The sequence below is a fragment of the Dipteris shenzhenensis genome, chromosome 23 (genome assembly GCF_047967505.1).
Source record: "Dipteris shenzhenensis isolate YYH24624 ecotype China chromosome 23, Dip_SZ_1.0, whole genome shotgun sequence".
Taxonomy (NCBI): domain Eukaryota; kingdom Viridiplantae; phylum Streptophyta; class Polypodiopsida; order Gleicheniales; family Dipteridaceae; genus Dipteris; species Dipteris shenzhenensis.
The window spans coordinates 6,846,711-6,909,062 of record NC_141618.1 but is presented as its reverse complement, the minus strand read 5'-3'; the positions used below and the strand labels follow the sequence as shown (position 1 = coordinate 6,909,062).

Below are 62,352 nucleotides of genomic sequence, written 5' to 3'. Positions count from 1 at the left end.
CAGGCTCCGTGAGGACTCGATCCTCCTTGTAAATGTCAGGGGTGGTGATTTATTATTGATTTTGTGATGTCCATATTTTGAAAGATGAAGTCCAACAAATACATGAATAAGGTGATACAATAGTTGATCCTCATTGCAATTTTTACAATATTCTCACATGGACTACAACCATATGAATAAAGGACCAAGGTGTAGTCATCCTTCGATCTTACATCCAACTTGTATTTCCTTGCTTCCTCACATTAATAACATGCATTAAATGAGAGGAATGTTGTAAGAATTTAAATTAAAAACATGAAATTTTGAATGGACCAGTAATTGAAAATGTTTATATTATAATATATAATATATAATTATTATAACCACACATAGTGTGGGCGGGGACTTCCTTTCCCAAAGAGTTATAATCCGAGGGAACGGGCCCTTCCCTGGGTGCCGAGATAATGCCGAGAATATAAACGCTGAGAATATAAGTGCCGAGAACAAGTCTCACGAATAGATAAGAAATAAGCATATTACATGAAGTCAATAGTCGTCATTGTAGTCAAACACCAAGAGACAATATCCGAAAAACTTGCCAATGTGACCCTAAGAGGATCTACATATGTCCTTGAGCGGGATGATTCCAACATTCTCAGATCGTTCAGTAGACTCTGGACAGCACAAAAAGACAACTATCATTAGAGGAAGTCCGAAGTAGAGCATGTAACATTCTCACTCTCCACTTAGCCAGCGTTATGTGCCTCTCCAACCTCATGAAAAATGGAGTTTGATCACTATAGTTAGTCGAGCTTTTACGCTTGTGAGAGTAGAGCATAAGGTTATCGCGAGGCTCTCTAAAGTTTCACATGCCAATAAGCCCAAACTTGCAAATCAAGCAGACCATCTCTTCAAATCGAATAAGTTTGAAATGTTTATATATTCTTTTTATTGTGAAAAGCACCTATATACTTTTAGTGCTTTAGTCAAAAGCTTAGCTTTTACATCAAATGAAATCAAGGGCATAAGATGAAACCAGATTAAGGGCTTAGATTCATGACATGGCCCAAGGGGGTGTGAGAAAACCCAAACGTCTCCCTAGGCTACCTGCCGTAATCAATGCATCCAAAAGGTAATTTTACTAACTTCATAGTTTCTAGAGAGTGCATTCGACCATATCCACCATGTTGGCCAAAGGGACTATTCTTGCGCTTCATAATTATTTATAGAGAAAGTGTGCCACCTTTCAAGCCCACTATGCGTATACTATACGTATTTATTTATTTTTAAAGTTTATTATATGTTTGCATGAACATTAGGGTTTAAATAAAACTTATGCAATGCCTTGTTGTGACCATGATTCTTTTGGTTTAACTTTGCATCAATTGTTTTTTTTTCGGACAACCCCCTTGAAGAAGGCTAGTTTAAGTGGGCTATCCACCATCCCAACCCTTGAGAGGTGACCTTGCCCTAAATTTTATGGAGAAAACTAGCCATACCTTCATAAAATGCCCATTTTAATAATTATAGAGTTGTAAAAGGTGCAACAACCAAAATATTCATGTAATCATGCCTTTCCATTTAATTTAATTACAACATTACCCTATTGGACTTGGCAACCAAAGATACTGGTTGCCAAAGTTTAGCTATGTTTTGGCAATCAATCCACATTTCCCCCCCTTCTTTGAATGCCACAATCGTCTAAAATTTTTCCCCAAACCCAAAGGAGTGCCGAGCTTTCTAAAATTTGCCTAAATAGAAAACATTGCTTTGCATTAGTCCTTGTCAAGTTCTAACTCACTCTGAGTGTGTAAGAGAATTTGATTTACAATTAACATAAGTGGGGTTTTAACCTAGTTTGAATTGGTATAAGTAATTGATTGAACTGGTTCTAATCTATAACATAGAGATGTGTGGCTCAAACTTGCACAGTCCTTAAGGAAAACACATTACAAAATAAAAGGAAATTAATTTTAATCACCTATGCAATCATCATGTACTAAATATTTAGAATGGACAACTCGTGGAGACTATTTTTCTCAAGATGATCTTTTGAAGAGTGTGGAGAAGCAGGCCTCCATAAGTGACCCTATATACATATACCCTATAGGTTCCCCCAATTGAAAAGACTTAAAAATCATTTTCATTAATTCATGAGGATGGACCCCCTCCCTATTACTTATTTCACAACATCGAGTAAGGATGCCTAGAGGTCACTTTCACCTTTGCATGAAAGTTTGAAGCTGACCCTAACTGAATTAGGCTACTTCAACTTTTTACCAAGGTTTTTTTTTTCGAGGGGCATTCTGCTAAATGTTCACAGGGGAGCCGCACCACTGAGCCGATTTTTGTTGGTCTTACTCAGGAATACTGCGGAGTGGGCACATGGGAGCCACACCCACCTCGCACTAGAGCATAGGTTCATCCACCGAGCCACTCCCTTGGCTCCTTGGGAGCTAATAAAAGTTATAAGGGTGCCAAAGTGAATGGAAGAAATTTCTGTTTTTGGTGTGTGTGTGTGAGAGTGTGTGTTATATAAGTGCATATTATGGACAATGCTAAACATGTACCAAATCTCAGTACGGGACTGAAGTGCCACTCTACTGTTGCCGTGGCTCTGTTGCTCTGTGGCTCTGCAGATCGATGGTTGCAGCACAATTTCAGTCTCCAGCCCCATTGCTTCCAAATCAAGGATAGCGAACGAGTTCTTACAATTCAGCATTAGCGAACTGAAGACAATTTGTCTGTTTTTTGCGAAAATAAAACATGAGGTGGGAGAGGGTCAGATTCAATGGCAAGCTGCGAGACGCTCCCGAGGGTCGAAAGTCACCTGGCCGTAAAGGCGGCACTGCTGGTCCCGGAAAACGCTGGGGCCATACTTGTAACTCTGTTAAGGGTGGCCGAGCTCTCTACGTATTTGGAGGTTACGGTAAAGATAATCGGCAAACCAATGACGTTCATGTTTTTGATACAGGTGGGTTTTCTCCTACCATCACAACTATCACCAATCTGCCTCTTACATGCTTTTCTCTGCGTTTAGGACCGTATGGTAGCAGTTAACCCTTGGAATCGCGTACATAAATATATGGACCTAGAATTTCGTTCAGTTTCGATGCAGACTGCGGCTTGGGATAACGTAGACGTTCATCATTGCTTTAGTGTTTTCGGATTCTAGAAAGCAAGCCTTGCACACGAATCGTCTGGAGTTCTTTTGTGGCAACTGGCGGCTTAAATTGGCTTTGAAAGTGGTCAATTAGTCCATTCACGAAGACGTAGAACAACAAATGCTCGGAAAAGTTTGATTTGTGTGCCGAGATCTCAGTAAGGGTGATTTCAGAAACGTGTCTAGCATTGGTGTGCATGAGAAAGTAGATAACGGAACTTGATTTTGTGCACGTGTTTTTTTCATTTGAACGGAATCCGTATGTCATTGCAGCAAAACAAACTTGGAGCAAGCCAATGGTGAAAGGGACACCTCCATCCCCAAGAGATAGCCACAGCTGTACAACCGTTGGGGCATCCTTGTATGTGTTTGGGGGCACCGATGGCAAATGCCCCTTGCAAGACCTGTACATCCTAGACACAGGTGTCTTCTCATTTCTTAGAGTCATTTTCGAAAATTCCAGGTGCAATGTCATTGTAGCAAGCATGAAGGTTTTCATACTTTGAATTCATTTCTTATGAATTTTTTCTTCTGTGTAAGTGAGTGGCGTACTGACAAGTGATCATCGCTGCAGCTTTTTCCTTAGGCTAGGTTTTAAATTATCTGATCAGTCATGTTTTGTAATAATAGTAACAAACACATGGGCAAAGCCGCAATTGGAGGGGGATGGACCTGCTCCACGAGAAGGTCACAGCGCTGCTCTCATTGGCCACAAACTCTATATTTTTGGTGGATGTGGAAAGAGCACACATGATGCCGAGGAGATCTACTACAATGATCTTTACATATTAGACACAGGTTTGTCTGAGAAATCTTGCTAGAAGCATAAATGATATGTGTGAGATGAAATTCTGTGAGCTTGATGGTGATAATTTTTCTTTTTTCAAAAGTGTTCATAGCTTGTGTTGCAGTGAAGTTCCTCTGGACTAGGGCAGTAACAAAAGGCACACCACCATCTCCAAGGGACAGCCACACCTGCTCAGCCTGGAATAACAAACTTGTAGTATTGGGTGGTGAAGATGCATCCGATTCTTATTTGTCAGATGTCCACATTCTTGATACAGGTGAAATTTTCCTTAGCTCTCGGAATGCTTTTTTCTCCCTTTGGATTTAAGTAGAAGTCAGTTTCATGCAAGTTCAACACTTCTGATGATAGCAGATGGTATGGAATGGAAGGAGCTTCAGACGAGTGGCCAGAAGTTGTTGCCAAGAGCAGGCCATGCCACAGTCTCAGTTGGAAAACATGTTTTTGTATTTGGTGGATTCACTGATGATCGCGACCTGTTTGACGACCTGCATGTGCTCAATATAGGTGTGCTTTGCATGAACTATCTTTGTAAGCAATTTTGGGCATGAGCCTTATTGTTTCAAGTCAGCAATGCATTAGTGCTGCTATGCTGCAATGTCACTGCTCAGTGGTAGGCTGCTGACTTCTTGTTGCTGGGTGCACCCAGAGAATGGTGTTTGGACCAAGGCTATTACAACGGGTATGGGGCCTTCTGCTAGGTTTTCTGTTGCAGGGGACTGTATAGATGTCAGATCAGGAATCCTTGTATTTATTGGTGGATGCAATGAAACCTTGGAACCACTTGATGATATGTACTTCCTGGATACAGGTATGTAAGGGAAATGTTGGATCATGTCCCTTTTACATGCTTTTATAAATAAAAAATGTTGGCAAATGTAAGGTGGCCTATTGCCATGATGTTTACCAAGGCCTCTTGATAATGCAGAGCTAAAGCCAGAGGGGGGACGGGCTGAAAGGCCAGAGAAGTTTTCATTACGAAAGGAACTCAAGAGGAAACGACAGGAAAATCAAATTGTAGTAAAAAGTTCTGAGAATGGGAAGGAAACGACACCTACAGTTGATGTAAAGCCTAGAGCAATTTCGAACAATGCACCATCAGCTTCTCCCGCAGTTGGTACGTAGTAGTATGCTGTAGCACACAGGACTGTACACAAAATTTTTTTCGCATCTCATTCTCGGATTCATATGTTCATTCTGATGTTTGGGTAAACGTATGAAGTGGCAAGATTTAGTTCTTTGTAGATAGTTTTAAGTTTAGCATAGCCATTCATCTACAAGTCCATAAACGGTTCTTCTACGAGTGAAAAAGCGTTGATGGCCTAGAGCCACACAAGCTGTGGGTTTAGCTTTGAAGGGCAAGTTATTACACCATCATCAGGTTAGAATGCCATTATTTGTCCTTAATTATTTTAGCTGTTTGCAGGTCTAGGGTCAGACAAATTTTCACTTTATGAGTTCAAACCAGCTGAAGAAAAGATCTTTGAAGCCAAAATAACAGACGTTTTTCACTATGGATATACAGTAGAATCAAATGTTGATGGAAAGCTACTACGTGGTTTACTATTCTCATATAAACCAGGCTTTGCCCATGCTGTTCATGCTTATCTCACCAGGTAAGTTTTTCTTGATTATGTGATCATCTCACAAGGGCTTATGGCTGAAGAAGATGTTTCTAATTCCCTGCTGTATTTTTTCTTCATTCTTTATGCTTTCAATCTATACAGTATATGAAAATTTTTATGGTTTGAGTCTTGTGATATTGTAGAATGGCAGAACGCATAGATGAAACTTTTGAGACTTGTCAGAACACAGATATGAAATTTTAGAAATGTATCAAGTAGGATTTTTTGAGTGTCAATATGGTTCTCGTGTTATTGTGCAACAGAGTTGTTCTATGAGGCTATCAGTTGTCCTGTTATAGTAATGGTTATATCTCCTCACATGATCTATCTTAAGGCTTCAAGCCAGGCTGGAGATCTGATATGTTATGATCTTGAATATACCCATTTCTTAAGTGTGTACATTTGTGAGCTTCAGGAATAGTCTTGTTAGGGGACCTTTGTTAGTTTAACTGTCGTGCAAAGTGAAGCTGCTGGCAAGGGTTGTCTTGGAAAGGAATGTGCGCATGTGCATTGAGCCGGGGGAGGAGGGGGGGGGGGGGCGTTGGGCAGCAAGGTTTGGCGTAAAGGCAATGTAACATGATTGTGAGAGTGGAATTTTGATTTCTACTAACAAAAGCAGCCACTTGATTCCACTGGATTGGCATTGCTTAGACAACAGAAATTAGATTCCCTAGCATACGTCTTAGTCACAAATGGCTGATTTTGATCTGCTAGTTTGATATCCATGCTTTGGCTATTTTATAATATCCTCATTTCTATTGAAGCTTCAGACCATGTGAAAGCCTTTTCCTTTCTCTTAAGGCTATGCTTCAAGCATCCATGCAGTCTTACATCTTATCATTCTTGTGAAGGTAAGTTATGCTAGACAGAAGTCATCTTGTCATGGGCATCTGCAGCCCATGGCATGGCTGCCCTACTGACAGCTCCGCAAACCACTGCAGCCCACAGCGGAATAGCAGCAGGACAGTGGAATAGCAGCAGGCACGGAGCAGGCAGGAGCAGGTGCAGGAGCAGAATAGTGGCACAGACTCTGTGTAGATAGGCCGGGGCAGTCTGTCACGAGGACGTGAAATTATGGGACTTTTGATTTGCGACTCCCGTAATTTGCGCGTGATTGCCTTGAGCCTCTGGGGTGCGAGGGTCAGGCCATGGGGTGGGACTTGGGAAATTAAAATTCCCTAGTGGGTCCTTGGAAATAGTGAATGTGCGCCTAGTTACTAGGCAATTAGTTCCTAGGGCCAAGGTGTGCAACAGGGGGGCCAAAAGAGTGGTGCAATTAAAAATTGCTAGTTTTAGCACAGGAGTACAAAAAGGGGCCCAGAGCTCTTATTTTGGGTTCAGTTGGCCAAATCAGTTCTAGAAGGAGCCAGATCATCAGTTATGAGCTGCCAGAGCCTGCCAGGTGTTGCTAGAGCAAAATCGCATATTGCCAGGAGCTTCCAGAGCTTGCTAGAAGAAATCGTCACCAGGCAAGGCCGGTACCAGGCATCCAGGGCCTGTTGCAGATTGCGATTTCTGCCAGGATGCCTTATGCAAATTGCGATTCTATTTCTTGGTGTTTCCAGGCTGTCCCAGGGAAATTGTGATTTGTTTCTAGGCTGTCCAAACTGTGCAGGGAAGATTGCGATTTGATTTCTGGAGGCTTCCGGGTGTTGCAGCTGATTTTGGTAACTTTGCAGAAGTAGGTGTTCGCTTCTAAGCTGCTTTTGGGGCTGTGCCAGAGCAGAATCAGCTTATCTCCGCAGGATCTAGGGTTTTCCAGCTAGGGTGACCTTTCTTCTGTGGATTCTGGGTAGAAGAAGGCTTGTCTTTGCCTGCTTTTGCCGTACCCTGGTTGGTTGTTGGCTAGTTATTGCGTTTGGGTTTCTTTCCTGGTGAAGAAGGGTTGATTTTTGCTGTTGGGCAGTGGCCAGGGAGGCTATAGATTGAGGCAACCCGTTGGGAATTGCTTGGCTGATTGATTGCACCAAAGTTCAGCTGTTGAGGGCTTTGTCTTACAGTTGTTCAGCCGTGTTTGGCTGGTTGGGCACTTAGTTGTGCGATTGCAGGAGTGGCTCAGACAGTGGATGCTATTGGGGTCTCTGTTGCATGCTTTGGTTGGCTGAGGATACAGGATTGTCTAGTGATTGGATGCCGTTCACCGTTTGAAGTTGAGCAGGGAATTATAGTGTGGGCTGGATGGGGAGTTTGCGGGCTTTGGTTTGCCTGTGGTGCAGCTTTCCAGAGACCTTTGTAATCAGCCGCTTGGCTTCAAATGAATGTTAAATAAATACCGCAAGGAGTGTCAACATTTGGGACCAATTGGTATCCTTGTTTTTGAGTAGGAGTGCTCTAGCTCCCTTGTTATTTGTTCTGTGGTGCATATTTACTTGTCAATTTATTGTGCATGCTGTAATTAAGTGGATCCTACCACCCTTTACATTGTTGAGGCCGGTTTCAGTGGTTCCATTGCCGGGATCCACCTAACTTTTTCAAGAGGGGACCCTGTGGTTGGCTTGGTGCAAGTCCAGCAGACTACGTGAAGAAGACAGCATACTATTCAGGAAATATGTCACACAGGGAGAGATCCGTGAGCCTTAATGAGGAAGAGTAGATGTCTCAGTCTCTTGGTGGTGACCAGGGTGCAAGAGAGAAGACTCGGCTTGTTGCAGAGCATCAGGATGATGAGGAGGATGTGGAACTATTCAAGACAAAGGTGCAGAGTTTCATGAGTGCTTTCAGGAAGTTTACACAGGATCCTCGCTTCCAGAAGATGATGAACTCAGATGCGTAGCCGAAGATGGGGATAGGGACGTTGAAGCTAACAAGAGACGGTCCATGGTTTGACGGTCCATGGTTTTCGGACAGCAAGGAGTTTTGGCAAACCCGGTGCAGCCAGGTTATTTTGGTGATGGTTCAGTGTTTCAGGCTATGGTCAGCCCACAAGCCCGATTTTCGGGTACGCCTGCTAGTCAAACAGTTGGGTTTTAGGCTAATTTACAGCCCATTGGGCAGAATATGATGTATGCAAATGTTGGAGCAGCCCCAGGGATGCAAACAGGTATGCCTAATGCAGCAACAGGTAACCTTGCTTTGGGAAATATGCAAAATTCGGGTGCTGGTCTGAATAGTACAGCTTTTCCTAATGCTGGTAGTGTGGGGGATAGAGTGAGTGCTGCTGTCCCTTTTACCCAGGCACTTGTTTATGATAATTTGGCACCTCAAGGGAAGTTGAAGGACTTTAAAGAGGCAGGTGCAGCCGTGAAATTTGAGACATTCAGTGGGGTGCAGGATAAACTTAAGGCCTTGACCTTTTTGCAGCAGTTCGATGCGGCGTACACAGGAGGGAATTTCACAGAGTCATCCAAAGTACGCTGGGCTGCAAGTTTTCTAAAGGGGAACACACTTCAGTGGTGGACCACTATGCTTATGCAGAACACCGCACCAAACACGTGGGTAGGTTTCAAACAAGATATCATGACTGCTTGGCATGAGCTGAATTCCATTAATTGCCGCAATTTAGATGAGTATAACAACAAGTTTTGGGCGACTTTGTTGCCCGCTAGCTTCTACCGGCTTGTTCCTTTCACTGAGCAGGTTGAGAAATACTGTTGCGAGCTGCCTAAGGAGTTGAGAGACTACTGCATGAAGGCTTTGTTGCCCGCTAGCTCCTACCGGCTTGTTCCTTTCACTGAGCAGGTTGAGAAATACTGTTGCGGGCTGCCTAAGGAGTTGAGAGACTACTGCACAAAGACTAAAGTCTTCAATATGTCTCAGCTTATCGAGAATGCTAGCACGGCATATGCTTTGATGCAGGGAAGGACTTCTGGGTTCAAAGGTTTTGCAGGTAATTTATGGTGATCGCGGACGCTTGCCTTCTTTCAAGAGGGGGGTCGTCATGAGGACGTGAAATTATGGGACTTTTCATTTGCGACTCTCGTAATTTGCAGGTGACTGCCTTGAGCCTATGGGGCGCGAGGGGCTGGCCATGGGGTGGGACTTGGGAAATTAAAATTCCCTAGTGGGCCCTTGGAAATAGTGAATGTGTGCCCAGTTATTAGGCAATTAATTCCTAGGGCCAAGGTGCGCAATAGGGGGGCCAAAAGAGTGGTGCAATTAAAAATTACTAGTTTTAGCACAGGACTACAAAAAGGGCCCAGAGCTCTTATTTTGGGTTCAATTGGTCAAATCAGTTCCAAAAGGAGCCAGATCATCAGTTGTGAGCTGCCAGAGCTTGCCAGGTGCTGCTAGAGCAAAATTGCATTGCCAGGAGCTTCCGGAGCCTGTTAGAGGAAATCGTCACCAGCCAGGGCCAATACTAGTGCATCCAAGGCCTGCTAGAGGAAAACACACTAGATCTAGAGCCTGTTGCAGATTGCGATTTTTGCCAGGGTGTCTTCTGCAAATTGCGACGAGTTTCTAGGCTGTCCAGGCTGTCCAAGGGAAATTGCGATTTGTTTCTAGGCTGTCTGGGGAAATTGCGATTTGTTTCTAGGCTATCTAGGCTGTGCAAGGAAGATTGCGATTTGATTTATGGAGGCTTCCGGGTGTTGCAGCTGATTTTGGTAACTTTTCAGACGTGGGTGTCCGCTTCTAAGCTGCTTTTGGGGCTGTGCCAGAGCAGAATCTGCTTATCTCCATAGGATCTAGGGTTTTCCAGCCAGGGTGACCTTTCTTTTGTGGATTCCGGGTAGAAGAAGACTTGTCTTTGCCTGCTTTTGCCGTTCCCTAGTTGGTTGCTGGCTAGTTATTGCGTTTGGGTTTCTTTCCTCGCGAAGAAGGGTTGATTTATGTTGTTGGGCAGTAGCCAGGGAGGCTATAGCTTGAGGCAACCCGTTGGGAAGTGATTGGCTGATTGATTGCACCAGAGTTCAGCTGTTGAGGGCTTTGTCTTACAGTTGTTCAGCCGTGTTCGGCTGGTTGGGCACTTGGTTATGCGATTGCAGGAGTGGCTCAGACAGTGGATGCTATTGGGGTCTTTGTTGCATGCTTTGGTTGGCTGAGGATACAGGATTGTCTATAGTGATTGGATGCCGTTCACCGTTTGAAGTTGAGCAGGGAATTACAATGTGGGCTGGTCGGGGAGTCTGCGGGCGTTGGTTTGCCTGTGGTGCAGCTTCCCAGGGACCTTTGTAATCAGCCGCTTGGCTTCAAATGAATGTTAAATAAATACCGCAAGGGGCGCCAACATTTGGGGCCAATCGGTGTCCTTGTTTCTGAGTAGGAGCGCTCTAGCTCCCCTATGATTGGTTTTGTGGTGCATATTTACTTGTCAGGAGAGCCAGTTGGACTGGTTCTCTTGTGTTATGGACAGGTAGTACATAAAAAGGGGTGTGTTGTTTTGAAGGTGGTAGTTCGGATGATTTGTTGGACAAGTCCCATTTCTGTCTTCCAACAGCATAGCCAGCATGCTCCACCTTCACAGTGCATTTGGGAGTGCCCAGCCACTGGTTTGTACCCGAGTGACAGCCTAGGATGTGAGACTGCCTAGGATGTCGAGTCTCACATTAGTGGGATGACAGGAGCAACCTTCATTGTCACACAATCAGGCCCAGCAGACATCATCTTAGGTGCACCATGGCTTACTGACCAGCCAGCACTAGTCAGTTGGCAGGACCGCACCATTTCAGGAAAGGATATAGACCAGAAGTCTCAGGTGCTTCAAATGGTGCCCAAACTGACCCACAAGCAGTTAGTAGCTGGTCTTTCAATGACCCCACACCAGCCAGAGATACAGACAGTTCTTGGACATGGGTCTTCAAGGTTGCCCTCTGTTCCACATTCAGCTGGCATGGCCGAACTGCTGCACCCCACAGCAGCAGCAGAACAGCTGAACAGTTAGGTGTTGCAGTGCAACAGTCCGCACAGCGGCCGTACAGGCTGTACGGCAGCTTGCTGACAGTCTGTAGCAGGTGCAGAGCCGGTACAAAGCAGGCAGGAGTAGTCACAGGAACATAACAGTGGCATAGGCACTATGCAGACAGGTTGGGTCAGTCTGTATATAGGTTGGATCAGCCTGCAGACTGTTCAGTGAAGTCTCTGCAGTCAGGATAGCTCAGAAGCAGGTCAGCCAGTCTCTAACACAGACTGGGTGAGTCTGTAGCAGGGCTAGTTGGTAGGAAGGAGCCATTTGCCCCCATTTTTCCATCAGTCGAGTACACACACAGTTCCAGGGGCTTCAGCAGGAGCTCCACCTCCAGTTTCCGTAGCAGGCAGTAGAGCATCCCTTGGAGTGGCAGTTGCAGCATCTCCAGAGTCAGCCACAGGCGATGGACCAGTAGCCCTTCAACATCCCAGGCAGTCTACATGGCTTCTCCCGTGACCCTCCTCTCATGAGGTCAGTTCTTCCCTAGCCTGTACAGCATAGCCTCAGTCATGGACAGTTTCATAGCCTCAGTCATGGGCAGTTCCATAACCTCAGCCTTAGCCCTTCAATTGGGCGACCAAAAGTTGTACATGAGGGAATTCTGGTGATTGCCAGCCCCAACATAAAAAAGGAAGTTAGTATTTAGCATAAACATGAGTTTCCATGATGTGATGTCTTTGATGCACACTCAGTAGTTAGGACGGTATACCAACATTGTAACATTTTCTCTCTTATACGTACAACATAGTAGATAACAATTTGTACTCAGACTATAATCAGAAGCTGGTTTTTGTCTCCCTGACTAATGCTGAATCTATACTTCTTGTAAAGCATCAGTTTGCACCCAAAGCATCAGCAAGGGTCCTTTATTGCCTAGCGAAGTAGGCAATAAACGACCCTTGCTTTTTCCTCAAGACAAAATAAGCATATTTTGCAATTGCCCTAAGTATCAAAGTTTCAAAAGCGTTACCTCGAGGGTGCATTAGGCATGGCTATGGGTAGGGAAGAAACTTTTTCTAAGCAATGCAAAATTCTTGTATAAATGTTGAGGAACAAGAATATAGGTTCTGATTGCCAACTAGATCTAGAGCCTTCTAAAGATAATCACAGATTATATATATCTATCATTGGGTATACCAACATTGTAACATTTTCTCTCTTATACATACAACATAGTAGATAACAATTTGTACTCGGACTATAATCAAAAGCTGGTTTTTGTCTCCCTGACTAATGCGGAATCTATACTTCTTGTAAAGCATCAGTTTGCACCCAAAGCATCAGCAAGGGTCCTTTATTGCCTAGCGAAGTAGGCAATAAACGACCCTTGCTTTTTCCTCAAGACAAAATAAGCATATTTTGCAATCGCCCTTAGTATCAAAGTTTCAAAAGCGTTACCTCAAGGGTGCATTAGGCATGGCTATGGGTAGGGAAGAAACTATTTCTAAGCAATGCAAAATTCTTGTATAAATGTTGAGGAACAAGAATATAGGTTCTGATTGCCAATTAGATCTAGAGCCTTCTAAAGATAATCACAGATTATATATATCTATCATTGGGTTAAAGATTGATCACAGATTAGAACTAGATCTAAAGACAATCCTTCAGAACTATTATTTATTTTTCAAAAAAATTCCCTCTCTCCACACTGTTATTTGACTATTAGTTTTACATGGAAAATAAATAAATAAATAATTTAAAATAATGATAATTATTGTTTCCTTTACGTTGGTGTTTTATTATATGTGTGTTGGTTTATCTTTGTTTCCTTTTGTTAGCACTAGTTGTTATTGTTGTTGTTTGTTTGTTTGGGTGTTGTGGTGCATATTTAACCTGTTTGTGCTTTGTTTCCTTCTTTTCGCTATCGAATTTTTTGTTCTTTGGGTTGGGATTTCAAAGCTTGGTTGACCCAAGAGGTTTCAGAATCTGTCAAATGCCAGATGGCAGCTTATGCTTGGGTACCAATGAGAACATAAGCGTAGCTTTGCTTACTAAGTTATTATTTTTTAATATTCTCATTTACTCATAATTTTGTTTAAGTCACTTAACATGTGTACAAAACGTTCACTGCTTGAGACATTGCTATAATTAGCTGCTTGCTAAACCCTAGTGCCCCTCCCCATGCCTGTCCTTTAGGGTCCTCACTAATTTATTAACATTTAACCTTGTCCCTAGGCACATGTCCTTAGGTGCATGTGTACAAACGTTCACTGCCTGAGATTCATGTCCCCAATTCCCTAGAATGTCTCATTGCTATAATTAGCTGCTTGCTAAACCCTAGTGCCCCTCCCCATGCCTTTAATCAATTAGGTCCTTTAGGGTCCTCACTAATTCATTAACATTTAACCTTGCCCCTAGGCACATGTCTCTAGGTGCACAGTTAATGAAGTAACCCGAACTAATGTGCATGGAGCCCTTATAACCTTCCAGCCGTCTCAAAGGCGTCGACAGCTGAATCCTTGACCAGTATTTATAACCCATGAAAAAAATCAATTATTTACATTTATACACATCACCTTTGGTCTCTCTAAGGAGGGTGCCATGATAGCTAGTACCTTGCAATGTGATAAAGTTTGTAGTTGCACTATCATTAGGATAAAACACTGTTTGTTTTTTGTTTATGGGACATGTTTCTGGGTTCAAAAAATGTCTAGCTCACAAAAGTAGAATTTGCACGATTGGATATATTCTAGTCTTACAAAGGACGATGAGAAGAGTAGTTGTAGGTGACTGGAACTGTTACGGACCTATTTATAACTTTTATTATTGGTGTGGTGTCCATGTGGCATATTGTTTATCTCTATGATGGTCTGGCCCTTGTAATTAAATCAAATGTTGAGAAGTCATTTTTTGGAACTGACGCCCTGAATTCAGCCTTGAACTAGGCATGCAATATTCGTGCAGACTGGGTTTTTAAATTCAATTATTGTTGTTTTTGCATTTTCAAAAGGAAATGATTGATGTTTGAAATCATTCAAGATTTTTTGTCTTTGGGTTAAATGTTTACCCTTGTGGAAGATGAGCATGATTTATGCTAACTCTGATGCCTTTGAGAGTGAACTGGTGATGTCCATCCTCATCAATACTCTACTAGACATACAATTTTGGATACTCAGCGGGAAAATTATTATACTATTTTGAAGAATGTATTGTTCCAGGAAAAAGTTGTCATCAGATCCAAATGCAAGCAAACTAAGGGAAGCTGGAAAGACCAAGCTGAAAATTGCTCGAGCTACAAAGCATTCCTTGAAAAGATCTGATGGTGAAATAGTTGCTTCGCCAGATGGAGGGAATATTGGGGAAGTCTTAGGGACGACTCCTGTGCAGCTTGTTACCTTTCCACCACAGTATCAACAATATATGGTGAGGGCATGAGAATCAATTTGGTTGCTTTTAATCTTTGCATAATCGATAGCTGTCCATTGAAGTTTAGGAAATTGAAGTAAAAAAAAGCTTGGCTTATTGAAAGGATGAGTTTACAGGCTGTTGCACAATAAATTACAGCTCTGCTGTTTAGAGACGATGGAGATTCTAGCTGTGGATTGAAGGCAGATGTCATGCTTGTGAATACTATTTTCTTGAATCCAAGTGGTAGCTATTCTTTTTAGACATACAATGTAGCCATTTATGACATGTGAGGAGGAGGATGGACTCTAGGCTATATTCTTAGATTTGGCTTACCATTCAAGAAAACTAATTAAAGGGCAACGCTCTGGGTCGTGCTTGTCGTCAAGCTATTTCTTTGTAATCAGGTTTGAATGGCGAGAAAGGTCAGCAAAATGCATGTTTCGAAAAAAACATTTCATTGGCTGTACATAGTAGGATAATTGTGCATCTGGCACAGATGATGAGACTGGAGATCACCGGCTTTGTTTGCAGTAGTGCACCCAGTTTCTGTTGTTTGAGGTACTTGTGTGGCATGGATTCTTGTGGTCCTAGTGCTCTAACTATCCATACATTATCTTGTGTTGGATTGTCCTTGGTAAACAATGGATCATTTGGACTTACTGATTTTTCACCTTCTCATCGATGATGAAGTGATATCAAATATCAACATGCTTAGTCCTAGAATACTCCACAAGATTTTTGGACAAGCAATGTATGCTATTGGCTACCACCAATAGGAACTGAATCGTCCCATGCTATGCCAAGATTACCAAATAATCTTTGAAGGAAAATCACTTCAAATACTGTTGTATTTGCTGCCATATACTCAGCCTTAGTGTAAGAAAGACGAAAAATATTTTACTTCTTTTGAAAACAGTTAGAGTTTTTGGATGGAGATTCCCACGAAAGATAGTCGCTACCGCTTGGAGGGCGATATCATGGACGAGCTGCCAAGTACGATTCAGGTGGAGTGTGGATGATGCGGAGTGGTTTCTAATGACATGGACCAATCCATGAGAGAGTAGATATCGATGTTTAATCTATGGGTCTTTGTCCTCATGTGCGGGTCAACATGACGACAAATTTGGCATGTCATGCTTTTTGGATCCTCATAGCGTTTTGTCCCCTGTGGCCTCTGGTCAAGTCTCCTAAGTGGAAGAAATCTGTTATCATCCTCTGGCTGGGCTCCAATGGGTCCTCTTGGTCTTGCCTTTGCAATCGATCTCTACGTTGTTGGGCCTAGAGTAGGAAGCTCGCCACGTGTCACTGATGGGGATGGGCCAGGGCATCTCAATGCAAAGTGTTCCTCTAATTGAATCTCCTACATGTTGCATTTCCAAAGTGTTGTGGACTCTGAGGAGGCTCCCTGTAGAAGACTATCTGGTCTTGTGTACGACTTTGGAAAGCTCCGTGGATTTGACCACAAGTTTCCATTGCAGTTCCAAATAGTGCAGGTCAGGGTCTCGGTCCTCTGAATCTCATAGATCCCGCCTCCCTAGGCGGGTGTATCAACAATTGTCCATCAAGGGTTGCCCTTCTCTTGGACCACTACCCACTTTCCCCCCCTTGGGATGTGGCATCCCATTGCTTGCATAGAGAGTGCTGCATGCATAGCATCCAAGCACTGAAGGAGGCGAGTAGCTGTAGGCCTTCCATGCCAAGGGACCTGTTATCCTTAGTAACTATCTCCGCACAGTCGGCTCTTTTGCATTGAGGATGTGTAGAGTAACCATGTGATGTGTAGTATTGTACACATTCTGAAACCAGCTTGCCCTCAAAGTAACTATAGTGGTTCCTTAATTGCCCATTCAGTGTGGCTTGATCCATTTTTTTTGTCCATCACTCGAATCATCGAGTTAAACACGTATTGGTCCATAAAACTGCTGTCTTCTAATGCCATATACGAGCAGCCGCGTGAGTGCCAAAGTTTGAGATCCAGGCTGATTTGATTTATGGGGAAGAGATGGACGTTTGTAGCAAGACTTTTAGGCATTTCCTCACATCTTTTCATGCCAACTCAAGTATAAATGTGCGTGTGGCATTGTTTGGCTTGGCACCTTACATTCCTCATCAAACCATTAGTTGCACAGGAAGACTTCCTCGTGAGGCTTCCATCCCATTTCAAAGGGAAAGTCAGCACAGTCTATTGATGTTCCAAAAAAAGTCGTCACTTTAAAATAGATGTGCAGACTAGTAAATAGACAATGATCCAGCCAGATATAGAAACCACCAAAAGAATATATGTCCGTCCAAAGCTATGGACACAATACAAAAGAGATAGATCCAAAGTCCCACCTGAGCGTGGTCCTTGATCTTACCACAAGGTACTTCTACTATCTACCGGATATCTCTAGATCACTGAGCTTGCGTACTCCACCTCGAGCGTACGTAGACTCTCCATCCAGATCTCAGCTTCTTGCTGCCCTGATAGACAGCCTAAGGTTCAGCCCTGTGAAGTCAGTCTGCAGCACACCTCTGGCTCACCTTCACCTCCAGTGTTGAGGCCCAAGGGAGAGGCTTGCTGGCTGCTCCTATCTGCCCACTCTTGCTGAAGTGCTGGATACAAAATGAGGCCCAGGGCCTCTCCTTTAATAGACCCCACGGGCCCTCTGAAATACCGACTAGTCAGCCCCTTATGCTGGCTGACTCAGTCTGTAAATGGCCGACTGGAACAGCCTCAAAAACCGCCCTGGTTGGCTGCCCTTACCAGCCCAACCAGGGCCCTATATAAGGGTCTTTACTATTAGAATTATTATTATATTCTAGGCAGTGGCCAATGTAATGTAATAAGTGGGTTAGGGGCACTTTTCCCTCTTAGAGGTTTTTCCCCCTAACCACAGTCTAATCTCTAACCTAAGAGGTTTTCCCCCCTAACCACGGTTTGAAGTGCAGGATCTGGAGTGCGGGAGCAGGGAGCAGGTCCAGGAAGGAGAGCTGCTCTGATACCAAATGTGAGAAAGAAAGGAAGCAAGAGCAAGAGTGAGCAAAATGGAGAGAGTGAGCTGAACGTAGTTCATTCCCCAAAGTGTAATGAATTGAAGTGAAGTACAATGATTAGATAGGGTTTTGTCACTTAGACAAAACCCTCATCTCTTTCATTGTACTTCACGTTAGTTCAGTACACCTTGGGGAGTGAACTACGTTCAGCTCACTCTCTCCATTTTGCTCACTCTTGCTCTTGCTTCCTTCTTTCTCACATTTACCTTTGTTCCAAGGCATAAAGCCCTCCATTTATTACAGGGTCTAGCCCCTTCTGTCTTGCCTTCTTCCAGGCATGGTAGGCTGGCTGGAACCACCCCTACATCTAGCTGACCAGGTTTCCTGGCTCCCCCTCCTTGCTTTGCCACTTTCCAGTCCTGCTGCAGGTCCTGAACCTGCCCACATCCTGTGCCATGAGTCCCGCCACATAGTTGCCTGCTGCTGAGAGACTCCCCGCCCTGCTGTGCCTCCTGCCACGCCAGATCCAAGGGCCTTTTCCCTCGCCACCCTTCCTGCACATGATTGCTATCTGAGGTCTTCTGGAGCTCCAGGTATCTCTCTATCCTTTCTTTGATTCTTGCCCACATGGCAGACATAACCCCACCCATGTGTAAGTCTCTCAAGACCCAGGCCCAATGCTCTCTTCATATTCATATGCGGGCTTACAGATAGGGAGGTGACCTTTCCAACACCACGGCGTCAAAGCTTGGTCTTTGTTAGAAATCAGCAAAAGACAGACCAGCCAGCAAGAACATAGCCCAGAAGATCCTAAAAGCAACTTGTCCAACTTGTAGGAGCTCTGGAACAGCTCAAAAGTGCTACAGATCAAATCGCTCCCAACTTGGCACACCCCAAGAGCACCTACACAGCCCCGGAGCCAAATCGCCCAGCTACCAAGTCAAGCAATTAGTAAAAACGAACTGATCTGGAGGGTCTTGGCACAAAAAAGAAATTCGTTTTTGAGCTTCTGGCAGCCTACCAACAGCCTGTAGTTGAAAATCAGCAAGGCGATGTGATAAAATACCCCTAGAGCACTCTCCTAGCCTGTGACCTGCCTCTTCATGTTCTTCTGTGGTCCAGAAACAAGCCTCAAAGCAAAATTTGCCTTTTTTACTTGCTTTTTAAGCCAGCTAGCCAAACGTGGCTCTTGGAACTATTTTTAGCGAAAGGGATTTTTACACTCTTTTGGATCACCAAACATGTACTGGGACTCCCGGAATTCCCATGCCACTAAGGTCCGAGGTATTCACGCGTAAATTCAATTACGTTAGAATTCACATCCTCGACATAATGCATGCATTCTAGTTCTCTAGACTAATCCTCTAGTCCCTTGTGGGCATCCTTGAATTTTCATGATCTGCATGGATGCATTGCCCAGTGACAGGTGGCAAAGCTGCGGCAAAAGGTTGCGTGATGACAGGTGGTCATGCCAGAGACTGCGTTGCGTGAAGTAGTGCAGAGATGCACGATGTACCACAGAGCTACCATGTGTCGAGCTTTGCAGTGTTCAGAATAAATAGATTGCGTGTCATTATTATGCCAATGCGGCATCATGACGTTGGAAAAATTTTCGACGAGAGCACGGGTCCACGCAAAATTCAAAATCTCACCCAAGAGTGCGTTGCGTCACGTCGCGGCCCTAAAATGGCCCCAAAAATAGTTTCATGATTGGCTACACCCAAGCAAACGTTAACCCTAATGCTTCATTCTCCCTCAACTTGTTCACATACTGAATATCAATTAAAAACAAATATTCTCTACTTTCAATCAGAACATATGTAAGGGGTTGCAATAAAACCTCTTCCGTCATACACTCCTCCTCTTCTTCCTCTCCTTTCTCTTCTTCCTCTTATTCTCCTTCTACCATGGTAGGCTGTCCCATGGAAGATGTACCGGTTGCTTCTTGAACCACAATCAGCTCTATCTCTGCAGTGTGCTGCCCTTTTGTCCAAAGTTTTTGTGGACAACTCCAAGGCGAGGCTAGCTCAGTAATCACATTTAGATTTTCTTCAATAGTCGATTCTTGCTTTGTTGCAAGAAGAGTAGGTACTTCCTCTATGAATGGAGGTATAAGAATGTCCTCCATTTCTAGCATGATGATACATCCCAAACAAACCGCTTCATTAAAAAGCTTTGCGAAGATCGGGGCTAGGAGGTTAATCCCATATGCAATGAACTCAGTGCATAGCCCCTCATGATCCTTCGCTCGGCCATTATGAAGTTTCATTACGGCATCCTTTACCCCTCCTCTGTGAAGAGGGTGCAGGATGTGGGACGAGGCATGTGTGAGAGGTTAGGGACTCGCTGATTTGGGATGTCATAAAGTGTGCGTGCATAATCAAACCAGATCTGGGTTTCAGTGAGTGGCGGTCAGTGAGTGGCGGAGGGGACCGTCCTTCTATAAATCTCCGCCAGAAGTCCTTAGAGTTGTTACTAAACAAAATGCTCAGTAGCTCCTCCTCGTTTCGACGAATAAAGTCTAGTTTCTTCCTCCATACCAGTCTACGGTATTCACGTAGCGTATCTGGTGTGCTTGGAATACTGTTTTTGGTTCTGAATCTGAGTTAACAGCGTAAGGCCTTACACTCATCATCGTACCAACTATTACAGGGTACAGTTCCAGGGTGGTGGGCGGGTGGAGCGGGTGGTGTGGGGAAAAGCGTGAATGGCAGCCTCGTGTAGTGAGCGGGTGACAAGGGCAGCACGATCCTCTAAAAGGGGTATGAAGTCAATATAAGCGAGAAGTATGTACAGACGGCCAGAGTAAGAAGGTGAGTGATCCCGATCAAAGTGTATATCGTGGTAGGTGGAGTAAGCACTGAGTGGGGTGGAAGATGTTGTGCGAAGGGAGGTGGAGATGCGAAAGAAAAGGTATGTATGATCAGCCCCTGGGGGGAGAGGTGCTACAATGAAGTCAGTAATGCAAGATGTGAAGACAGGGGATCCCATGATGTAATCAACAACACTGGAGCCCCCCCCATGTGGAAAGCATGTGAAACCACTTGAAGCGGGCCATCTGTCAAGACAATTATAGATAATGAGATCATGTATCCTGCCTAGGTCTAATAGCGCCTGCCCATAAGATGAGAATGGACCTCACCTGTCAGCTGAAACCCATAGCATACTTGCCTCCTCAAGGTCAACATTTGCCAGTAGAGTAGAATCATCTCTGAAGTCAAGAAGTGGTACTTGACGGGCCATTGTCCTCGCGTTGAAGTCCCCCGCTAGAAGGACTTCTCCGCGGCTAGAAAAGTCAACGATGGACCGATAAAGGGCAGCAAATGGGGATGTCTCATCATCACCTCGAATATCTCTGGCAAAGTGGGAGGTCTCCGGGGGGAGGTAGACCAGGGGAGATTGGGGCTGCCACATGGCCAGCACACAGGCTGCCATGTGGACAGCTATCAAGACAGGGCCATTGGGCTAACAAGAAGAGTACCTAGCAAGTCATGGAGCTCCTGATGGCGAAGGCGAGTGCCTACATGGCTGTACGGGGCAAAGGCCTGGCAGGAGGCAGGGATGTTGCAGCAGGTAGGCGCCTGCATGAAGAAGGATGCGGGGCAGATGGCCATGGCTATGGGCACGTGAGAGGGCTGCAATAGGCCCTGTATCTGAGGCAGTAGGGCCCTGGCTAGTGGCTCTGAAGGGGCCTAGTTTTGTGAGCCCATGGGGGGGCTGCTGGGTCGTCCAGTAGACCCCACAATGGGTTGGTTTTTAGGGCTGCTAGTCGAATCGATATGGAGGGGCATCCTTGCCCTATAAAAGGAGAGGCCTCCGGCCTCATTTGAGCATCCAGCCTTGCAGCTTTTGAGGAGCCGAAAGGATGCAATCTGCCTACTTCACCCCTACGAACAGCTCTCTCTCTCTTTTACTGCAAACACACTAGGGCCTAGGACAACATGTCAGGCTGGACCCCGCGAAGGTATTTTAGATATAATCTGAGTACAAGCGTTTCAGCGTAGAGCTCTTGTTACAAAAATTGCAACATGAATTCAAATACAAAGGAGTTCAAGGCTCATTCTTTTGGCAAGTTGCCACTTGTCCAATTTCTAGCCTAATTCTAATCCCATGTCCTCGGGTAAGGTCCTCTGGGGTCCTCTTAGCACTTGGTCACGTGAATAACTCCTAGTCGCTCACGAGGCTCCGCAATGCCCAAGTCTAGAACCTTCCTTATACCTGCAACAATTAAATAAAGCGCATATGGCACCCATTAATTGTTAGCGCTTCGCATGCGAAAAAATAAACTCTGGACTAATCCTAGTCATTGTGGACATCCCCACTGAACACATGTGCACACATAACAAATATATATATATATATATATATATATATATATATATATATTCTCTGGTTGACCGGAGTCAACACTCTTGATAATAATTAAGGGGGCTTTGACCAACGATCGAGGCGCCTTAATTATGGCGAAGTCTCTCCAACTGAAGTTGGCACAACTCGGTTTACTGTAGTTAACCCTCGTGGCGCATGCTAAGTCTCATTGATCAAAGTCAACACTCTCTGACCGTAGTCAACTCTGTGGTTCTCTGGTTAACCGCAGTTAACCCTCTTGCTAATAAACCAAGTCTCCCCGACCGAAATTTGGCTTACTTAACTAGAGAAGTATCTTTGACCATAATTAACACAAATGAAAAACGATTTAATTATGATCAAATAAACGGTCAACTCGATACTTTGACTTAGGATATTTACAGCTTGGTGACATCCCCTCGACTTCTATTCAGTTGACCTCAACTGAAAAGGTTCCTTTTAAACATCCAAAAGCTGTGGGTGATCAGACAACATGTCTTCATCCATCCACTTGGCATCCAATGCCGAATAATTCTTGAATTTCAAAAGATACCTGTAAAATTCCTTGCCCTGAGGGCCTTTCCGCACAGTTTGGTATACAATTTGCTCTAGCTGAAGGACCTCCTTCAGCTCATCCACTTCTGGTGGATCCTCTGCTATTAGCCCTGTAGGCTCTGGTCCCTGGAATTTCTTTAGAAGACTCACATGGAAAGCATTGTGAATCCTCCAATGCTCTGGCAATGCTAACCTGTATGCAACCTCATTAGTCTTTCCTGTAACCCTGAAAGGGCCATAGTATTTGGGAGATAAATTTGCATACACTTTTTGTTTGCCTTTAAACTTGTGGAGCCTAGCTTTCTCGAACTTCAAAAGTACCCAATCCCCTTCCTTGATCTAACTATCTCCTATGCTTATCTGCAGCTCTTTTATGCTTTTCTTGAGACCTTTCAATTGCTGTCCGGACTTGGCTGAAAGCTGTCTAGAGGTCTCTCACAAACTGATCAGCTGCAAATATTTCATCTTTGGTCCTTAGGATAGGTGGCAGAATAACCTTCCCATAGATGACCTCAAAAGGGGCTTTCCCTGAAGAGTTGTGAACTGTATTATTGTAAGCGAACTCTACCAATGGTAGGTACTTTTCCCAGACTGAACCTTGGTCACCCACGTAGCATTTCAGCATATCCAATGCTGTAGAATTTGCTACTTCACTTTGACCATCTGTGCCATGAAAAACTTAGCCATATGATATGCCTTTATGGTTTTGCAAACCGGAATGAAATTTGCTTGCTTGTTGAATCTATCAATGATAGTCCAAATCCCATCATTCCCCGACTTTGATCTTGGCAAATAAAAAATGAAGTCCATTGCAATACTTTCCCATGGTGCCTGAGGCACGAGAAGAGGCATAAGTAGGCCAGGTGCCTTCCTTCTATCATACTTCACTTTTTAACATGTAAATATATCTCTCCGCATCCTTGGTCAAAAGAAATACCTCTCTAGTGCTTGAGTTGTTGCTGTAATTCCTCTATGCCTAGCATAGGGAGGTGCATGGCATTCTTCCAAAATCTTTTTCCTCATTTGCTGGGTAATGCATAGGTAGTCATCTTTCATTAGATACACATCTTTCAAAGAATAGTGACTGGTGGACTGCCCCTCTTGCATTTGCTGTAAAATCTCACCAAAATCTGCATCATTAGCATATTGCTCTCTGACGTCTTCCGAGTCTTGATGATAAGCAATAGTCACATTATTGACCTGGGGTCTTCGGGACAAGGCGTCTGCCACTCTATTCCATATTTGTCTGCCACTCTGTTCCATATTTGCCAATTTCATATGCTTCTCGGAGAGCTTTGTCTGAGTCAGAAAGTATCTCAGACTCTGGTGATCTATTTTAACAGTAAAATTTGCACCCAAAAGATAATGCTTCCATGTATGGATGGCATGAATTATAGCAAGCAACTCTTTCTCTAAATCTTCTGTAGTAAGAACACGGGCCTAGGAAACTACGAACTTCATGCACAGTTTTCAGCTCTGGCCATTCCTGAATGGCTCAGATCTTTGCCCGATCCATACATATCCCATCTTTGGATATTATATGCCCCAAGTAATGGATCTCTTCCAGGAAGAATTCACTTTTCTTGCTGTTTGCATAGAGCCGATGATTTCTCAGCTCTTGAAACACTGTAGCAAGATGTTCCTTGTGCTCTTCTTCAAACTTAGAAGAGACAATTATGTCATCGAAGAAGGTACCAATGCATTGTCTGTAGGGTTGGAAGATGCGATCCATCATCCTATTGAAAGTAGTTGGGGCATTAGTCAATCCAAAAGGCATCACCAGATATTCATACAACCCAAAAGTAGTGCGGAACGCTGTCTTATGCACATCTTGAGGCTGTATCCTCGCTTGGTGATAGCCACTCTTTAAGTCTATTCTGTTGAAAACTGAAGCCCCATTTAACTGATCGAGCACATCATCAATGCGCGGAATAGGGAATCTATTCTTGATGGTCATTTTATTAAGAGCGCGATAATCGACGCACATACGAAATGAACCCTCTTTCTTCTGTACCAGCAGTACAGGGGAGCAAAAAGGAGAAGAATTGGGCTGAATCAGCCCCTTCGACAACAAGTCCTGCACCTAAGCCATAATCTCCTCTTGCTGAGTTGCACTGACTCTGTATGGGGGTCTATTGGGTGGCTCACTGCAAGGAATGAGTTCTATGCCATGATCCTGAGGTCTCTGCAGGGGTAGCTCCCCTTGCAAACCGTCAGAAAAGCAATCTTTAAAATTTTCAAGAAATTGAAATTTATTCTGATCTGCCTCACTTATTTCAGCATGCATTTCCATCTCTCTCTCTTTTACAAAAACCATGTAAGCTGAAACTACAGACTTCTTTTCTTTTCCAACAGAACTATTCGATACAATGGGGATAGTTTCCCCTCTATTCCTAGCAACCACACGATACACTTTGCCCTTATGTACAAACTCCAGCACACTTTCAGGAGGAGTGAACCTCACGGCCTTGTGATGGAACCAAGGCATACCCAAGACTATCGTGATGTTTCAGTGGAGAAATGAAGAAGTCTTCTTGATCCACATAACTTTGTACATGAAAACGGAGCTTCCCTATCAAGGGAGTGATGGGCACAGGGTTCCCACTTAACATATGGTCGGCATCCAGAGCCGTGCCTAACTCCTTGGTCTTTATTCCCATCCTCAGGGCTAAATCGTCTAATATAAAGTTATCAGTAGCCCCTAGATCAAATAAAGTTAGCGTTTGCTGGTTTCTGACTTTGCCCCATGATAGCAGCAATTCTCGTTTCTGTGTGTTTGAAAGATGACCTAATATGTCAGGAATTCCTCCTGCCATTGGCTTGTGCGGTCCCCGTGGCTTCTCTGCCTCTTTTCCCTTCAGAGTTGAAGGCTTTTTTGGGCACTGAGCAGCCACATGCCCTTCTTTGCCGCATCTGAAGCATTTACCCTCTTTCCTGAAAGTTTCAATCTGTTCAAGGGTAAACTGTGGTCTTCCCTTATAGGGCCTTTGTACCTGGTTTCCTCTCGGATTTTGAGGCTGAAATTCCCTCTTCTGAGCCTTGGGAAACTCTCTTGTTTCAAACTTGGGGGTCGCTGGCTTTTTATCCTGCGGTATCCCTGCCTGTAGTGAAGGCACACTAATAGGATCCTGCATGTATATGAGAGTAGCCACATTGGCTGAATGCATAAGATTTCTTTAATATCTTTAGTGTTCACTTGGGCTTGTATCTTTGAAGTTTGGAGTGAGTCGTGCCTGGTACTTTCTGAGTTGAGTCTTGTTAGAAATTTTCTTGAAAGGCGAAACCTGCGAGTATGGGTCCCAAAATTTCTGGTTGTAAGACTCAACTGTATCTTGTGCTTCCATATGTATACTCTCCCAACCAAGGAGGACATGATCCCGAAGTTTTTTGGGAATAAACTGTTTATAGAAAGCTTTCTTGAAGTCCTTCCATTTCCTAGGGGCTACATAGTTGGCTGTTTTAGCTATCCACCATGCATTGGCTGTACCAGTCAAGTGCAAACCAACTTGCCTCTCCCAACTGAGTAATCAGCTCTCTGTAGGCATTCTCTTTATTTATTTGCATAGCCTCTGCCTGCTGTACCTGATCAGACTCTGCCATTCCCTCATGGGATGATTGGGCATGCTGCTGTGAAGCCATCTCTGCAACTTGTCTGAGATCTGCAAATTCTCACACACATGCAACTAATGCACTCAGCCTTTGCTTTTCAAAGAGAAAATACCTCAACAAGAGGTGTATTGCACCCACAACTTGTGCTAGTACAAGCTATCAACTCAAGGCATGAACTCAAAGCTGTGTGCCCCTTTTCTGGCTACTGCAAATGACATTCAAAATGCATCTGTTTTCCCCTTTTTCATTGCTCAAAGGCATGCATATGCAAATCTCTGATTTTTGCTGTGTTTCTGCTGATTTTCTGACAGTGTAGACTGTCTCTGACAGACAAAGAAATTTGACAGAAACCCCCCCCCCCCCTTTCCCTTTTTTTGAAACAGTAACTAGATGAGTAACCGGCTGGTTACACTAACTAAACTAGTCGGTTCTGGTCTTGCTATGGTTGGACTGGTCACAGTTTGGTTACACCAACTAGACTGGTCTGGTTAGGCTAGGTTAACTGGACCCCAACCAGAGTCAAACTAACCAGACTCAAACTAACCATTGGTCCCCCATGTCAATCCTGCAACGTGTCACTATTAGGCCATGTCAGCATCTGAGCTGGTTGCCACGTGTACTACCATGTCAGCATCCCTCAGGCGTGTATGCCACGTCAATGAGCTACTTGTTTGCCACGTGTCAGATCTGCCACATCAGCGCCATCATCTATGGAGTCGCCATGGTCACACACAGCGTCGCGGGTGCATTGAACGTCATTGCTGGAGGGATTTCACCATTCGCGCGGCCACGGAACCTCTTTCCATCACCGTTCACCAGCCGAACACCCTGTGCTTGCCAACAATTCAGAACCCGTGTGAGAACGTCTCTTTGGGGTTGTCAATGTAGGATTGCCTTCTCGATTTCCATCGTTCGTCCGTCCTTTGGCAGTCACGGGACCCCTTCCTTTACCATTCACGATGGCTCGTGAAATACCTCCTTAGCTTCTTTTGGAAATCCCGTCACGTAATTACCGAGCAGAACACTACGTTGCTTGGGCTCTTGCCTGCAACCCATAGCAAACCACCGGCATAAAATCACAGGACGTCGTGTTAATCCCTTGTATGTTGGCGTTAATGAAGTTTGGGGTCCTTAGTGCAAGTACATAAGGTCTTCGCCCCTTCTACACTCGTGCGTAAGGCAATTCCTTGACGCAACCGATCAATCTGGACGTAGATTATCATCCGGGTTTTCGTGCATTCATAGGCTTCGAAGTTAGCATTCTTGTCCCATCACATTTGAAGCCCCAAGCCTTCTAGCTGCCACCTCTTGGGCCAACGCCATCCTCTCTTCCGAATCAACGTCGAATCTCTGCTCTCTTGTTGGATCGTCATAGCCTGAGAATGCCATGAGCGTAGGCTCTGATACCAATGCAATCTGCCTGCTTCATCCCTACGAACAGCTCTCTCTCTCTCTCTCTCACTCTCTCTCTCTCTCTCTCTCTTTTACTTGCAAACACACTAGGGCCCAGGACAACATGTGGGGCTGGACCCCCCCAAGGTATTTTATTCATGAGAGAGAATCTGAGTACAAGCGTTTCAGCGTAGAGCTCTTGTTACAAAAATTCCAACGTGAATTCAAATACAAAGGAGCTCGAGGCTCATTCTTTTGGCAAGTTGCCACTTGTCCAATTTCTAGCCTAATTCTAATCCCATGTCCTTGGGTAAGGTCTTCTAGGGTCCTCTTAGCACTTGGTCACGCGTATAACTCCTAGTCGCTCGCGAGGCTCCGCAATGCCCAAGTCTAGAACCTTCCATATACCTGGACTAATCCTAGTCATTGTGGGCGTCCCCACTGAACACATGTGTGCACATAACAAGTATATATATATATATATTCTCTGGTTGATTGGAGTCAACGTTCTTGATAATAATTAAGGGGCCTTTGACCAATGGTCGAGGCGCCTTAATTATGGCGAAGTCTCTCCAACCGAAGTTGGCACAACTCTCCAACCGAAGTTGGCACAACTTGGTTTACTGTACAGTTAACCCTCTTGGCACATGCCAAGTCTCGTTGACCGAAGTCAACACTTTCTGACCATAGTCAGCTATGTGGTTCTTTGGTTAACCGCAGTTAACCCTCTTGGTAATAAACCAAGTCTCCCCGACTGAAATCAGGCTTACTTGACCAGAGTCAAGTATCTTTGACCAAAGTCAATTCTTTGACCACCATTAAAGGAACTCTTTGACCATAACTAACACAAATGGAAAACTCTTTAATTATGATCAAATAAACGGTCAACTCAATACTTTGACTTAGGATATTTACAGCTTGGTGACAGAAAGGAGCAGCATATACACCATCCTTTGACCTCTACACAGGAAGTGAAGAAGAGAAGTATTGCTGGAGAATTAGCTCTAGGGAGAGGCTGAACCTAGAGTGTCTTCCAGGGAAAAAGGTTATTGAGATGATCATTCTTGACAGAAAGTCCACAGACGCTCGAGGTGGAGCATGCGGGCTGAAGTCTAGAGATATCCGGCAGATAGTAGAAGTACCTTGTGGTAAGATTAGAGGACCACACCATTGGTGGAACTCTGGATCTATCTCTTTTGTATTGTGTTCATAGCTTTGGATGGAAATATATTATTTTGGTGATTTCTATATCTGGCTGGTTCATTGTCTATTGATGAGTTTGCACATCTATGTGATACACATTAAGTTAAGAAGTTTGTGATTCCACTCTCCCCACACACATTGTGTGAGCTCCTGGGCTATTCTATCAGTCTTCCACTGTGTGTAACCTGTGTTGGTTGATTTCTGACACTTTAACCCAGTAAAGGCTAGCTAATGCATGTATTCTAGTTCTTTGGACTAATCCTAGTCCCTTGTGGGTGTCTCCATGATGCACATTAACCAATGCAACGTAAAGCTTGTTCTAGTTAACCGAAGTCAACTTTCTTTGAACGAAGTCAATCGAATAAAGATTTCTCTTTAATTCTTGGGAGAAGTACAAATTTGTGACAATACGAGATGGTCTCTCAGGCATTGCGGTGCCAGGTCATGACAAGTCCTTGGATTTGAATGACCTATGCTCCGTTCTTCTTGAGGAGGAATCTGTTTTGTTATCTCAGGGCAAGATGAAGAAGTTATCAGATGGGGCTAGGCATATGCAATATTACCAAAGAAAGGAAGGAAGAGGTGCTATGCATGTGGCCAAAGATTGTCGGTCCAAGAACAAAGCTAAGGACCTGGACACAAAGTCAGAGTCATCTTTCGATTAGTATGGTACTCCCAAGGCAGCTACTTCTTAGGATATCCAGATCACATCAGCTTTCTGACAGTAAGGTTCCCCCCATGTGTCACAGCCAGAGAAGGTGCATAGGCAGGAGAGAGGACTGACTTCAGCTCCTATTATTTGAAAGTCTGGCAGGCGAGTTAAGACTGTGGTGGAGCTATGGACCTGATATATTTGAAGTTCATGATGTCACAGAGACTATGGACACAGTGTGTTTCAGAGCTCATAGTTCGAGGTCCTTGGACATGATGTGTTCATCCGCATGATGTGCTTCACAACTCACAGTGCAAACTAGTATGGGAAATCAAAGCCATGCTTCGAGGATCCGGGCTGTGTTAGGAACTCAAGTGCAAACTAGTATGGGAAATCAAAGCCAAGGAAACCTCTTTGCTGTTTGAGGTGGCAATATGTTTTAAGGATACAGGCTGTCGGGGGGGGGCTCTCTCCGAGTTGAATCAAGTATTCGTGGTTCTAGAGGTTCCATGGTTGCTTCATCTGCTTGCTTCTTCAGATCATTTGTACACCAGGAGCTGCAGAGAGTGTGTTAAAGTTTATGGCATCTCATACGTAGTGAGAGAGGGCTTCTTTGTGGGTGTGCCCCCTATAGTGAGGAGTAGGCACACATTCCGGAGAAGGGCCAAATGCCTGAGCATTTTTACCATGGTAAAGGGAAGATTTAGGACTTGTTGCTAGCTTGTGATAGGCTAGCTGGTGGAGGCTTTTAAGGCCCATGGTCAGGGCTGAGTTGGGCCCAGTTTGGGCTCCCCACCATGTTGGGTTACTCGACCTGACTGGTCGGGTCAACCTTACCTAACCTGACTCTGCTTGGGTCTGGTCAGGCCGACCTGCTGGTCGGTCAATTGGGCCAGCCACTTGCTGGCGGACGAGGTTGGCTGGGGGCTATAAATATGCCCCCCCCTTTCACACTCTTGAGGAGTCTCACACAGGGTCACTTGGAGCACCTTTTCTCACGTGTATTGCTCAGGCTGACGTTGTATTCCAGCAGATATATGCAGTAAGTCTTGTGTCAATTTCTCTCTATCTCACATACTTCTGCGCGTCACAACTTTCAAAAGAGAAGGGATCATCACTATTTACACGTTGCTATACGTAGTGCGGAGAGTTTTAGTGTTAGGATATAAGAGACATAGAGAAATAGAGAAAGACATCCCTCCATGGATACATCGATTGGTCAGTTATAGTGTTGGATTTAACAGGCAGCTAGAAATACAGAAAGACATCCCTTCATGGAATGGGGCATGCTACGCGCATTGTGTTTCCAAGTGTTAGCCAATATGATACTATTTGCAGATCCATTGCTCCAGTCCTGCCCCCTTTCTTCATGGGTAACTATGATATTAGCATTTTTTCAAGGCATGGCTTATAGTCGATAGGCTGTGAAGTCTTACGCCAGTGTGATTGGCTCAGCTGTATAGGCTGATCATTGTGTGTATTGAGCTTTCCTCATGTTGCAAACTGCTCTGTAGGTTCAGGGGGTTGAGCTCCACTTTAACCAAAATCTCATGGTTCTCCTTGCCATCCCCCAACCAATCAGGTGCTGATGATTATTAGCCATTGCATCATCTCTAGCACCAAGAATTTTACCTACTCTGAGGTCTTGTTGTTCTCTTCCTTTATTCCGTTGTATGAGTAAATTTCGTTTCTTGTGTCTTGCAAATGATATCATGCATCTTCTTGGTAAGGGAAATAGGGGGTTCTTTGAGGGGTTGGCTCGTGCGTGCTTTCTTTCCTCTTGACCAATTCTGCCACGAGTATGCTTTTGCAGATTTTGGGTCGAATTGGTTGTTTGACCGGCCATCTTTTGTTTTTCCCATCTAGTTTGAGTTTTTCTGTGCCAATTGAGGATGCATGCATTCTCACTGAGCATTGCAAGTGTTAGTGTCATTCTTTTGATGTGATTTCCATTGCAATTTGTTAATCTACCCTCGATATGCTGCACTTTTATAGCTTTGTCTTGCATTTCTTGGACTTCCAAGTTTCCCTCCCATTGTTAGAATCTTGCTGTCATGGCATACATTTCTTCATTTCATTTTTGCATTTTAGTGATACTATGTGAAGGCATTCTAAAGCTCGTTCCACCTGTGGATATGCAGTTCGAGCTCTTTTAGTGCCAATTGAGCATCCATGCGTCCTTGCTGAGTATTGAAGTGTCTAAATCAGTCTTTAGAAGTGATTTCTCATTGTAACTCTTTAATTTTCCCCTCCAAGTTGAAAAAACAATTCGAATTATGTGTATTCTCTTGTATGTGTTTACAGCAGCAGCAGCATCCTCATCCTCATCAACAGCAGCAGAAACAGTATCATCAGTCTCTTACTCCTCCTCAGCATCATTTTCAGCAGCAGCAGCAGCAGCAGCCGAGACTGCCCATGTCTGCTTCTGTCGTGCAGCAGGATCCCAGGAATTTCATGGGTTCAGGATACACAGGTGTACCTCCAAATGAGATTGGCCATCATCAAGCTTCTGGGCAAGCTGGATTGTTTGCCATTCGCACTCTTCCGTCTCCTGCACAAGGTTCGACTCTTGGCTGCATTGATGATTCTTTTCATATATTTTATTCTATATTGTTGGAGTTCTCATATTAATGACAGAAACGTTGGCACAGATCATCAGCAGCAGCAATCTTCCAGAGAACAGGCTGTGCAACCAGACCAACAGCAATAGCAATCCTATTGGACACGTCACACGCCTTTGGTAGGCCACAAGCAAGTTGACTCACCTGTCGATAGGAGCTTGGTGGAGATCATGAACTCACATCTCATATTGAGTGGTCTTCTTTATAAACACCAATTATTGGTGGTGATCCTTAACAGGCAGATGTTGAAGTTGCCAGTGAGTGGGGATTGAGTCTTACTGGGAGATGGACACTTTACACAGTTCCTCTTGGACAAGGAGCTCATGTTGTTGCTCTTAAATATTCGCTTTCCTTGGTTTCTGAGATGTGATAAGCACTCAGTTTTTCTCCCCTTCTGTTAATTGTAATACTTTCTGGACAGAAAGCTCCAACCATTGATTCCTGAAAGGTTCACTGCTCTAAATTTCAAGATAAGAGCATCCATTAGTTTCTGTATGGTTTTTGTTTGAATTGCTTTTCATCAAGTATTATTACACAAGAAATTTCTCTAAAGCCATTAGAGAGCAGCGAACATTTTGAATCCAACGGCCTGACTTAATGAATTGTGACAGCTCTTACATAGCTTTTGTTACCCTTGTATCAGTATTTGGTTTTCTTATTGCAAAGTTCACTGTCGAGGTTTTAACTGTTGCAACATGTGGAGCGTAATGTCTGTTTACTGTAGATGTGGAACAGTGCACTTGGTGTTGATGGATCATACGTATCTCTTAGTGGATGCAACCCTTTTTGGTTAAGTCCAGTGATGAAGTGCAGTTTGGGTCATCATCTTATTTTGGTTGATTTCTTACACTTCAAACAATTTCGACTTGGCCGACCAAATAACCCTCCATACATTTTACATGCACCAATGCAGATGTAGATGCAACCACTCACGTTGTTTGCTGGTTGGGACTTAATAGGAAACAATGCACATTTGCGAGCTTTGTAGTCCACGATTAAGACCATATAACTTTGGGGCCTGTCTTTCTTTTTCTTGCATGTGGTTTCTTAGGCTAACTTAAGGGTGAAGAAAATGAAGCATCACATAACCTGTGATATACTTGGAGATTTGCAAAGCTGCTGCTACATCTCCACAATCAAGGTCCCTATTTATACGAATCATTACGAAAGTCTCATGGGCATGTTCTTTGCCAATGTATCAATTTGTAGTTTTACCAGATGTAGTTCAGAGTTCCTTTTTATACTGTTTGGAAGCCCTCTGTTAGCAGGATACTGGCAAAGAGCTTTCGGTATAAGGGATTTTATGTAACTATGGTTTGTATTCGTGTATCCTGAGATATTGCTAATTGTAATTTGTCCATAAAGATTTTGCAGTTTTGACGTTGATTGGTGACAGGTGCTTTGAAATAGGTTAAGACAACTGGGTTTAATGTTTGGAATGATTGAAAGTGTTCAGGTGAGGTCTTTCATCTTTGGCTTGCAGATTTTTTAACAAGGAAACAGACCTTCACAGTTGTGATGTGCTTTCAAAGACTAGTCTTGTTGCCATGTTTGCTTTAAGAAATAAGAGGCTGGGTCTTTTGATGTTGTTTCCTCTTAAATGATTTGGAGGACTTAGGTCTTTGACGTCAACCCACATCAAACTGTCATATTGCTCTGCTTCTTGCCTAGCTTAAGCCTGACTACGAGGGACCTTCAGTCCGTTCCTCGTCTTGACCCTTTCTTTTGCTCCTTCATTGTATGGCTTTTACTTGCCAACCATGAAATTTTTTAATCGAAACAAATCAAAATAATATCAAGCTATTTTTGTACCAAACCTTTCTTTTTGACAAATATTGAACATGATCTATGTGTTGTGTATAAGGAGCTCTTCTTGACAAGTCATGTCGACAAATTGTTACATGTAAAAAGTTTGATTCAAAAAGTTTAGTAGAGTTTGCTTATAGTAGAGCCAAGAATTGGCTTGAGAACGAGTCCTTTCATGCTAATGGTTAGATGTCAGCCACGTGCACCTTGGACGGGCTTATGTGAAGGTAGCTTTGAAATTTCTCAAGATTAGTAAGAAATGTTGAGGACATCAAGAGAAACTATTCAATGTGCTAGTTTATAGTATTATACAGATCAATAGCATCCACCTTGGATAGTAGTGGAAGATCGGATTGTTTACTTTAAAATTTCAAAGATCCAAAGGGAACGAGAACAAGAAAAAGATTAAACGTTGTGATCTAGGTTTTAAGGACCCTTTCAAGTGATCAAAAGGATCAATGAAGTCACATACAAGGAGAACTCCGTTTGGAGGTTAAATCAACCTTGCCCTTCTGCCACTAGATTGAAAGAGAAGCTGGATAACTTAGGGCTAATCCTCTTAATGAACTTCCAACATCATGTATTCCATAGGAGCTCGAGGTAATTTTGGACTATAAAGAAACAGAGTTTTGGGAAAAGAAAAAATGGATTACTTAGTCCTAATCCTCTCAAAGGACTTGACATCATGTATTGCAGAGGAGCTAAAGGTAATTTTGGACTACATGTAAATTTTGATTATAAAAAAAAGGAGTTGAGGAAAAAGAAAAATTCCAAACTCTTAATCAAATAGGGCCCCCAAGTAAAAAGACTAGTCTAAGGATGACAATAATTGGGAAGGTTTAGGTGCCTTAAGGAAGGGATATAAAGAGAAAATCTCGCACAAGGCTTTTCTGTTAATGGCAGGGAGGAAGTGTTGGAGCTTGCGAGCCTCATATTCTCGTTTTGTTTGTATGTAGAGCTCAATTTCGTCCTTCTCTAGCCTTTGGTTTGGGCCTTTTGGTTTGTTCATCCCTCTTGCTTCTTTTATCATGTTAAAGAGGCATTTGCTGCCTATTCGAAGTTTCCTAGCTCTAGATGGAGCTTGGTTTGAAGCTTTTCATGCTTCATTGGATGTTTAAAGCTTTTAAGAGCTGTGCGGAGAGAGACTAGTAATTTATCTCCACTTCAAGTTTTTGATCTTGTTTGGGTAGTCATGGTAAGTCGTAGCTCCTTATTTCGATTGGCTATTGATTTGTGGGTTTCTATGTCTCAAAGACATTGCCATTGGAGTATTTCATTGTTTTGAAGCCCTCTCCTTCATGCCTTCGGTTTTGAAAGCAAGATTTTGTTTTTAAAATTTCTTTAGAGCTTTGTGGAAGCACAATACTTTGCCTTAAAGGTTTGTTGAGGCTTTGAACAACCATCAGATAGGGCTTGCTACAAACCCTTGAAAGGGCCATTATATGCACAAGCCACTGAAACACAAAGTTTTCATTTGGTCTTTATGATTAGGAGAATGTTTAAGCTTTTCAAGGCTTTTATAGGTATCTCTCATACATTTTGAGGCTTCTACATTTGTTGCAAGGCAGTCAAGCTCACCACTTCCTTTCATTCAATTCTTAGAGCTCACCTACATGATTCAGTAGAATTGCTTGCTTACCTTGAAGAGCATAATTATGTCTAATCTTGTGTGGAGTTTCTTCGCTCCTTGCATTGATGACTCCACTACTTATTTACATAGGCTCTTGAGCAATCAACTTGTTTCTTGTCTCATGAGAACCACTTGGCTTCCTTGGCAAAGCATATGTTCATCTGCAAAACCAGCAATTTCAAGCATCCATTTGATTTTTGTCACCTCCACAAGTGAACATCCATTTGGTTTTTTGTGACCTCCACAAATGATTTTTGCCACTTGTGACCTATTACATCATCTTGTGAGACATCTTGCCTCACGTGATCCTTGCCCATTACAAGCCTCTTTTTGGCCCATGAGACTCGTTTGCCGTACAATGCAACTGGCTCTTTAAGCTTGATTGCCATGTGTATAACCGTAGGTCCACTTTGATGGCACTCAAGATAATATTCACCTAACTAACCATGGTCAAGGTCTCATCAAGGCTAGATTAGTTCAACCCAAGATGTAGTTAAGGCGAATTTAGTCCCACTAGCCAAATTTACGAAGCAATTTTCGCCTATCTTTCGAGAGTCATATTTTGCCCATTTTGGAGTAGATTTCACGGTGGATTTGAAATTCCATGTAGTGCATAACAAAAGCAAGATTTATTTCTTCTGGCTTTTATGGACATTGTGGCATTGGTAGCAATTCAGGCTTGATTAGGCTCATTTGACATTGGACTTTGGTACAATCTTCACCGACATGTTCCATTCATCATCTCATCCCTTTCCCTCATGGACTCACACCTCTTGCTACTCCTTCCTCATCCCTTTCCATTCAAGGAAGTCGAAGATTTCTCCCTTGCTAATTGCACTTGCAATGTCATTCTATTTTTGTAGATTCCTTCTCTTATTTCCCTTGGTATGGATCCATGAGCGTAAGGTTAACTCAAGAATGAAAAGCTCACAAGCCTTGGCGAATATATAGGGGTAGGCCACATAGTCAGACTCATCTTAGAGGGTGATTACAAAGTTTTTCCAACCAAAAATTACACAGACCATCAAAACAAAGGTAGTCAATGAGGTAGACTTCCAGAGCCTACAACAGGACACACTCAATAGAGGCCGAATCATATTTAGAATCAGGGCAAAACTGACAGGGGTTATTGTGGCCCTTGTTAGATGTAGAGCCATTGCTAGAAGGCCATGATGGACCACATCCACAGATACCCGCCAACGCTCTATCACTCGCTTCTTGCCAGTACAACCCTGCCCACCTTCGGGCCCACCATGATATCCCACATCTTTTTGGGACCCCCATTCACATATTTGATGTATCTTACTAGACTTGATTTCGACTTGATATGATGTGATGATGTTATGAGACTATGTAGTACTTAGCTCTTAGCACCCTTTCAACTTATTGTATCAGATTTCTCTCAGGCTCATAGAGCCATGGGTCTTCCAAAGACTCTAATAAACTCTCATTTCACCTTAAGATGCCTATTTTACTATGATTGTTTAAGGCCGCTACTATAGTCTCTTTAGAGAGAGCTTTGGATTAGCGACCTTTGTCTCGTTCGGGTCTCTACATGTGTTTCTTATTTTGGTGTGTTAAGTATGTCCGTCCTCCCCCTAGCTCCCTCGCCATCCATCTTCCCCTATTGTTTCTCTCCCTCTTTTCCCTGACCCCTTCTTACACTCACCCCCTGTGCTTCCCCCTTCTCATGCCCTCCACTTAGCTGCTCTCAATCGATGGGAAGGGATGGGAGTTCATGGGAGAGACCATTGGAGTTCTTCCTAGAGAGGTTCATAGGGAGTAGCATGAGTTAGTGCCACTACTCATACGTCACAAATCCACGAAGGTGTGCATGATTGGAGGGTTCGACATGCTGAAGAAGATGTGGGCATGGTGAGTTAAGATAGGTGAGCACCGCTAGGTTTAATGACAAGACTAAGTCTACACTTAGCAAAGCATGAGCCTCTCTTCTCCTCTCCTCATCCTCACATTCTATGTTGTGTGTGGTTCTTCATGTGCACTCTCCTCACTTCACCTTACTTAAGGAGAATGTGATGTCCTTGTTAACATGTCTAAGAGCTTATCCAAGGGTGCGCATTAGCCTAAGGTAGATACATGGGCTAGACCAAATCTTGCTAATTCTGATAGATATTGTTTGAGTTAGGACAATTAGAGTTGTTTCAATTAGGATGGTGACCTAGGAGTTAGGGTGCCTACCTATATTTATGGTAGAGGCCTCACTTAGTATGATTTCCTTAGGTAATATTTATTCCTTGCACATCAAGACCTAGTGCCATTGCCTTTATGTAAGTGGCCTTAGAGAGATGAACATGACAATGTCATCTGTATGGCTGATGGCCTACCTATTGGCTACTACAACATCTAACAACCATATTGTCTTAGCTCTAGGATGGTCCAATTCTCAAGCTATAGGTTGGCTTGATCGTTGTTATGAATTTGCTAATGCTCCCTTATGTTTTTCATTTTGATTGCTTGTCTGGTTTTATAAGCTGTTTATATTGGCAACTATACCTCCCTAGATAGTCTATGCTTATAGATATACATGAAATAGACCATATAGAGTTGCTTCATACATGAAATAGACCATATGGAGTTGCTTCATCTACCACCAAAAAATTAGTTCCTCTTATTTTCACTAAGCAAGGAGCACAAATCACACCTTTACGAAAGCCAAGCTCACTAGATTGTGTAAAACACCCACATTTAGGGTTGTTCAATCCAAACAAGTTTTGTTAACACATAGTAGCAAAATAAGCTTAAAAAGGCCATTTTGACACTTGATAATTATTTCGATGCTTATTTTGATGTTGGAAATGTTAACCTATGGCTAGGATGATCTTGACATTTTTATTTTGTTTGCTCCACTATTCTTTATTCCCTCCTCTCTCCTCTAGCGTCTTTGCATCCTTCACCAACACTCCTCTTGCCCCTCCAAGCTTGCAAAGGGAACATTCCCCAATTCATCCAAAGCTTGTCACTTGGAAGAGGTAAGTTATTGAATCTTGTTTTTTTCATAGTTTTAAACATTTCTTTGATTGCTCTTTCATATTATTGCTTCACAACCTCTTTTCTCTCACTCAAGCCAAGTTTTCATCACATTCGTCACTCTTTCTTACGAAAGAAAAGTTTTCATCACATTTGTCACTCTTCTTACAAAAGAAAAGTCGAAAAGATTGAGCAAAGAATGAAATTTCCAATTTTGCTTCCTTTGGAATTTACTCTCCCAATGTGAGAACATGCATGCCTCAAGATGTATGGAGCACTCTAAGGTGGATGGAACCTATGTGGAGACATGATGAAGAGAATGCTCATGACATGTACCTCAAGTCAATTAGGTTCCAAGATAGATTAGCTTGGACTCATAAACAGAATCTTGAGTGAATGTGTATTTCTCTTCTTTTTCAACAATAAATGATAGGCCTCTTATATAGAGAGTGCCCTTTGAATAGTCAACACCTGTGGGATCCTTCGATCCACATCTCTCCTTGTGGACATCCTTGATCCACATCTCCACATCATCTAGTCCACATCCTAGGGTGGCTACTTTGATTCTTTCCTATACCATACCTTAGCCTTTTTGATATATGTGCTCATGGCACCATATCTCAACACCTCCCCTTGGTGCCATGATCCATTGGCTACTACAAGGTGGTCAGATGTGAGTTATAAATCCATCACCTCCCCTTAGTGCATACATTGCTACTTAAGGTGGTCAAGTGTGGTTTTTACATGTCAATACCTCCCCTGGGTGCTTACATAGCTACTCTCAGGTGGGCAGGCTTGATTTACAAACATGTGGGCTAAAGGTGGCAAGGTTGTTGCTTGTCAATACTTGATGTCGATGGCGTTCTCTTCTTTGCTTGATGTAGCTTGATGCATGATGCTTTGTTCTTCCATGTGCCTTAATGCTTTATGTGTGGATGCCATGTTCTAGGCTATGGTCATCTCATGCACTTGTGCTTTTGGCATGCTTTTTGCGTTCATGGGTCACTTTCCCATTTGATGCAGAGGTCTTACCAATTGATTCCTTTCAATATTGGTAGTGTCTAATTGCATACAATGATTTTGATCTTATAGGCACATAGAGCTCCAAAAGACAATCACTTTTTCTTTCTGGAGCGTGTGCAAATTCCTCCTAGATTGCAAGTTATGCCTTGTTGAAGTTTTGATCGCCTTGATGATGTGGCACATGGATTCATATGCAGAATTCAAATTGTGCTTAATAGGGGGTTATGTGCTTAGGTGACACTATGCTGAGGTGTTAGTATGACATGTGTTTGCTGACATGGATTGCCATGTGGCATAAACTAGAGTACTAACCAAACTAATCCAACCCAGGGTTACTTTGAACTAGCCTAGGTCAAAGGCCTATCTGCCATGTGTCAATTTTTAAACCAATCCCCAAAGTTTGAAGGTCTTGTGAAGATTTTTTGCAGAAGGTTGGCACCTCAACAGAAGATACAACCATGCTCTGATACCATGTGAGAACATGCGTGCCTCAGGATCTATGGAGCACTCTAAGGTGGATGGAACCCATGTGGAGACATGATGAAGGGAATGCTCATGACATGTATCTCAAGTCAATTAGGTTCCAAGATAGATTAGCTTGGACTCATAAACAAAATCTTGAGTGAATGTGTATTTCTCTTCTTTTTCAATAATACATGATAGGCCTCTTATATAGAGAGTGCCTTTTGAATAGTCAACACCTGTGGGATCCTTTGATCCACATCTCTCCTTGTGGACATCCTTGATCCACATCTCCACATCATGTAGTCCACATCCTAGGGTGGCTACTTTAATTCTTTCCTATACCATACCTTAGCCTTTAATCTATGTTCTCATGGCACCATATCTCAACACCCAAATGCCTTTCTCTCATTAAAGTTGAGATTTTATTTTATTTGGAGATTTTACTAACGTAATGGGGTCCTTATTCAAAAGTGAGATTTTACACAAACACAAGATGCATCCCCTTGCCATGATACAAGATGTCTTGAACTATGACAAGATTATGTACATTACATTTCTCCTATGCTATAATGTTTGGCCCCTCTGTGCCTTGCTCATGAAGTCCCTCTATATTCCAATTGCCTTTCACCTTACCATGATGGATGCATGCAACATCTTTAGCTGTTTTATATTGGGGCTAATGAAACTCCCATATTGCATACACACATGCATGTGCACGCGTGCACACACACACACATACACACACATGTGTGTGTGTGTGTCCTACTATCATAGTAACTATACTCAAATTACAGACAAGAACCCCAAGCCAATGTTATCATAACCATCATTTTTCCATAATATGGACAAAGATTTTGAAATGCATAACATCCATTCTCTAAAAAATCCAAAATGCAAGCACTTGGTTCAATGGGTCAAGGGACCCCATTTCAAAGTGGTACATTCCTATTAGTCATCCAGTACATGAATAATTAAATGTAGTGTTCCAATCACAAGTGTTGGAAAAAGTGCTCTAATTTCATTTGACTTCATCCATGCATTGAAGGTAAGTTGAATCTCTTGCATCCATCCACCAAAATAACATGTTAGAAGAAAATTCCTAAAGGGTGGGACTGTAGGCTTTAACACCCACTTACAATTGCTATCCTTGTCATCGATACATAGAAAAGGACAAATGAGACTTAAAGGAATCAATTTCACCATAAGTGAATTAGAGTGAATTGAATATAGTTGCCAAAGAATATGATCACTCAAAGCACAAGTATACAATAAAAATCTGTAATGGACAGCATCCTATGTCCACCTTTGTTGCTTGCCAAGTATCAGACCTACATGACAAGTTTTATACCCAAAATCATCCCTAACAAACTTAAAGTCCTCTAAGTAGCCTAAGTTTATAACTTAACTAAAGAAAACACCTTAGTAGTAGTAGGATTTCATGAAACAATAAGTGAAGTCTCTTCCTCGCGACAATGTATATCAGTTGCTTGCATCATTCAAAGATCGATATAGCAAAGTTAATAATTGCTCCATAACCAAGTTCTCTTGGTAAAAAATTCCATAGTAGTATAGTAGTAAACTATTCTTTATCCATCATATCCATTCAAAGTTTTCTAGTATTTGCTCAAGCCCTTGCAAAACTTTCAACAAAAGGATCCACTCAGTAACAATCTCAAGTATCTACTAAAAGACAAGCGATAGACCAATGCATGAATAACCGTTTGTTAAGGGATTGAAGGATCAAGTCAAGCCACTGCTTGACTAAGGGCCAGCATATCTTTCTCAAATGATGCACAAAAAAAAAAGTGGTTGACCCGTTTTCATACAAGATCTACAAGAACAAAGAGTATATGCACTCAACTTCCAAGATTGAAATCAAGCAACAAATCCAATGAGTGACTCCATCAACTAGAAAATCCAACGGATCTCAGACTTGGAGGTTGTCCATCATTCTTTTGCCTAGTTGCTAACTCTCCTATGCCATGGAGGTTGAGATCTATTGAACTCAAGTCCCTTCCAACTGTGGTGGGTATGTGCAATGGCATGCAATAATGCTGCTCATCGCTTTTCAACCATGGGCAGGCAAAACCTCCTCCTCAATGGTAAAGTTTGTCTCCTCAGTTAACATGCTTTGTGAACTCTCTGAGCCGTGTCCCAGGCTCCTCTTAGACTATGATTCTGTCACTTAACAAAGAGCAAACTATCGCATGTTGTTACTGAATGAAACATTGTTCAGAGACCTTCCTGCCTCCATGGTGACTCCAATCTTAAGTCTCTCCCAAGTGTTCCAAGTCATTAGTAATCACACTCATTAATCCTCCATGTCCAATGCTATATTAGTAGCCCATGACCACCATCCTTCTTGAATACTCAATTCCTTGGACTAATGCCCAACCTACTCCTTCTCCTTTCATAATGAGTGTCAAGGGTCGGCAAAAGAGTCCAAGAGATGCCTTCCAATCACCTAGTAGATCACACCATGCTTAGTGTCGATTAGGTCATACAACCATATTTGTAATGCAAATCAAGTGGACCCTAGGTAACAATAGTAATTGCAAGGGTTACCAAAGTATTGATAAAGCCAATGTTTACAAGGGTCCTCATGGTATTGAAAGGATCCCCAAGGGAATGTGTATGTGGGTGGGTGGGTGTGGGTGCATGTGCATATGCCTGTGTGTGTGTGTGTGTATGGTTGGTTGACACTGTTGCTTCATCCTATCATCATTAACGTTTAGTGTATCCTTATCTATGCCTCCCTTTAAAGAAGGAACACCTCATATTAGCACTCATAGTACTAGGAAAGCATGAGGTCAAGGGACAAGTCTATAACATTTTCAGGCCATATTACATAAGGGAGCTAAAGTTAAAGGGCATTAGGGAAGCGTTTAAGTTGAAGAACATGGATGTGTAGCTTGTATCATGGGTGGAATGACATTTCAAGAGCCAAGTCCCTTTCAAAGAGGGAGCTAGTGTTTGAGGGAACTTTAATTTAGACCATATGTCAGTATCCTAGCTTACATGATTATTTAGATACATATTCAAAAAAACAAAACAATTAACTAAGTGTTGTCTTGATCCAATTTCATGATGAAATATTTTGATTCATACTCTTTGCCATTTATTAGTGTCACAATTATTTTTTAATAAGCATCACATTGCCATATATAAAAATATGCCCAATAGCTCATTTCTCACATATTTACAATCCATAAATTTAAAGAAGCCTTTTGATGCTTATGTTTATGGCTTGATGTTCATAAAAACATATATTGATGCTACTTTAACATTCATGACACTATGTGCACTCTCCAAATTGATTTTTATAGTAAAAATTAGATGGAAAAAATCACTTTTTGAAAAAATATCAAAACAAAATAAGTAAGTTTTTTGAAGCTTTAAAAAATCGAAATTGTGAAATTTATTGTAGTATTACATGCAAAGTAGAGTTACATCAAAAGTACTTCTAAAATCTCTAGAAAATTTTTTAATGGTGTTAACAAGCACCTAACAAGAGGAAAAACAATATTTAAAAACCATGGAAAACTCTTTCTTCATTATAGTTCCTGGAAGATATGCATATTACTGCTCTCTATTTGAGAAGCTAAGTCTTGTGCTTCATACATCTCTTCATGATGAGTACTAATATCACAACACAAGAAAAGATGCATAAAATTTGAGATTCTTTCATGGAAATTTCTATGTCGATTCCTTATGACTTGTTCTTCATCTCAAGCAAGTCCCTCGTGAGACTTAACACTATCATGAGAAATGTCACCCAAATATGATACTAACACTTCTTTAGTTATTGATAATAAAGTTCTTATTTCTTGTCTGCACATACTTGCTTTCTCCATCTCCTCCTTCTCTTGGCTCTTCTAAAGAGAAAACTTGTATTTCTCATCTTTTGTCAATGGTGCTCATTGGCTTTTTCTCTCCATTCAACGTGCTTTGTTCTCAACAATCAAGACAAAATGGAACTTATTAATTGCTCCACTATAGTTGCAACTTTGAAAAGATCCATTGGTATGTAGATAAGTCAAAGACGAGAGTAGGAGAAGGCAAGATGAAAGAAGGAAGGTGGGACAAAGTGCTTAAGCAAGAAGAAGGCAAGATGGAAGAAGGAAGGAGAGACAAAGTGTTGAGATATGGTACATATTCACTCAAGATTCTATTTATGAGTCCAAACTAATCTATCTTGGAACCTAATTGACTTGAGGTACATGTCATGAGCACTCTCTTCATCATGTTTCCACATAGGTTCCATCCATCTTAGAGCGCTCCATAGATCCTGAGGCACGCATGTTTTCTCATGGTATCAGAGCTTAGGTCTAGTCTCCTAGATCAGTTATAGGCTTGCCTAAGGAGGTCATGGGTTCTCCTAGGTTAGTTTTAGTTTTAGATTTGGATTGAGAGCTGTTTAACTCTGTTCATTGAGAGAGTGCGAGAAGACCCCAGAGAATACCCTTGTTTAGAAAGCGAGATTTTTTATTCTCTATCCTATTCTGAGAGTGAGGTAGAGAACTAATAGAAGCCTATCTCTAGAGTAATCTCAGAGACAAAGAAAGAATCAAGGAGAAAGCTATCTACTGTATAACCTTACAAAGGTTAAGTTAGAGCCCGCTGGCAAGAGTTCAGCCCTAAGGACTACGCATAGTCGAAGGGAAGTCACCCAAAGAGCAAGCAAAAGCTCAGTTCAAGCAAGACCTCCTAAAGGAGCATCGACGCCAACGACCTGCAAAAAGATACGACTACGCCTCCAACCAACAAAGATCCTATCTACATCGACCTATGTGATTCCAAAAGTGAAGACGAAAGGAAATCCCACAAGAGTGTCAAAAGATAAGAAAGCATTCGACTAGAAAGAGCTCGCATCGCAGACAGCACTTTGACAGCAGCAGCGAAGACAATGTAGATGATAGTAGCACGGAAGAAGAGGCATTCCATCGCCGGGGCCTTGATAAGCATCAATGAAAATGTTCTGTGAGGTGATCTGAGCTTGATCTTGAGCGCTGGCTATGGGAGATCAACAACATCGACCAACAGCCCGTATGGTCTCTTAATCAGCCTAGCCAACTCTGCAGCTCCAAAGCAACAAGTGCAGCTCATGAATCGATTGAAGTGACGGACTGGCTGAAAACATAAGACGACTCACATGCAGCTTCATTGCAATGAGGAGACAACAATAGCGAACCCTCCGTCAACAAAGTCGCTCTGCAGTAGTGACTCCCCATGACAAAGCCGACTTCCACACAGTCTCCAACAACAATGATCTAGCAATGCACAAAGCGGCCAAGCTACTTTTGACACCCCGAATAGCCTCTCCGAATGCACGATGAGCAGCAAGCTTCATCGACAGCTGCGCAAGCTCAGCATACAGTAGCGCAATAAAGCAGCGAGACACTCCATTCCTATTGCAGTAGTTGCTCCGATGCCTCTACCAATGATCTCCTGGTGCAGTCCATTGCCAAAGCTGCGCTCCAGCCCACCATCATCCCGACTGTCTCCAGCTGCCTCCTACGTGCATCTACGGCTCCCAACAGCCAGGCTCCTACAACATCTGCGAAACGGTCGGCAGTAGCAACGCATCTACGAGCGAAATCCCTCCAAACGACGATGCCATCATGCTCAGGCCTCGCTTCAGAGTTTTTTCAAAGGTTCCCATTGACTGACGTGTAATATAGGATGGTAAGATTTAACTGTGGTTAGATTAAAGATCACCATGGCTAGGTTCAGTTGCTTGGACCATGGTTAAGTTTTCTTAGACTTGCGTTAATTTAGTTCAGTTAGAAGGTTGCCATGTGGCATAGTGCCACCTAAGCACAATCCCTTTGTAAGCACAGGCCTGTAAGTAGCATGTGACTCCATATGCCACAGCATCAAAAGGCCTCTACTCCACAAACTTCGACAAGCCATAACTTCCAATCTAGGAGGAATTTGCACACATTGCAAAAAGAAAAAGTGATCGATTTTTTGAGCTCTACGCGTCTGTCAAGTCAGAATCATTGTTAGCAATTAAACACTGCCAATATTGAAAGAAATCAATTGGTAAGACCTTTGCAACAAATGACAAATTAAAGCATGAATGCACACATCGCTATCATGAGCATGCCATAAGCACAAGTGCATGAGATAATCATAGCACAGAACATGGCATCCACACGTAAAGCATCAAGGCACATGGAAGAATAAAGCATCATGCATTAAGCTACATCAAGCAAAGAAGAAAACGCCATCAACATCAAGCATTGAGAAGCAACAACCTTACCACCTTCAGCCCACACGTTTGTAAATCAAACTTAACCACATGAGAGTAGCTATGAAAGCACCCAGGGGAGGTATTGACATGTGAAAGCCACACTTGACCACCTTAAGTAGCAATGCATACACTAAGGGGAGGTGATGGATTTGTAACTCACATCTGACCACCATGCATTAGCCAAAGGATCATGGCACCAAGGGGAGGTGTTGAGCACATAGATTAAAGGCTAAGGTATGTGCTAAGGAAAGAATTACAGTAGCCACCCTAGGATGTGGACTACATGATGTGGAGATGTGGATTGAGGATATCCACAAGGAGAGATGTGGATTAGAGGATCCCACATGTGTTGATTATTCAAAGGGAACTTTCTATATAAGAGGCATATCATGCATTGTTGAGTACAAAGAGAAAAACACATTCACTCAAGATTCTGTTTATGAGTCCAAGCTAATCTATCTTGGAACCTAATTGACTTGAGGTACATGTCATGAGCACTCTCTTCATCATGTTTCCACATAGGTTCCATCCACCTTAGAGTGCTCTATAGATCCTAAGGCATGCATGTTTTCTCACAAACTGCTTTAAGCAGCGGCTATGGTCATAGAATACTAATGAGAAAAAGCAAGATTTTAGAAAGAATGAGAGACAAAATGCTTAAGCAATGGCTAGGGTGAGAGAATACTAATGAGAGAGAGAGAGACAATGCTTTGCAATGCAGAGCGAGTAGAAGGCAAGATGGAAGAAGGAACGAGGGTGGTAGTGCTTAAGAAATGAGGAGACTGGGAGAATGGTGTAGTTGGAATTTCTTTAAAAATGAGGAAGGTGGGAGTATGGCGTACTTGATAGTGTGAAGTGTTGCAACTCTAAAAAGCAAGTGAAAGATTTGAAATAAAGTGATTGGGGATAGGATCGATATAATTATTAATTTCTTAGCATTTAGTTATCATATTGAAAGATTTTACATAAAGTGCAAGTTGAGGATATCAAAAGGATAGGGTTGATATCATTATTATATTGTCATAATCACACATTTAATACAATTAAGATAGTTACAAATTTGCACTACACATTTTAAAAACTACATCATGAGACATTGAACATATAACTAAACAATACTCATGGAATAACGACATGAGGATATGCTCCTCATACATTTGCATTATATATGAAACATTATGAGAACATGCTCCTAATTCATTTAGATATTTAATATAATTAAAAAATTATATCATTGCACATTTCATATAATTGAAGAAGAGCACATGAAAAACACATCATGGAAACATGAAATATTATTGTATATACATTGAATGTGTTTTTCCTCAAGATTCTTTAGCTACTTTAGACTACTACATCTACATTGCTTCTCCTAGAGGCTGTGATACTATGGGTGTAGACTACATCCCCCCTTTCTCCATTGGAGGTTGTGATGTTGTGGGTGTAAACTACATCTCCTGATCTTTCATTGGAGGTTGTGATGCTGTTGTTGTAGACTGCATCTCCTCTTCTTCCTTTGGAGGATTTGATGTTGGTGTTGTAGAATGGATCTTCAATTGCAAAGTGCTCCCTAATGGTAGCAATTAGGTCATGAACAGTCTTGGCCCTAAATGCATGTAGGTCCATATCCATATATGCTAACACTGAGGGATGAGGGCCAAACTCAAATATTTGATTTAAGGAGCAACATACACTTGTAGCACATGTGAGGACACAACGGAAGCTGAGAGGGAGAGAGGGAGCTTGAGAAACACAAGTTTTGGTAGGTATAGAACACCCTAATCTTCTATTCATCCATATATATGTGTTTGAGTATTGTACATAACCGAGATTAAGGTACAGTGGCCTTTAACCCCCACAACCTCCCACATAAAGGCCAATGTGCCTTTAAGGGAGAACAACCAATGGCTATCAATACACGATAATACTCAAACTGCTGACTAGGTAGACTCTTTGTCAGCATATGCACAAGGTTATCATCTGTATGAACCTTGACAAGCTCTATGCGCTTGTCCTCAAGTACCTCCCAGATAAAATGGTACCTGACCTCAATGTGTTTGGTCTTTGCATGAAAGATCGGATTCCGTGCTAGCTGAATAGCACTCATGGAATCACTATGCAATATCGATACACTTGTATGAATCCCCAAATCTCTCACTAGCCGATCAGGCCACATAGCCTCCTTGCAACCCTCTATGGCTGCGACATACTCGGCCTCTGTGGTAGACAAAGCAATGCACTTCTGTGCATGAGACATCCATGACACTGCACCACCTACAAAGGTGAACACATAACCAAAAGTGGATCTCTTGCTATCCACATGCCCTACATAGTCGAAATCTATGTACCCAAATACACGCATCTCTCTTTTGTAACATACTCCTTTTATGAAAGCCAAAGGAGTTTCCTACTGCAGTCACGTGTGATGTGCATGACCTGTAGGTCCCAAATCCTTCATGTCAAAGGCCTCATGCAACTTGGCCTTCAATGCATCAAGCTCATAAGTGTTCTTGCTAGCCAATAGCATATCATCCACATAAAGTGCCAGGAGTATCAGGCTATTATCATGAGCCCTTTTAGTGTAGAGGCAGTGATCAATCTCACTTCTTCTGAAACCTTGGGACCAAATGAATGCATCAAACTTGTGATACCATTCTCTAGGCGCTTGCTTAAGGCCATAGAGACTCTTTTTCAGCTTGCAAACTAAATGCTCTTTGCTCTTTTCTTCAAAGCCTTCTGGTTGTATCATGTAAATTTCCTCATGCAAATCCCCATGCAAGAGAGCTGTCTTTTCGTCCATCTGCATAAGCTCCATATCCTCTATTGCCACAAGTCTAAGTACACATCTAAGTGTGGTCATCTTCACAACCGGAGAGAATATCTCATCAAAGTCCACACCCTTCTCTTGCTTGAACCCTTTAGCAACCAAATGGGCCTTGTACTTAGGCACATCATCACCTATGACCTTCATCTTGTAGACCCATTTACATGGCAATGCTTTCTTTCCATGTGGCAAAGAAACCAAGTCCCAAGTCTTATTCTTTATGAGTGAACTCATCTCTGATTGCATAGCATACTCCCACTTGCGCTGATCCTCATGCATCATAGCCTCTTTGTAGCAAGAAGGCTCCCTGCAATCAGTAAGCATCACATAGTCTACCCCTGGAACAAATCTCTCCGGCGTGGTCTAGACACTCTAGATGTTCTTCTCAAGGGCATTTTAGCTTGCTATCCCACCTACATATCAGCCACATTTGGCTCATCATTGCCACCAATAGATGATCCATCATCTGCCCTTGATTGTGTACCTATGGGAGTACCTAGTGGCACCATTTCTTGAACATTCAATGCATGGATAGCTTGCTGTCTATCAACATATGCGGGTGGATTCACATCCTAGAAAGTGATTCTCCTCATTTCCACATCGTTCATAGGTGTCTTATGCATCTTCTTCTCATTGAAGACTACATCATGGCTTCATATGATTTTCTTTGCTTCTGGATCCTAGAGACGATAGCCCATCTCTCCACTTTTACCATAACCCAGAAAGATGCATTTCCTAGACTTAGGATCTAGCCTCTTTCGAAGATCTTTTGGCACATGTGCATATGCTTCACACCCAAATATACACAAATGAGAGTAAGAGGGCTTCTTGCCACTCCATGCCTCTTCAGGAATACCACCATCCAAACTCCTGCTGGGTGATCTATTGATCACATGCACTGTAGTCTTCATTGCCTCAGCCCAAAAACCACCAGAAAGACTTGCATTGAAAAGCATACATTGCAACCTTTCCTGAATGGTGTGGTTCATCTCCTCTCTATAACTAGATTCTGCTCTGGAGTACGAGGGGACGTGAGCTCCCTTTTAATCCCACATGTATCACAGAAATGTTGAAAGTCATCAGAGATATACTCTCCACCATTATCAATCCGTAGAGGCATTTAAGCATTCTACCTGACTGATTTTCAGCCAAAGCCAACCATTTTTGAAATACCTGGAACACATCGCTCTTCCAAGCTATAGCATAAGCCCACACTTTCCTAGTTGCATCATCAATGAATGTCACATAGTATATCAGCCCCGCCTAATGACCGTGTAGGCATGGGACCACATACGTGTGAATGCATCAAATCAATCCTTTCAAGCTCTTTCTTTCCCTTTCTTTTATGGGCTGATTTAGTATGCTTCCCATAGAGACAGTGCTCACAAAATTCAAAATAAGAAAAACTCAAATGTGGTACAAAACCCAAATGGCATAAGAGTTTCATTCCATTCTGGCTCATGTGCCCCAACCTACAATGCCACAAAGAAGTACTTGGCTGCTCGGTTATTGCAAAACAACATGATCAAACACCCCTAATACATGTAAGGGATACAAAGTCCCACACTTGGCACTCCTGGCCAAAACCATAGAGCCCTTTTGAATTTTCCAACTCTGAAAGCCAAAAGTGGTCTAAAAACTAGCATCATCTAGCTGACCCGCTGAAATAAGACTCTTAGTCAACTTAGGCACCTATCTCACATTTTTCAAAACAAATGCAGACCCATTTGTAAAAGAAAACTTTATGTCACTTGCTCCCACTATGTCACATGCATAGTTATTTCCAAGATGCACACAACCTATCTTTCCATTGTCATAAGTGGAGAACCATTCCCTATGGGGAGTAACATGGAATGAAGCACCAAAATCCAAAATCCAATCCTGGGAATATGCATCATCTGAAGTGGTGAGAAAGTCTGCAAGTAGACTAGACATGAAGAGAATGTCATTGTCACTATCATCAGTGGCTGCATTAATATCCTCAATCTTCATTTTCCCTTTATCCTCACTTGGACTCTCTTCCTTCTTATTTGCACCCCATTTTGCATTCTTTTTCTTATCCTTTTGCTCTCTTTTAAGCTTGTAGCAATACTTTTTCACTGTGGCCCTTCTTGCCATAGTCGTAACACTCAATGTTCCGTGCCCTGGATTTGCTACGAGACTTCCCTCTTTCTTAGGACTTCCCCCTGAACTATGATCGGCCCCTTTGTACATTTAAGGCTACATATTGCTTGTTGCCATCCATAGACTTTCGTCTAATCTCCTCGGCCAACAAGCTACCCACAACATCATCAAACTTCAGTACTCCCCCAAGTGCAGAGTTACTGATAGTTGTACGGAAGGTATCCCATGAGGATGGCAATGAACATAAGAGAAATATTGCATGCCTCCTCATCAAAATTCATCTTCTGAGCCTAAAGCTTGCTGAAAATAATATTGAATTCATTCAAGTGAGAAGCAATGGAGACCCTTTCCTTCATTTGTAGCTCAAACAACCTCTTCATGAGGTAAACTTTATTAGAGGTAGTTTCCTTCTCATAAGTGGCACACAATTTCTTCCACAAATCTTCCGTAGTCTACTCATTTACTACTGTGAAATAAACTAACTCTGTAAGATAAAGTCTAATAGTAGACTTTGCTAATGCATCCAACTCATTCCAATCATGCTTAGACATATCTGCAGGCTTAGCTTCAATCCCTGCCAAGGGTTTAATCTGCTTCTTTTGAATGAGCACATCCCTTATCTGTTCTTTCCACAAAGAAAATTTTGTCCCATTAAACTTTTTAATGCTGAAAACCTCCTTTTTAGACATGGAAGAGGATGCCATGATGCAAATGAAACAAAATCCCAAATGCTACTACCTGCAAAAGAGAAATCACACCAAATACTAGATGCACCCAATATGTCTGTTTTAATGAAGGATAGTGTCACCAAAACTCAAGGCTCAAAGCATCAAAATGCATCTGACTCATGTGCATATACTATGCATCCATATGAGCAAATCTGGCCCAAAAGAAAATGTCAACCCACAATGACAAAACAATGGCAAATATAATGCCAAATAAGAGCCAAATGCCTCAAGCATAAACACCGTCCATGGGCATAAGCATCAATAATGTCTCATCCAAAAGATCATAGCATAGCCTATGCATCCACTGCAGTATATCAAAGCTGTCCCTCAGCATAAAATAGCATCTGTGTGCTAAACGTCCATCAATAATTCTATCCTTTCCTTTCCTTCCCTCTTCCTCTAGTGTAGGAGTGAAGGAGGTAGCAATAACTAATTCTTGAGTTGAAGACAAATCAAGTAAAGGTATAAGAGAGACTGAAGTAGTTGCATAGTCTAACATTTCCAAGGGCTCTTCTATAGTCTCTTGTTGAAGAAGTCTAAATCCTTTTTGCAATGATTTCTTCTTTCTCATCCTCATCCACCTACAAACCGATAGAAAGTTTTATGAAAGTAAAAAATTTAGATTAATCATCCTTAAATAAAATTCTTGACATATTAATTAACTTAAAGTATAATTCAAGAAATAGCAAAAGTATAACATAAGTGAAAGGTTTCATACCCATAGATACTTTTATGTTTTTTAAAAGATCCCTATGATGTATCATCAACCTCTTCATAATCGTCCTCATTCTTGACTTCCTCTCCACCTTCTTCATCGACCTCTATCTAATAAAAGACCACCAGTTTTGCATGGGCTTGCGTGGATATCTATTATATGATGTTGTTTTCTAGGGACTTCTTGCTCTTCTAGCATGAGACACCTCTTGTTTGGACCTCCTACATTGCTTTGTAGGTCAGGGTGTGGAAACCACATCAACAAGATGAAGGAAGCTACCCTCTTGCTTGTCTCTCTTTGTTACATACACGTAGAGCTTAAGTTTTTTGTTGTCAATATGTCTTTTTAAGGCAAGAAGCATGTCTTCTTTGACTTCTTTATTAACAAAAATGACAATATTACGGAGTAGCAAGGATGATATTACGGAGTAGCAAGGATGATATCTAATATTTTATCAATGAAAATTGAAATATCATTAGGATGTACTTCGTCGATTAAAATGAGTTTTGGCCTCTGGCACATTGTATTATCACATAAAAAGTCATCGTATGAAACTCCCTTGAAAATTGTATACTTTCTACATTTTGAAATTATCTCACTATTGAATTGGAAGTGATTGTGGAGTCATGTTATTCTCATTTGACTATAATTGATTAGCTTCTCTGCATACATAAACACCAGTTGTTGATCTGGTGGGAAGCACTTTTTCCTTGAGAGAGCTTTCTCTTGCTTTGCACCTGAGTAAAAGCCTTGCCTTGATCCATAGACTCAATCAAATATCTGTGCTCGTTCTTGAAGATGCATTTCATTGCATTCTAGTATTGGAACTCGGGTATCCTATATAAGGTCTTTCTAATTCTTTTTTATTTGAGTGCATCTCTAGCATGTTCATTGCAAGCATATGCAAAGTTCTAACCATCTATAGGCTCAAATGTGTAGTGGGTTAAGAAATCTCTGCTTGCATCTTTTAATACGTGCTCATGTACCACAATATCAAATCCTTGTCTCCTAGCTACAACTCCTCCTCCAAGGTAGTTAATGAACTCATTCTGAAACTCCAAAGGTCCATGGAGAATAACCATATCCTTCCAGCTAGGTTTGTGTGGTAGATATCTCATTGGACATAGCACTGCATTTGCTGAATAGGCTTCTTTCTATCCACCAAAGTGTCAAAATTTTGTTTGGCATTGTCAATATACAATTGTTTGCTATTTGTGAAGATGCTTGCTCTCTCCATAGAGGTGGCCTTCACATATCTCTTACCACCTTAAAACTAGTCACTGTCTTAGCCCGTTCTTGATACATATCTCTTACCACCTTAAAACTAGTCATTGCCTTAGCCCATTCTTGATTTGCCCTTGGAATGACTGCACTTAAGCAAGTGTAGAACCGAATGAGATTTTGTGTATCTTCTTTGGTGGCAATTCTCTGTAAAGTCTTTGTGGGTTTCCCACATGTTTTCCAGATGGTCCTTGCTTTCCTCAGCATCTCTAAGGTAGAGCTAATCTTTTGAGAGTAACTTGATCATGATTGAGTCTTTTAGACTCAATCAAATATCTGTGCTCGTTCTTGAAGATGCATTTCATTGCATTCTAGTACTAGAACTCAGGTATCCTATAGAAGGTCTCCTTTGTAATTCTTTTTTGTTTGAGTGCATCTCTAGCATGTTCATTGCAAGCATATGCAAAGTTCTAACCATCTATAGGCTCAAATGTGCTATTGGGTAAGAAATCTCTCCTTGCATCTTTCAATACGTGCTCATGTACCCCAATATCAGATCCTTGTCCCCTATCTACAACTCCTCCTCCAAGGTAATTAGTGAACTCATTCTAAAACTCCAAAGGTCCATGGAGAATAACCATATCCTTCCAGCTAGGTTTGTGTGGTAGATATCTCATTGGACATAGTACTACATGTGGCTATATTGGCTTCTTTCCATCCACCGAAGTTCAAAATTTTGTTTGGCATAGTCAATATACAATTGTTTGCTACATGTGAATATGCTTGCTCTCTCCATAGAGGTGGCTTTCATAATGGGCGATTGCATCAGCTAAGCCACCTAGATGAGTTGTGCCTCCGAGCAACTTGGTCATAGTTGGTGATATAGCATAGGAGAAAGGCATGGCATGATAGGCACATTGTGCCTAAGCATTTAAAGAAGGGTTCTATAACAATAAGTTGGGGCCTCTCAAAACAAATTTCAAATTGGGATGGAATGGTCCCTACTGACTAGCTGAAGTCTTTGAAAATGGGACAACTTAACTGGAAGACTTGCAAAGGAATATGCTCTTTGAGTTGTACAATGGGAGAAAAGTGAAGCCATACCAAATAGCAAGTTCCTTGTACAAACAAGACTTGGATGTAAACCTGGTGAATTTCACAAAAAGTAGATTGCCAAAAGTTACCTATTCATCAGTGATAGTAGAAGAGATGCAGCGTATGCCACCATGTGGCAGTCTTAACATTGTGGGCACATTAATTCAAAATCATCATGCTAATTAAAGGGAGACTCATGCATCCATTGATCTAATGGGATGTCTAATAGTATATTTTGTTTAACTACATTGGGTTAGGGACTCCAATTATTGTCTTCATTTGTATTCTCAGTTCTCTTTGCTTAATTGGCTTCCTACCAAACCGTTTAAGGGTATGACACCTTATGAAGCATTCACTAGACACAAGCCACACATTCACCATCTCCACATATTTGGTTGCATAGCATATGCCCACATACATGATAATCATCGCACGAAATTGGATGCGAAGTCATGTAAATGCATCATGGTTGGCTACAGTGAAGAAAGCAAAGCATATAAGTTGTATGATCCCATCAACCAAAAGGTCATTATTGTTGAGAGATATGGTGCCATGAGCACTTGTAGAGCAAAGGTATGAGCAAAGGGTAAGCTGCCACATGGCATGGAGGAGATATCCCACATGTGAGCAAGCAAAATGGATGTAAGTACCCTCACCTATAAAAGGGAGGTTCATTTGAAGTAATTCAATCAAGCACTCTGCACTATCTCAAGATTCTCTTTATGAGTCCAAGCTAATCTATCTTGGAACCTAATTGACTTGAGATACATGTCATGAGCACTCTCTTCATCATGTTTCCACATAGGTTCCATCCACCTTAGAGTGCTCCATAGATCCTGAGGCACACATGTTTTGACATGGTATCAGAGCATAGGTTTAGCTCTCCTAGTTTAGCTCATTAGTAGTTCACTAGGATTGCTCCCATTCCTAGATTAGATGTAGATTTTTGATTGAGCTTAGGTCCTACCTCAAGAAATTTATGTCATGCATTAGAAATTTCCGTTAGTCTCATTTCCGTCTACTCTTCTTTATTTTGTGTCAGAAAGAGAGAATACATTTGCGAGAGAGTAATGCTTTATTGGCCCAAGCATTTCAAAGGTGCCTCAGTAGATTCCTGGCCTTCATCTTAGCTCTATCTATGCAATCATGCAACTCCTTGATGATTCATGCTTGCACTGCATCCTTCTGCACAGCATATGGCACTTGACTAAATAGCAGCACCCGCTGTTCTCGGTGCCTCTACAGTAGCCGACTCGGCCTCCAGCAAGCAAGTATAAGCCTTATGCTAAGGCAGCCGACTGCAGAGCGAGAAACAAACAAGCACAAGATAGCTACATAGCACAGCAAAGAGCAGAGCGACTACACAGCAGCAAAGGCCCTACTATAACAAACTCCGACTCGATAGTCTCCTCAACGAGCCCATCATCGCGACCTCTGAGGAGAGACCCCAATCAACGCCAGCTCCTTTGGCGACTTCCCACAGCTCTTTTACTCTCATGGCATCTCCATTGAGGCGGGCAACCAGCTGCTCACGTAACCTTTGTTACCCCGTCAGCACAGCTCTCCTAGCCTCTTCCGAGAGCTTCTGAGGTGGCTCTTCCAACCGCTTCCGTCAACGACGCCTCCAACTACTCGACCTGCGCGTTCTCCACGACTAGCGTCAACAGCCGCGATCTCCATCGGACCCTGCGCGAACTGCAACGACTCCAAGCCTCTACAAACTATCAGCGCAGCTCGCAGCTCCTCGAGCTCTCTCCGTCGCACGCCGTCGTCGTCTCTGCAGCAGAACCTTCAAAGCTTCCATTTCTTTGCCAAAGTCTCTCCACAAACAACACGTGGCAGATAGCATCTAACCAAGGTTAGGTGAGGTTAACCCGTGGTTCAGAGGCTAGGTTATCTTCTGGCCACGTGGCAGATAAGGTTGGTCAAACTAACCCCGATCAGGTCAACCCAATATGCCATGGTTAAGTTAGAATCAGGGTTAGTTAAGCCACATCAGCATGCACAGTCAGCAGTGCCTTCTAAGCACACAGCCTCTTGCTAAGTACAGTTTGTAAGCAGGATATGAACTCCTGTGCCACATCATCAAAGGCCCTTTTCTTCACAAAAGCTTCAACAAGCCATAACTTGCAATCCAAGAGGAATTTGCACACGCTCCAAGAAGGAAAAGTGATCGTCTTTTTGAGCTCTACGTGCCTGTCATGTCAAAATCATTGTATGCAATTAGACACTGCCAATATTGAAAGAAATCAATTGGTAAGACCTTTGCAACAAATGGAAAAGCAAAGCATGAATGCAAACATCGATGTAAACAGCAAGCCGCAAGCACAAATGTATGAGATGACCATAGCCCGAAACATGGCATCCACACAAAGCATCAAGGCACATGGAAGAACAAAGCATCATGCATGAAGCTACGAAGCAAATGAGTTGTCATCAAGCCATGAGCCAAAAGGTGACATCAATGGAATGTATTGAAAAGCAAAAACCTTGCCAACCTTGCCTATATGTTTTGTAAATCAAGCCTGACCACCTGAGAGTAGCTATGAAAGCACCCAGGGGAGGTATTGACATGTAAAAGCCACACTTGACCACCTTAAGTAGCAATGCAAGCACTAAGGGGAGGTGATGGATTTGTAACTCACATCTGACCACCTTGCAGTAGCCAAAGGATTATGGCACCAAGGGGAGGTGTTGAGAGATATGGTGCCATGAGCACTTGTAGAGCAAAGGTATGAGCAAAGGGTAAGCTGCCACATGGCATGGAGGAGATATCCCACATGTGAGCAAGCAAAATGGATGTAAGTACCCTCACCTATAAAAGGGAGGTTCATTTGAAGTAATTCAATCAAGCACTCTGCACTATCTCAAGATTCTCTTTATGAGTCCAAGCTAATCTATCTTGGAACCTAATTGACTTGAGATACATGTCATGAGCACTCTCTTCATCATGTTTCCACATAGGTTCCATCCACCTTAGAGTGCTCCATAGATCCTGAGGCACACATGTTTTGACAATTATCTCCAGAGATGTAATCTTCGATAAGGAATTTGAATGGAAAACCTCAAATACACAGGAGATAGACTCGCCAATTACTGTCATCTACAAAAAAGATTAATGAAGAAGAGCAAGAATTGCCAAAAACACCCCAAGCAAGGCCACAGCAACTCAGACGGTCTACTAGGGAAATTAGACCACTAGCTAGATTAACATATGCTCAGAAAGGCAAAGCAATTCAGGTTGAAACCACCAACTATGCTCTTATGACTACCATCATGGCTACAGAAGAGTCAGTGTACTTTGAAGACACACTAAACAAGCCAAAATGGCAAACTGCTATGAATGAAAAAATGAATGCTTTGTATAAGAATAATACTTGGGAATTATGTGACCTTCCATCAGGAAAGAAGGTCACAGAAAACAAATGGGTATATAAAGTGAAGTACAATCTAGATGGAAATATTCAAAGATACAAAGCCAGACTAGTTGCAAAAGGATTTGCACAACAATATGGTCAAGATTATGATGAGACTTATGCTCCAGTAGCAAAGATGGATTCCATACAATTCTTGATATCACTAGTGACACTCAGCAGATGGAATGTGTATCAGCTCGATGTCAAGAATGCATTTCTCAATGGTTATCTAGACGAGGAAGTCTACATGCAACAACCATCAGGTTATGTTGAACCACGAAAGGAGAATCAGGTTTTCCATCTTAAGAAAAGTCTCTATGGCTTAAAGCAAGCACCCAAAAGTTGGTACAACAGAATCGACAAGTATTTTGCTAATCTAGGATACATGAAATACAATGCAATTGGAATGTGTATTAGCTCGATGTCAAGAATGCATTTCTCAATGGTTATCTAGACGAGGAAATCTACATGCAACAACCATCAGGTTATGTTGAAGTAAGAAAGGAGAATCAGTTTTGCCATCTTAAGAAAAGTCTCTACAGCTTAAAGCAAGCACCCAAAAGTTGGTACAGCAGAATCGACGAGTATTTTTCTGATCTAGGATACATGAAATCCAATGCAGATCATACTCTCTACTACAAAGTTCAAGGGAAAGACATCACTATTGCAGTTTTGTATGTAGATGATCTGATTGTGATTGGAAGCAAGGATAGCTTCATCAAGAAATTGAAACAAGACTTATGTGTAGAGTTCAACATGAAAGATCTTGGACTTATGTAGTATTGTCTTGGTATTGAGTTCTAGAGAGATTTAGATAGCACCTTCGTGAGTCAGCTTAAATATGTTGACAGTCTTTTGAAGAAGTTTCATATGGCAGATTGCAAGATTGCAGCCACTCCCATGGAATAGAGTTTGAAACTTACTAAAGATTCAGAAAAGGCTATAGTCAATGACAAGTACTACACGTAGCTCATTGGATCTCTTATATATCTAACTATATCACACGACCAGATATTTGTTATGCAGTAAGTTAACTAACACAGTTTATGGCAAATCCAAAATAGTCTCATTGGAATGCAACCAAAAAATTCTTGAGTTACATTAGAGGTACAAGACAGTTTGGGATAGAATACAAAGTTGCATGGATACTGTGATAGTGACTATGCCAGAGATCATGAGACCAGGAGATCCTCACAGGGATATGCATTTTTCCTTGGTCAAGGTGCTATATCATGGTTGTCAAACAAATAGCCAACTATTTCTTTGTCTTCGACTGAAGTAGAATATAGAGTACTCACTACAGGTGCATGTGAGGCTATATTACTCAGAAGACTATTGTAAAAAATAGACTACTTTGATGAATCAAAGCTAACAACAATATACTGTGATAATCAATAGTCTCAAGCATTGGCTAAGAATCTAGTACATCACTCCAAGACAAAGCACATTGATGTTAGAGAGCACTTCATCAAAAAAAGAGTGTTACACTTGGTGACATCACACTACAGCATTGTGATAGTAAAGAGAATGTTGCAGACATCTTTACCAAACCACTCGGTAAGAGATTTTTGAGAGAAACCCCGACAAGCTCTTGGTTTGACGTAGAGGAAGGACATTCCCATTAAAGGGGTGTGATGGAATGTAATGTTCAGTCCTTATTTGATTCCCCAGAATCATCATCTTGAGGGAAGGCCTACTTCATGATGTTGATCTTGAGGGAAGATGTTGAGATCACACTCAACATCATGTGATTACATGTGAATAGCACTAACACTTATAGAGTTCTATAAAGGAAAGGGTTAGATGCCCTAACCCTAACCCTAAATGGGTTTGTATATATTATACATTTTCAACTAAATCTAGTGTACAGTTAGTCATTTGTGGTGTGCTCTCTAGCTATGCCCTTTCTCCTCATCTCCACTCTTCTCCTCTCCCCTCTTCATATTTTGTCAGGGCAGACAAAGAATTTTCCAATTAACACAATCAACATCAACTCAAATGAACATGGCGATGTAAATTTGACTTCAAAACATATAAATAGGACATCATTGAATTTGGACAAGACTCAAATCATCCTGTCCATCACTACTATGCTTGTTGCAGGTTTTACAATGAAGGTCAAAAGACTCAACTTTGGACCCTACACATGAGCGATTTCCCTTCTGTATAGACAGTATACTAAGCATGATCCAAACAATTGACTCTCATGAGCAAGGACTGATCAAATAAAAGGACCGAACTTTTCATCTTCATGTGCATGTATAGGTTCCCAATCACTACCATAATTAGTTGAGAATTCTCCAAACCGCCACCATGCATACGTTGAGAATTGAAACACCTTGTGCTAAGTGGCCATGCATGCACCAATCGACCATTTATTAACAACCATCCACGCTTTCCATTGCATGGACCAATCGAAAACTACTTGCCATGTCCACTACACAATTATCCAAATTTGTAAGGTGCTAAACCACCCCCCATGAGAGGCCCTTTCCCCAACATAGTTTACTCCTCCCCCCCACTCTATACATCAAGGTCTCCTCAAGCCAGTACATCCACTGGTAATATCGGAGTAAGACCAAGAAATCAATGCTTTCAAAATTTTTTTGAAAGAACATGCTCAACGTCAGCACAACATTTTCAAGAGATGGAGCGCAGGTTGATTGTTGCCTAGATTCGCCAACTGCCCAAGCCCACTATCGCTGAGCTCCCTTCTTATTACTCCAACATTTTGTGGGAGCTCAAGAAGCTAATGCGAGTAGTCATGTTACAAGGCCGTGGCGATGTGGAAAAATATTTGAGATTTATGTAAGGACCTAAGCACTAAGTGGCAAGAGCAGTTGACCCAAGTCCAGCTCTACAATTCAAATTTTGCAACACTGTTGGACATCATCGAGCCCTCTGAAGACCCGATGGCCAAAGCATGGACCATGGACTAGCTTAACAACCCCGAGTGGCCTCCCATTAATATCAGCTCACTATATCTGTGGCCCTTTAAAGGGAAACATTCTGAGGTCAAGCACCCTCATTCTCCTCCTTGAGCCTCTACTATAGACAAAGTTGGCTCTTTTCATCCATCAATTTGTCCGCGTTCCCCACTATGACAAAGGCACCAACATCAACAGACCGCATTATTTCAACGCTAGCACCTCCACGTTTGAGCTATCGCTGGTACCTACCAATCCATGAGGAGTCAAGACACGACTAAGGGTAGCCGAGGTGAAATGTTAGCCCTTGTGTTAGGCTAACATGGAGTAATAGGTCTAAGTATGGTCACCGCATGATGCTGACCTCAAAAGCGATGAAGTCCTAACTAAGCACCATTTTGTAGTGGCGTTGTAGAAGATTGCAGTGTCACCACTAGTTAGAAGATGTGGCTTGATGCATCTAGCATGTCTACACATTAAAGGTGGTTAAGTTAGGTAGATGTTATCATTGTAACAGGTAGAGAAGAGAACAAGAGAGTAGTGTGGTGAGTCTCTTCCTCTGACCTAAGTTTGCTAGGATAGGGAGCGTTCATTGCAAATAGATGTGGCTTGGTTGTACTTAAGATAGTTTGAGTGGTTTCAATACAAGTTGCTACTATTTGCCCATATACTTGCCTATGTTAATATAGTGCACTTGGTATTCTTTTAAGTGCATGTGTGACTCGGTATTCTCCCGTCATCATGTGATTCTCTAGTGATATCTTCCCAAATCTCCGAGTGTGAATGTTATCACTTGTTCTATCACCCTAGTATGCCATCCTTAGGATTGTAAGAGAGGGCATCTTCTTCAAGCATAGCACTGGGATGGGTTGACACTAAGTACCTTTTCTGAGTTAGCCACGGGTGAGAGAACCGAACCATCAATAGACACTTCATTTCCCTTCTTCCTTTTTTCTCTCTCCTTCCATCCTAAAGTTAGTACATCACTTCCCTCCCCTCCCTTCTTCTTTTCTT

General features: G+C 42.3%; 1 protein-coding gene across 5 annotated transcripts; it reads left to right on the top strand.

The window, feature by feature from the left end:
- The first annotated feature begins 2,373 nt into the window (after nucleotides 1–2,373).
- On the top strand, nucleotides 2,374–32,747 carry LOC147886925 (uncharacterized). Of its 5 annotated transcripts, XM_087394584.1 has the most exons (12): nucleotides 2,374–2,487; nucleotides 2,619–2,953; nucleotides 3,416–3,565; nucleotides 3,773–3,940; nucleotides 4,033–4,206; nucleotides 4,302–4,454; nucleotides 4,597–4,758; nucleotides 4,876–5,064; nucleotides 5,374–5,563; nucleotides 14,576–14,780; nucleotides 31,804–32,059; nucleotides 32,151–32,746. In XM_087394584.1, exons 2-12 carry the CDS (start codon nucleotides 2,746–2,748, stop codon nucleotides 32,207–32,209), a joined length of 1,914 nt encoding a protein of 637 aa, XP_087250710.1. In that variant the 5' UTR covers nucleotides 2,374–2,487; nucleotides 2,619–2,745; the 3' UTR covers nucleotides 32,210–32,746. The 5 variants fall into 5 exon arrangements, with proteins under 5 accessions (XP_087250710.1, XP_087250711.1, XP_087250713.1 ...); XM_087394585.1 differs by lacking the exon at nucleotides 2,374–2,487 and having other exon boundaries at nucleotides 2,497–2,953; nucleotides 31,807–32,059; nucleotides 32,151–32,747; XM_087394587.1 differs by lacking the exon at nucleotides 2,374–2,487 and having other exon boundaries at nucleotides 2,497–2,953; nucleotides 4,054–4,206.
- The last annotated feature ends 29,605 nt before the right edge of the window (nucleotides 32,748–62,352 follow it).

Excerpts from the sequence above, each read along its gene's own strand:
- LOC147886925 (XM_087394584.1), top strand. The coding sequence starts at position 2,746 with ATGAGGTGGGAGAGGGTCAGATTCAATGGCAAGCTGCGAGACGCTCCC. Across the intron at positions 5,564-14,575 it reads GTTCATGCTTATCTCACCAG|GAAAAAGTTGTCATCAGATC; the intron begins GTAAGTTTTTCT and ends GTATTGTTCCAG. Across the intron at positions 32,060-32,150 it reads TCTTCCGTCTCCTGCACAAG|ATCATCAGCAGCAGCAATCT; the intron begins GTTCGACTCTTG and ends ACGTTGGCACAG.